At 35.5% G+C, this 72,089-nt stretch overlaps 1 protein-coding gene across 1 annotated transcript; it reads right to left on the reverse strand.

Moving 5' to 3' along the window:
• Nucleotides 1-8,730: 8,730 nt before the first annotated feature.
• LOC121308597 (corticotropin-releasing factor receptor 2-like) lies at nucleotides 8,731-39,257 on the reverse strand. The gene is made up of 10 exons (XM_041241069.1): nucleotides 39,178-39,257; nucleotides 34,529-34,635; nucleotides 28,199-28,316; nucleotides 26,008-26,161; nucleotides 23,602-23,662; nucleotides 14,701-14,773; nucleotides 12,600-12,685; nucleotides 11,536-11,671; nucleotides 10,515-10,556; nucleotides 8,731-9,075 (listed from the first exon to the last, which is right to left on the reverse strand). Exons 1-10 carry the CDS (start codon nucleotides 39,241-39,243, stop codon nucleotides 8,935-8,937), a joined length of 984 nt encoding a protein of 327 aa, XP_041097003.1. The 5' UTR covers nucleotides 39,244-39,257; the 3' UTR covers nucleotides 8,731-8,934.
• Between the last annotated feature and the right edge of the window lie 32,832 nt (nucleotides 39,258-72,089).

A 72,089-nucleotide genomic window follows, 5' to 3' on the forward strand; every position in this document is an offset into this window, starting at 1 on the left:
CTTATTTTGCCTTTCTTCCAATACTAATGCCAAACATTGTAGCACCTGATCATAATGCCAAGTGAAGAGACCCTGACTCAGAGCCACCTTACATCCTTTAAGAATATGCTTCAGGGTAGTCAGTACTGAACAGAAAGGACATGGCGGGTTCTCTCCTACCCACAAAATGGGGTTCTGCAGTGTTGGAAGAACATCTGGACCTAATTAGCAAGCTGATCCTCCTCTGTTCCATTGTCCACAGGTCTCTCCAGCAAATCTTATGCTGTTCCACATTCTCCCATCATCCAGTCTCCCTGCTTAGCCTATGACACTTTTTTTTTTGCAAACAGAATCTGCCAAATCACACTGACATGCTACCATGCTTTCTGTATGGAGGTGTTGATTATACTGTTCTTCAATAGATAAAGTGACAACCTTTGTGCCACAATTCTGACGGATATCTTACCCTCCACATTTAACAGGGAAATTAGACAGAATTGGGTGATGCTGGTAGAAAGTCATACAATAACCATTTGTAAACTTAATTTATGCATGAAGAATATAGACATATTTAGGTTAACGTGACAGGGTACATCTCCTAGTTGTGTCCAGAATCTTCTTAATTTGATCTCTCTACAGCTATTTCTGATGGGGTCATCTTAAGAGTGCCATTAGTTTATTGTGCTTTCTAAAACGTATATTCTTACACTCCTATGAATTATACCATTTGCACTATCAAGATTGCTCTAATATATTTTACAAGGTGCATCAAAGCTCAGTGGTTTCAACTGATATGTTATCATGGCTGTCCCATTATTCAGTTTAGTATGTTTTCTGGGTAATGTTGCTTGATACTCGTGTATTTATGTTCTAGTAACCTCTTCTTTTAGTTAAGATATTAAGTAAACGTGAGGTTAAGGGTAACACCTTTTCTCTGCTCTTACTATATAACATAAGTTAAAAAATGTGTTTCACTGCTGCAAATCAACTATACCACAATATATTTAACAGATATCAAAGTGCACTGTGTACATCAGGGTTGTACTGTTGTTGTAATTACTATAATTACTATTACTATTGAAAGCTGAAATTAAAAACACTGTTACATACTGTAGACAGCAGGAATGTCACTGATTCAATGTGATAATTCTGAAAGATTCTTAAGGTGTTTTGGAAGTACAGTATGAATTTCAAGACTTTAGATAGAATCATCACTTTTGAAATTGTGTCCTGTGAAGTCACAGCAACATTGTATGAGCAACATACAATATAGTGTGTGTGTGTGTTTGTGTGTGTGTATGTATTAGATATATAGATATATATATATATATATATAATAGTATATATATATATATATATATATATATATATATATATATATATATATATATATATATATATATATAGCTCTGGAAAAAATTAAGAGACCACTGCAAAATTATTAGTTTGGGTTACTATCGGGGCACCATTGCAAAATTATAGTTTCTCTGGTTTTACATATTTATAGGTATGTGTTTGGGTAAAATGACCGCTTGCTTCCTTCTGCTCTGACAATGCTCCCCAACTCTGAGGATTGGTTTTTCCAACAGGACAATGCTCCATGCCACACAGCCAGGTCAATCAAGGTGTGGATGGAGGACCACCAGATCAAGACCCTGTCATGGCCAGCCCAATCTCCAGACCTGAACCCCACTGAATACCTCTGGAATGTGATCAAGAGGAAGACAGATGGTCACAAGCCATCAAACAAAGCCGAGCTGCTTGAATTTTTGTGCCAGGAGTGGCATAAAGTCACCCAACATCAGTGTGAAAGACTGGTGGAGAGCATGCCAAGATGCATGAAAGCTGTGCTTGAAAATCAGGGTTATTCCACCAAATATTGATTTCTGAACACTTCCTAAGTTAAAACATTAGTATTGTGTTGTTTAAAGGTATCGGTTAACGTCAATGAGCTGAAAAACATGCTAAGGTAAAGTTTTCTTCTGTGTTAAAATATATAGCTGGCGTTGAGTTTAAAACTAAATGCGATTTTTTCTCTTGTTGAGGTAGTCTTTGTTTTGGTTGTAAAAGTTTATTTATTTTCTTTTGTCGGGTGTTATCTGAAGAGGTTGGATTTCTTAACAAACTAAAAAGAAACTTGCGCTGTTTGGTGCTGTATGGTTGTGCACTGTCACAAAAAGAGTGTGTGACATTATTCGCTTTATAACCCGGAGGGGTTTAATCATTTACGTATAGCGAAGACGAAAAGAAAAAATTAACCAGAAAGAATGGTCTCGTGAGGCAGGATGTGCAAACATGATTTATTTTTAACACAGACACAATACATTGGACATATGGACAATAAGCGCTGGCTTTTAAAAGGAATACAATTTACTTCCGTGGATGACCGGGAGTTGGCTGTCGGAGTTCTTTCTCCACAGCCTGGATATAACTAATTCCATCTTCGTTCTCTTCAGTGGACGTCTGGGTTCGTATATGATGTGTTCCAGGACAGTTTCAGCAGAAGGAGCTTGTCTCTTACTTACCTGTGTTTCAGGTCTACTCCAGCAGAGGGAGCTTGTCTCATACTTATCTGTGTTCCAAGATAGCTCCAGCAGAGGAAGCCAGTCTTATACTTACCTGGGTTCCAGGACAGTTCCAGCAGAGGGAACTGGTCTGGTACCTACCTGTGTTTTAGGACAACTCCAGCAGAGGGAGACTGTTGTGTGCTTACCTGAGCCACCTGAACACTCCAGGAGAGGGAGCCCATCCCATACTTACCTGTGACTCAGGACAGCTTCAGGGAAGAGAGCTGACCCAATCCTGTCCTAAAGACTGACTCGCTTCACTCAAGGGATCCTGGGACTACACGTCTATCTTCACTCTACGAAGTAGCTTAGAGAGGGTTGGAGAAGTGAGTTAGTCAGTGGCCCGGCCAGGGCATGAACTTTAACAGAAACTGCTTAATTTGTTGTAAATATTGTAATTAATTTGACGGCAATTAAAATATTTGTAATAACATACTTGCCTGCACCAACTTTTGCGTCGTTGCCTGGTGGCGGAGTGGGAAGACGGTGATTCAGCAGCGCGTGGCTACGGGTTGGATTATAGTTGGGATTTTACTATATCGTCATCTCTGTAAATGATAGTACCGATAATATGTATATATATATATATATATATATATATATATATATATATATATATATATATATATATATATATATCTATATCATATGTTCAAGAACTGTTTTTGAGTGTTATTGTTTTGATTGAGCTAGTTTAAAAACAATCATTTCTCAGATATGGAATTATTTGTATAAAACATAAAATAACACCCCTCCCCCTCCCTCCTGGTAAGTTTAGAGTAGAGAATTTGAGATGTCATGGAAAATAACAAATACCCAGTGTGGGTCACTGAGAAGCTGTGTCATGTGTGACCATCTTAAAATCAAATCTCTGTTGCCCTGCTAACCCTAAGGAAATGGTGTTACTAAGATATTGAACACTCGGTAGGGGCTATGCCTAGGAAATCTCCATTATATAACAATGTACAGTTTTAAGATCGTTGTCTGAATGGCCTGTTATGCTCCACTGTCATTACAAATACTCCTTTGACGGTCCCTACAAGAGAACTATGTGGCTTGCTTTAATTCTTCTGGTATACATTTCCATTTCAACCACTGGGTCTGCTTCTGAAAAGACTAAAAGCTACATTTTTGCTGTGAGGTAGGGGTTGTAACTATAATATCTATCCCCTTTTGTAACTGTGATTGTGAATAGGGATTACTAACAGTTTTAGGGGGGAAGGTGCAGAAATGCCAGGAGTCTTTTCAGAAAATGACCCACGGTTGAAAAAAAAAACATTAAGTAATTCAAAACAACAATAGAGAATAGTAAAAAAAACACAGTATATCATAACAAAGAGGTAAGGCATGATATATTAAAAATCAAGATTAAATAAATAATTTGTTGAAGTAATTATGCACAAAATGTGATATGCCCTTGTGATAATCAATTATATGCCTATTATGGGAATACTGAAATCAGAAAACTGGCCTGGTATTCTATGACCTTAACCTGAGAATCAAAGTTCAAAGGTTCACCACAATCATTGTAATCAAGGACCTCCATGACCTAGTTACTTTGTAATATACTGTGAAGAACAGACAGCCAGAACGCATCATCTTCAAGAGGCTGAAGATAACAAGAATCTGCATTAGCAAGGATATTCTTCACACTCAGAACACTGATTCGGGAGGCAAACCCACAGATTTAGCCAAGGGTGTCCATAATGAAAACTCGATGTTTCAATCTATGTGCAACAATGGCTTTGTATGTCAGGTTGCTTATCAGAGTTCTATTAATAATTCCAGTAACTGTCAGATAAATGCAATGCAATGCATGCCGGAGGTTGTTTTATTTGTTGAATTTTCTTCCCCACTTACTTTCAAACCCTGAAGGAACTGAATGAAATTTAATAATTCTAATCTAGCCTTGGAAGTCTGTCCTTTAGAGCAGTGGTTCCCAACCCTCGTCCTGGGGACCCCCTGTTTTTGCTGGTTTTCATTCCAACTGTTGTTTAATTAGACATTTTAATTGTTTTCAGCTCTTAAACAGTTGCAGATTTCAAGTTAGCTATAATATTTTAGAAGTAGCTTGAACTCTGCAACTGTGGAGCTGAAAACAATTAAAAAGGTATAATTAAGCAAATTATCAGTTCAATTAAGGGTTTAGTTAAGTAATTCAGAGCTCAGTTGGAATGAAAACCAGAAGGCACCAGGGGTCCACAGGACCAGTGTTGGAACCACAGCTTTAGAGGTCTATACAAAATACAGAAACAAATTTAAATAAGGAATTTTGCTTGTTCCTTTCATTATAAATAAACAAATAAATCACTACTGAGATAAAACAATTATGACACAAGTTGCCTGGGTGCTGGTATAGGTGAATTACATAATATCAATTTTAAGAATATGTATTGCAAGGCTGCAGTTATTTCAATGTATACATTACCTTAATCAAACACATTGGGGTCTGTGACAGGGAAAGAATGAATCTTGGTTATAAATCTTCCTCCTGACCTGTGAATGTGCTGTGTAATGGGAACAGAGTGCCCCGGACTGCATGGTCGAACAATTCATTCCAAGGGTTAGGTGGAAGTCGGCTATCTAGAAAGGAGGCGGAGCTATGGTACACCAGGTCATAGCCCCAGAAGGGAAGCTATGTGGTAATCGCTGATTGGAGGAGAAACGGTTCCACTCGCTAACGAAGAGGGCATGACTGATGGTGATCTGTTCCTTTTGTTATGGTAAAGACTGAACCGAGAAAGGAGAATTGTAAAATAACTACAAGTATTTTGTTTGCTTGTTGTGTCTAATCCAACTGTTTGCTCTTAGATGGCTAACATGATCCGAAGCTTTCGCTTAAGGCCAGGACTAAACCCAGACAACACTTCACAACTGTGCATGAATATAAATTGTATTTCACCATGAGCACTTTAGCACTCACTCTGGACTTGTGATCATGTATGTGTCTTTGTGTGTGTTCTGCTGTGTTTACTGTTTCGAACTGTGTTTATTATTTAGGACTGTAAACCCTTAGTTTGAAACAGTGCTGTGTATTGCCTGGGATTATATAAACGGCACTGGATTGTGAACTTTGTTGTCTGTCTTTTGTTTGGTAATCACATCACCTCCACACTTGTGCACTGCAAACCACTTTGCCACAGGGTCTTTTTTTTATTAACTTTTGTATCTTAAAATCTTAACAGCAATTGTCTAAAACTGTTCACATCCTATGATGTTCTGTCCCAGCCTGAATACAATAAAATACAGAAAAGGAAGTTCATCATTCAAGTTTAATAAAGACAACACTATTTGATCAGTTGCTGTTTTTGATCATTAAAATAGATCCCATTATGTGTTAGTTAAACATATTATATTTGTTATCTTGTACTATTTATTAAGCAGTTTTGGGCCATAGATACCACTTATTACCAGTGACAAAGGAATATTTGATTTGGAGTATGTGGCAGGTAGTGGTTAAAGTCCTATCTCTTCTCAAATAACCTGACACATACTTATTCTGATGAGAAAAACAAATAGGTCCCAATGCCTACAGCAATTGCAGCCTTTCTGCTTTTAAACCATGGTTCCAAATTTCAAGTAGAATGGCATATTTCACGACAGAAATCAGGTTTTCTAGTCAAACGTGTTCTTTAGAAAATTAGGTACTTAGTTTACTGGGTCAAGATAATTCTAGTTTATAAGTAAATTATAACTAGCTGTAACAGTCTGAATAATGTTTGGTGCCACTATTTGTAACAATGTAAGAATGACATACAGTACAGCTGCCTGTTGTTTGGGATATGTATGTGTTACAGTCCTACAATTGAAATAAGCTTGCTATGTAAAATTAAAATATGTATTTATTTACCTAATTTACATAATTGGCATTAGTGATTTGGTATTGAAATTGACATTAGTTGACTAGGAAATTCAGAGAAAATTATTTAAGGCATTTCATTCTTAATTGATAGGTTGTCTTTAAATCCTAACTTTCACAATATTGGAAAATCCCTACCCAAAACAGTTCAGTTGGGGTAAACAAACTACTACATTTTACGAAGAAATAAGAGTTAAACAGATAACACATACATTAAGTAATATACTGATGCACAATGAAAACGCAACAGTCTAAGTTTTACATCAATTGCTCATTATTGGGCACTGTGGTAAGCTAGCTAGTGGATGATGTCACAGACACATAAAATATAGAAGATATAGACACACACAAGGCAGTACTGGGGTATAGTAACCACTGGTTGTGCAGCTATTTAACTATTCTACTATTAGCGTTTACCTCCTCGCTCCCATTCAACACTCCTTGACAGTCTTTCTCGCTGTGAGTCCGGAGTGGGTCTTTTATACTGTAACTGGAGCCTTAATTACCTATTAACAAACAATTACCAAATAGAGACCCTATCTTTACGACTGGCAGAACAAGATTCCACACAGTGCTGCTGTTGGAGAACAACACACTGTTTGGATTTCTTTAGCCTCATTATAATAAAGACAAATAAGAATACACATTTGTTTAAGTTTAACTTTTTTTTTTTTTTAAATGAACCTTGTGATATTTTAGGTTCAAGAGTCTAAAAGAAAACATTTAACATTTACATACAGTATCCATATTTTAACATACACAAATCAGAATTTTTTTCAAAATAAATATATTTGCTTAATTAATTATTTTTTTAAATTGCGAAACAACTTTTTAATGGGTAGTTATACATTTAATACAAATACAATAATTCGATGAGCTTTTGTTTTCTTATGTAATGGGCCATTTTATAGTTGCAAATAGACAGTTGAAGTGGTTCTACATCATTTCTTAAGGTGCAAAGTTATGCAGTGACATCAATGTTCATGGTGTAGAGCTGAAGGATTTAAGTCCTCATAAAAATAAATTATTGTTTTCCACACCGTATATTGAACAAATGATGTTGTAAGGAAAGATACACCGTAAACCATTGATGATGTACACCCTCCAAATTCTGAAACTTAAGCAATGCAATGGATCGCTCAGTAACAGATGTACAGGTATGGCCAAATGTTTTGCAGCACCAAATAGAATTAACTAATTTGCCTTCATAAGGTTGAATGATACCAGTTGAATAATGTTACATAAGTATATTGAATTATATACTGCTTTGTAGTTTTCCATATACTTAACAAGAAAACTGACAAAAATGGGAAATTTCAAAATCTAAGATGAAATACTGTACTACTATTAAGGCTTCCTGTGGATTTTTGCGATGTAATTTTGTAGTTTCTTTGATTAAATGATGTTAAATAAAAGATATAAATTATGTATATATATATATTATATATATTATATATATATATATATATATATATATATATATATATATATATATATAATCCTAAATGTGTTTGGCCATAGCTGTATATCACTAAATCATTTTGATGTAATGGCAATATAAGTACAGATTCCCTATTTGCATGTATCCCAGTTTTACAATATATTTAGAAATACAGTCACACCAAGGCTAGATTAAATCTAAAACTAAGGTAAATGTGCGTTCTGAGAAGCTGTCTAAACAAAGGTCAAACATAACTTTCATGTTTAAATGAAAATGTTGACATTAGCAGGTCGTTGGTTGCCTATTTCTGTAAGCTCACTTTGTCAGCTGTTGGCTTGCTTAACATTGTTTTTTGATGTTATTCTCACCTTTTCTACAGTTTGAGGTCTGACACTTGCCTCCATGCTGTAACTGCTGTATTGACTCCACCAGTCCATTGGAAGCTGGGGCTGACAATCTCATATAAACACAATGGTATCTGCTGCCAATGGAAACAAAAATGACAGATGAGTCCATCCAGAAGATGTATTTATTATTTACAATAATTTTTTCCAAGTATGTTTTAATGAATAAAATTAAGTTTGGTATTTATGAATCTGTTCTTTACTGTTGTTAACTAAACGACCAATAACCCAAAACAGTTTCAGGTATATCAATCTTTTTTTTTCATAAAAATATGTACTTTAAATAACTCAACAGATGTTACAACAGATATCACTAAACACTCCCTTAAAATGAGAAGCCAAACACATTTACAGCGCACTGAAGTGAGACAACAAACGGTTAAAATAAAAGAATGCCCCCCCCCCCCCCCCCCCCCCCTGCACCCTGGACCTTCTGTGCTTTACCATTAATTCTAAATTTACCTGCCGGCTTTCTTTTTTTTAATGTTCTCAAATAGTAACCATTTTCCAGTTTCCAGATATGCTTTCTTCCCTAGTTTTTTTTTTTTTTTTTTTTTTTTTACAAAATGCACACCAGTTCACAAACACAACAGGTCATTTCTACTGGCTTATAATAATAATATGAAAATAAATAACCAGAACACAGTGCAAAAGCTCTCTAAAGGCCACTGGCAGTTCAGAGGATCAAACAGCTGTCGTCTGTTTTATGCTATGGAAGCTGATTCGCGTTGGTGAAGTGGGGATGGACATTGCCCTGGCCACTCTCACTCGAAGGGCATGGTTGTCTTGCCATCTGTGCCACCTTTTTCTCGCAGCTGAACGAACCTGTGTTTAGTCCAGAGGATAAAGAAATGACATCAGACACATTATTGTTTTCTTGATGAAACAAAGCATACAAATTCCTACAAATGGATACAGAACTTTTGGGTAGCAAATTATTAACTCCTACAACAGGTAAGTAGAATTAAAGGACAGTGGACATCTCCAGTCCCACCCAATGAATTGCTTTTTTCTGTCCACTCAAGCTCGCTGGGTGTCTGACCAGTAGGTGCTACTGTATTGCTGAGGTAATGATGGATTTTTGATGTTTTCATAATTTGTGTGTTGTCATATAGCCAGCATCCTCTATAAGAAAAAGCCAAGCAATACAAAAAGGAGTAAATTGCCTTAAATTGCAGTACTTCAAATTCTGAATTACTCTGACATTACATGCAATCAGGAAATCAGTTTTGCTAATTTATTTGATCAATAAACAGGTTTCACATATTTTTCACCATGTAAAAGGTATTGAGTGGGCTGAGACAAACAATAGTTATGTTTATAGTAAAACAGAGGTTGAACACAAAGATAGTAGTGCTATTATTCCTGAAATAAATCCACTATACCCTGTCTTTTTTTTTTATTTTGACATAGGTTTACAATGTCTAAACATGAAATTTGTCTGTCTCAGTAAGATGATGATTGTTCTATTTATCTCTGCAATTGGATGCATTTGGACCCATAGAACAATGTTAATGAAACCAAATTGACACTGGATTAACCCCTTGTGCATCTCTAGAATCTAGAAAAGCAGGTGACTGTAAAGGAATTGTAAACACAGCCAATGTTATATGTGTAAGTGGAATGTAACGACCGCCTTATCAGCACGATTATTTAAAAAGGACCCAGATGTCACATTTAATAGCAAATTAGAAAGACTTAAAAGATAAGATCACTAAAGGTGCTTGAAAAGAATGGTACATTTGTAACATGCAGAGGTACCAAGCAATAGATTTGTCTAAAGCAGGGTACACTTCGATATATCAAAATGTACCATCGACAAATACTGCTCTATTTCTCCAGAAGTGTAAAACACTCATTTACATAGATTGTAGTGAGTTAGATACTTCCAAGTATACTGCGCACTTCATATATAAAGCACAAAAGTGTTTACCTTATACAAATAAAATAGTATTAATTAATAAATACAAAATAGGGCATACTGCCCTTATGGTACGGATGTAACTTATTTCTAGTCTCCTGCTTTTTTTGTTGTTTCAGAACATTTCTTCACATCATCTTCCTGAGAATAGCACCACACTTATTGCGTTCTCACCCAGAGGATTTGCATATCACAGATAGTTTAAAATTAAAATTGCTTTATATTATAGACTAAAAATACCTGCCTCATTAACACTTCTTATCACTTCCAGAGACTGAAAATGAGGCTTTGTCTCTGAGGGAGTCATATTGGATAATTTCATGAAAAAATAAACTCAACTCACCTCTCCATTGAGAAAGCAGTAAAATACAGACACAAAAAAACCCTGAGAAAAAAAACAAACAAAAAAAACAAAAAACATGAGGATTAACAATTACTTAATTCATTAATCAAGGATTATAAGAAGGTATATTACATCTAAAATCATGTGCTTTCCAGTTTCTCCAACGCAGTATAAAATCAAACCATTCCTGAAATTTATAACATAGACATATTTTACTGTTTTGAAGGGAATTGAAGTTTAATCAGACGCTTTTATTGAAACAAAAGGAGCTGAAACTATACAGACACTCACATAAGGAACATGGCAACAACAGATGGGAAGAAAACCATGTAATAAACACAGCCAGTGCATTTTCTAACTTGCTATTAAAGCATCTTACCTGGGTATTTATGTATTTAGAAGCATATAGAAGTACACTAGCCCCTTTATTGTTTTTGTGGGTAGGCTATAGGATAGACTGCCTACTGCAGGTTGTACTATTATAAATGTTTTACTTTATTATATGGTGAGCTACATTTTGTTTGTGTTGCTGAACTTGGAATGCAGGAAGATTAAATGCATTTAGAAAAAAAAAAAACACCTTGACTGAAGTCAGGAAATTCCACTTTAACTGTGGACAGTCCTAACCAGGGAAGAATCAAGACTACATTGCCCAACAGGCACAGCGCTGGGTGATTGGGTCATCAATGGGAAACACCTGAGGCTGATAAGCCGTAAATAATAGAAGGGGAAACTGGGTGGTCTGGGCCTTGGTTAAGGCTGTGACCTGAACGTACGTGTATATGTTGTATTGTAATTACAATGTGTGTTAAACCGGTAAGCTGCTTAGCCATCTGATGAATAGATAAGGCTAAATCCAAAGTTTAGTTAGTGTTTCTAAGAGGAGTTTTGTTTTGTTTATTTTGTTTGTGTTACTTACACAGGCACCGCCCAAACCACACTTACTGTTTGGAGTCTTTTCTTACACTAGAAAACGGTGACAACACGTCCAGAACGTGGCAAGCAAACGTAGTCTGCTTACCTGAAAGGACTGTAGAAAGGAATTGAAGTATATGAAAACTATTTGTGAGATATCGTCTTCCCCTGGATTCACAAAGAATAGCATGTAGGTAATTCCAAGCAGTGGCAAAAGGACTAAAGTGGCCTTCACTGCTTTCCTGAAGATAAAAAATTATTTCAAATGTTAAATTCAAAAACAACAAAATGTTAGGCTTTAGCATTTATTTTAGTGATATATGTTAGTTTTCTTATTAAAAGTATGTCATACATTCAAACTGACAGATAGACACACCCATACACTGTCGCAGACAAAAGTATTGGGGCAGTTAGAAAAAATGAGAAAAAACACAAAGAAAGTGATTTCTATAATTTCTAATTGTTCTAAATAGATAAATAAATTAAAGTAGTGATTCAACGTTATAATAAAACAACAAATTATTACATAAAATGAAAAATAAAATGCAAAAACTATATTCATACTTTAACAAAAGTATTTGGGCAACCAAAACATTTCATATGAAACCCATTCGTTCCTAATTATTGACAATTATGGTGACTGAAAACCAACACCTGCGGTCGCTCTCTTCAAATCAACTCTCAAGACCCACTTGTTCTCTTTTGCTTTCAATGCTCTGTAAGCCTGATATCTGTTATTAGCGGCTGTCTAAATTGATATTTCAGGTTTTTCACTCCATCTTATTCGTATGATTCTGTATGACACATGCAGCTACAATGTTTAGAATTCACATCCTTGTATTTAATGTTGTTGGATTGTTCTTTTTCTTTACTGTTTATATTTAATGTACTATGCCCTGTATTTCATTGTATTTTAATGTATTATGCATTGTTCCTAAATATACTGTAAAGCGCTTTGTGATGGTGGTCCACTATGAAAGGCGCTATATAAAATAAAGATTAATTGATGCTGCGTGCAAAGGGTAATGGGATATAAAGGAAGTTTGGGAGAAGTTTTGGAGTCAATGGAGTGTTGTTGGATTGATCTGGTTTGAGCTGATTTTAACGATGTTTAAAAATATAAAAAACTGAGACACAATAAAATAACACAGGATGCAGTTTTGTACTTACCTGTATTGTATTGTTTCAGATGTGGTTGAAGCTCTCAGCTTTGTCATAAGGATCCTCACAATGTTGAACAGGAAAACAAAGTTTATCTGATCAGGAATGAAAGTTATAAATCAATTAATAGTCACAGTCACTTATACAGTGCAATATACCATATTCATAAATAGTATGGATAATCATGTAATGTTAAATGTTTGAAACCACCTGGAGAGTTTTAAGGTCTCAGTGATTTTTTTGTATTATTATTTCATTTATTTTCCATTGCTATGGACATAGCTCACATCAGCAGTCAAAGCATTTCACATCACTGGCTGCAAAGCATGTCAGTCATGTGTGGAAGCAGCTGGTTGGACAATGACAAGAAAAAATATCTAGGAAGACTACCAGAAAGAGTAAGAAAATAGACTTCCTGAACATGATGGCAAGCTCAGCCATCATGATATAGCCAGCATGATTTAGTAAAGGGGGTTGATCTTCCCCCTAGAATTACAGCAATTCTCCAAAATAATGGACATTTAAAATGGTATGTAGCAGACTTAGAAGCCTCAACCTCCTTGTGCTCCGTCTTTCGGGTAAGACGTTGTGACTCTACAGCTGATACATAGCTCACACACCCTAGTCTCGTATCTTGTAAAGTGCTCTGTTCTGGTGGTCCATGATGAAAGGCGCTATATAATAATAAAAACTTTTTATATGTTAACGTAACATTATTCAGCAGGTTTCGTTTGACTTTATGAAACAAATATAATTTACTTTAAAATGACTTCAGCTACCTCTATCGGTAGAGGTGACACTATGAAGAGTAAAACTAAGTACTAGCTTTCTGCGCACTGAAGTGATAAATATACTGTAGAAACAAAAAATAGTGAGTGTTTATTTTTTTATTTGTAATACATCATAATCATAATCACGCCTTGTTTCTAGCAGTTCGACTCTGCAGTACATGTTAGTTCTCCAAAAAGGTGAATAATTTTGCTCCTGTAAAATGGATACCTGCTATGAATCACATCATCAGAGTAAAAAAGAGCAAGGAATACATATCTTCTCTCATTTCCAGGAGGATCCTGTTCCAAGATATCTCCCTTCTCTTAATGTACAGTCCACATAAACACACCAAGCATGACGTTTTCTTAGAGCAACAATTAGGCTACAAACATGATTTCTGTTTTCCAGCCAGTAAGTAGGCTATCCTGTTCAGCCACATTAACAATGCAATTTAATGTAAGTGTTACAACTAAACATATACTTTTACTGTTACTATTGGCTTAAATACATGTTCTTAAATGCAGAAATTATGCTAGGAAATGATACCGTTAAGACGCACCTCATTCTCTATGGCTGGTTTGAGGCACATAGTAATTATGACGCTAGTAAGGGTCAATTAACGATACAATACAGACTAATGAATCAGGCGAATAATATGCTAATGAGAAAATTGGTCTCTAAGGGCACGTTATTCTAATGTCGCGATGAGTGATGTTTTTTTATGGTAAATGCTGCTCACGCATCACCTGATGAAATACTGTCATGTTAAACACTATTACTGACACTATAAAGGACACGGTAAGTTTTATGAATATGGACCACTGTATTTTGACTCCATGTAGACATCGCTGAGGTTAGATCAGCGTGTTTCTATCAAAACTGCACCTGTGAGTTCTATGCAGCATAGGGAAGTGCACATTAGGTAATCTTTTGAGAATTAACAGTAAAGGTAAATATGTAAATACTGTCTTATTCATTACTGTATCTTATCTGAATCCAGTCAATAATGTTGTTAACACTGTTCCAATCATGAATTGATTTTCTTTGAGCTAGATTTAGCAAAGAATTTTCCTGCTATACAGACATTTAAAAAAAGGCAAATTCAAGGGAAAATCCATAGGAATATAGTAGCATTAATTGAATTGAAATTGAAATCTTGCGGTTATTATTTTAGTGTAACTGTTTTTATTAGAAGTACTTGCTTTTCGTTTGAGGCACTTAACCATCACTATGATCAGTAATTGAACCGGTAAAGCCTGCTGTGTCAGCCTCCATTGCCTTATTATATTGTACTGTGTAATCACTTGTTTATTGAAAAAATATATAAATATATACATACTAAAAGTACAAGAATCACTGGGCCTTGGTAGATGTAGTCAATATACTTTCCAGGTTCCTTCCCAAACCAGCATCTGTAAAAAAAATATTTATATAAAGATCATGTTTTGCAGTTAATGTTTTCTGAAATAAATCCCTTGGTAAAAGTGAGTTTAAACATGATGTGAGGCTTAAATGAAATCAAACATTTTGGCAGTGTGCCTGTTATAATTGCTTCAAAATGGCTTTATGAATTTTCTTGACATTTTAGTGAGCGGTTATCTTTTATTTTAAATGTGTGTTGAGTGAAAAACAATATTATTTAATTCAGTGTATGGGAATTACCAGATAAACTATGTTATTTATTATTATCCTTTACATATCAAAGGATTAAGAATAGCACATCCTATCTAAACAATAAATCAGTCCCTCGCTAACCGTGTGCTGAAAATATAAACACTGTTCACTCTTGCTTCCTCTTATGTCCCCAGTGAGTTCTGGATGATGAAGTCCAGACATTTACATGTATATTTGTACTGTATAGTTACTTGCGCTCTTCTAACCCCACTCTAGAAATACACCTGATTGTGAATCAGTTATACCAAACATTGCGTGTTGCATTCTGTATCCTTGTAGTGTTCTTGCCAAGGGAAGGACAGGTCTGTCAAGCCAGCGGATATGCAAGGAAAAGATTTGTTGAAACTGTTAACCCCTTTTCCCACAAGAGGACTACAAGCAGCTCGTATTGCTCTTCGGCCAGGGGTTCAAACTAAAACATGTGTTGCAATCAGTGGTGAATAATGAAACTGAAAACATTAAATTATGATTTCAATAAAAAAGCATACATGGTTAATAAAAATGTTATTAAGGAAAATCTATCAAATACAAGTTTTTTTTTTTTTTCCTTTGGGTAATCTTCATATGAGTATAAAAATGTTTTAGATAGCAGTGAATAAAGGCCACACTTCACTGCATTAACAACCAGATGCTCTGAAAGTGTCTTTTCCACGCTGTACGTCACTTTGACCTCAATTTGTTTTTCATATAGAGTACATTTTAACATTGTGCACTTTGCACTTTACCCATCACTGTTTTAATATTTTATGTTGATATACAGCGTTCCTCGGTAAGACCCCCAATTCATGTTTCAGTTAGTGAGGGTAAAATCGATAGCCAGGTAAGTGTGCAATCCTGAGAAGCTGTGTTATAGCTGTGGAAAGACTGGGCCTGTGTATAAATTGTGTCCAAAATATCAGCCGTCTACCCGGGGTAAGCCTGGTAACTTTACGATAAAGACTATACAAATTGAAGGCAATAAGATGGATGCTTTGACTCTGGGAGTCGTCCGACTTTGGCAAAGGCCTATTTATTGAATCACAAGAAGCCAGCAGGGGTAACCCCTATTGCTTGTGTGCATGGGGGCACCATGGAGTATCCAGTGAGTAATGTGAAATAGAAAAATTGATGAGCAGGAACTGACTATGAAAGTAGGATTAGTAAAGAACTTCCCTTTTCCAGTCATACTGGGCCATGATGTACCAGTATTATCTAGTCTGCTGTGTGAGTCTCAGAAGGATCTCCCTATTATGGTGGTTACTACCCATAGCCAATCCCGGAAACAGGAAAAGTGTAAATAGAGGAGTGGTTTCCATTTTCTTCTGATATTTTTTCAAGGGGGGGAGGGGGACTGCATCCCACAACAGCAAAGAAAATAAAGAACAAAAAGATTCCAGAGGAAGAAAATATATCTACATACACTAGTAATAAACACAATAATAATAATAATAGCCCTCCCTGTCACAGTATGTTATCCAGCACCACATAAATATTCCTTTTTAATCTCCAACATAGTGTTTTCAATAAAATGTAGTCTTTACAAAAACTTGTTAAATAATCAAGCCCTTAGAAGTTGATCCTGAAAAGGAAGTCTTTTAATTAACAAAGGCATTTTTCATAAATATGAATGAGCTTGGATGATGACAAAAGAAAAAATAAAACTTTTTTTTCTTTCGGCATCCGTTATTTAAATGAAATTAATTACTATTCCTGCACTTTCCAGCCTGTGCGGTTTCACATGGAATGTAATCTTTCTTTGACTGACTAATGGTGGTCCTACAAATGTTTTTTTTTTGTTTTGTTTTTTTTGTTTTTTATAATCAGACAATTGGGTAAAACCTTATATTAATGTTTGTAAATTCATAAGCATTCCGATGGAATAGCTGTTCATTATATGTTGTTCCATTGGAATTCATTATGAATGTGTGGTCATTTTGTGGCCATATAAAAACCATAGAGAGTGGACACGATCCAACATGTACAGTACTGTAAATGCCCTCTAAAAGCTAACAGGCCTTCCGCTCAAGACACCTAACTCTTGCTGTGGTCAGTTAAGTGGCAGGTAATGCCTGCTGCATTGGAAATTCATTTATGCAACCAATCTGCACTCTCCTTGATAGACTGTACAAACAAACCAACTGTGAATGGCTCCTAATAACATGTTAATGATTTGTCAAAGCCTAAATTAAATGTGCTCTTGACTGATTTTGTACAATAAGTCAGCAGCAGTCTAAAATTATTTTATGAGTATCACATTGTATTTTAATTGTTAAAAGACCAAATTATATTGGAAAAGCCTCATAATAAACTTAATAATCATTGTAATTGTCTAACTCTTGCTGAGCACTCAACTTGGTATGCATGTAATTTGCTAAGAACTTTTAAGATAGGCTGGCACCTATTGAAGGTCTATTATGGAGACAAGAAAGATTATAAAGGTCAGCACAACCAGCTGCCACCTGTTCTTTCGTCCCAGACCATATAGTGGCTGTGGATGATGCAAGTAAGACAGAATTGGGGTATGTAATAGAGAACGAATGACACTTGGTGTTAGATCTCCCTCCTGACCTGAGAGGGTACTAGACAAAAAGGGAGCAGAGTACCCTGGACTAAAAGGCGTGACACTTTATTCCTGTGGGTCGTGAAAGTCTGTCGGCTAGAAAAGGGACTGAGCTAACGGTCCCGAACTCAATGACCCGAAAGGGAAACAACCTGGCATCTGCACATTGGAGGAGCAGATGGGGTGTAGCAAAGTAATCTGGTCCTTTGAAAATGGTTGGTTAACCTAAAAGGAGTAAACGTATTGCTGAGAACTGTGAGTGTTTGTTTTGTGTTTGTAAAGAGTCGGCTGTAACTGTTTGTCTTTTTAGACTATCAGTAACACGATCCGGAGCTGGAGTACAAGCCAGCATTAACCCGGATATCACTTTTCACCCCAGCATTTCACAGAGTACTGTAATCACCACTAGCACTTAATTTCACTCACTGTCTTGTGTTTGTGCTTCGTGTTTAGCGTGGGTGTTTGTAAAACCTGGACTTTTGGTTGCGGGTCAAACTCTGGGATTATAGTTACGAGTGATGCACGCCACTGTATTTATTATTTACAGGTGTTAGGGCTCTGGACATTGCTATTATTATCGATAAACACCCCTGCACCTGAAAGTAATTGTTTGTGTCTTTTGTACCTGCATGGCACTGCACTCATCACTTTGCCACAGGTATTAAAGGGTGAATTAGCTAGCGAGACTGAGAGACTCGGTCTTGAGAAGAAAGAATTGAACACTGGTCTACCACCTCCATTCCAGATGCGAAAGAAGGCTCCTTCCACTGTTCTCTCATCTGTAGACTGGGGTAATACCAAATGTATTGCATTATGCCTACTGTTTAACAAAATGTGATTGTTTGAGTAGCGATTCAAATAACACATTGTGATTTACTTGAGATCTTTTTGTGTAGTGTTCTTGCCACACCTTCGGCACCTTTTATACAACTCAAGGTGAGGGCACCCCTCTTACATACAGAGTGGACAGTAGTTAGTGGCAAAAGAAGGGGGAGTTGTGTCACAAGAACATGAGTTGGATAGCAACTTGTAGCAGGCAACAGAGCAGACTGGCAATACAGTAGAGGATAGTGTTGGTGCTACTGGCATGCCTGCTGATCAACAAAGTGAAGACAGAGTGCAGACAATTACAGTAGACATGACAGTCTTGCAGAAGGGACCCAGTAAACAGTTGTGCTATCTGTCTCCCTCGTGTCAGAGTTGAAGATGTGAAGGACAAAGTAGAGATTTTTTTTTAGGATGTTACAGCTAATTTAGATTAAGGCAATGTTTATGGTATAATTTACCTAGATTTTCAAAAAACCTTTGGCAAAGTCCCATACAAAAGACTGATACTTAAATTTAAATCAGCAGGAATACAAGGGAGGACTTATAATGGAATAAAGAACTGGCTAAAAAATAGAAAGCACAGATGTACGTACTTGGACCCTTAGTGTTTCTTATTTATATAAATGACCTGGACCAATCTACACACAGCAACATTTTTAAATTTGCAGACTAAATTTTGTGGAGCAGTAGACTCAGAAACAGCAGCCCAGTCAGGAGACTTGTGGCAAATTAATTTTAATGTTAAGAAATGCAAAGTATTGGATATAGGTCGTAAAAATCTAGGTTATAAGTCTTTATTTCATTTATTTATTTATTTATTTATTTAGCATTTATTATAGTGCCTTTAACTAAGGCGCTTTACAAGTTTTTAGAATTTGTACAAACTGAAAAAATGGGTGAAGAAAGAGAGTAAGATTATTGAGGTAGGGTGAGGAGATTAATAGCTATATGAAAGCAAGGGCCAGAGGCTAGGTCAGGGTTGAGTAGGCAAGGACATAACAGTAGGTCGGGGGTCAGCAGTAAAGCTAGGATGGGCTAGGGGGAAAAAAAAAAGTTTTAAGGGAGGAGCGAAAACTGCATAGAGTGACTATTTTATGATGAGTGGGAGTTTATTCCAATGAAGGGGAGCAAGAAGAGAGGAACGGAAAAAGACCTTCACGATTCTCTGTGTAAAAAAGTGCCTCCTATTTTCTGTTCTGAATGCCCCTTTGTCTAATCTCCATTTGTGACCCCTTGGTCCTTGTTTCTTTTTTCAGGTCGAAAAAGTCCCTTGGGTCAACATTGTCAATACCTTTTAGAATTTTGAATGCTTGAATTAGGTCACCGCGTAGTCTTCTTTGTTCAAGACTGAACAGATTCAATTCTTTTAGCCTGTCTGCATATGACATGCCTTTTAAACCTGGAATAATTCTGGTCGCTCTTCTTTGCACTCTTTCTAGAGCAGCAATATCATTTTTGTAGCGAGGTGACCAGAACTGAACACAATATTCAAGATGAGGTCTTACAAATGCATTGTACGGTTTTATCATTACTTCCCTTGATTTAAATTCAACACTTTTCACAATGTATCCAAGCATCTTGTTGGCCTTTTTTTATAGCTTCCCCACATTGTCTAGATGAAGACATTTCTGAGTCAACAAAAAACTAGGTCTTTTTCATAGTCCTTCTTTAATTTCAGTCTCTCCTATATGATATTTATAATACACATTTTTATTTCCTGCATGCAGTACCTTACACTTTTCTCTATTAAATGCCATTTGCCATGTGTCTGCCCAGTTCTGAATCTTGTCTAGATCATTTTGAATGACCTTTGCTGCTGCGACAGTGTTTGCCACTCCTCCTATTTTTGTGTCGTCTGCGAATTTAACAAGTTTGCTTACTATACCAAAATCTAAATCATTAATGTAGATTAGGAATAGCAGAGCACCTAATACTGATCCCTGTGGCACTCCACTGGTTACCACACTCCATTCTGAGGTTTCTCCTCTAATAAGTACTTTCTGTTTTCTACATGTTAACAACTCCCTAATCCATGTACATGTGTTTTCTTCAATCCCTACTGCGTTCAGTTTGAGAATTAATCTTTTATGCAGGACTTTGTCAAAAGCTTTCTGGAAATTTAAATAAACCATGTCATATGCTTTGCAATTATCCTATTATCGATGTTGCATCCTCAAAAAAATCAAGCAGGTTAGTTAGACACGATCTCCCTTTCCTAAAACCATGTTGACTGTCTCCCAGGATACTATTACCATATAGATAATTTTCCATTTTGATCTCATTATAGTTTCCATAAGTTTGCATATAATAGAAGTCAGGCTTATTGGTCTGTAGTTACCTGGTTCAGTTTTGTTTCCCTTTTTGTGGATTGGTATTACATTTTCAATTTTCCGGTCTGTCGGTACAACCCCTGTGTCAAGAGACTGTTGCATGATCTTGGTTAGCGGTTTGTAAATAACTTCATTCATTTCTTTGAGTATTATTGGGAGGATCTCATCCGGCCCAGGGGATTTGTTTATTTTAAGAGCTCCTAGTCCCTTTATCACTTAAAACTGGATAGGAACTGGATGACATGTGGGGCATGTCGTCCATATCCTCCTTTGTAAAAACTTGTGAAAAGTAATCATTTAATATATTTGCTATTTTTTTTCTTCATCTATGATTTTGACATTTGTATCTCTTAGACATTTAACCTCCTCTTTGAATGTTCTCTTGCTGTTGTAATATTGGAAACACATTTTGGAATTGGTTTTAGCTCCCTTAGCAATGTTCATTTCTATTTCTCTCTTGGCCTTTCTAACTTCCTTTTTGACTTGCGTTTGCAGTTCCGTGTACTCTTTCTGTGTACTTTGTTTTTGGTCCCTTTTTAACGCTCTGTAAAGTGTCTTTTTTCGCTGAATTATTTTTTTAATTGATCTATTAAACCATTTTGGCAATTTAGTTTTACATTTAGGTTTGTCTACTTTAGGGATGTAATTGTTTTGCGCCTCTAGTACTACATTTCTGAAGAACAGCCATCCTTTTTCTGTGGATGTTTTCTCTATTTTACTCCAATCTACTTCTGTTAGTCTCTGTTTCATACCTTCATAGTTTGCTTTTCTAAAATTGTAAACCTCAGCTTTAGTCAATACTTTGGGGGTTTTAAAAAGCACTTCAAATGAGACCATATTGTTGTGTGAGTTTGCTAGTGGTTCTCTGATGTCTGTTTTAGTTATTCTGTCTTCATCTAAGACACTTCAAACTTTGCACAGAGAATAGTACAGGAGGGCATACATTGAAGCTGAGTAAAAACAAGTTTAGAACCAAAGGTATGAGGCCCTTTTCTAACACTGAGATGCATGGAATAGCCTACGATGCAATGTAGTAGGATCTGAAACAAATAAAAAAAAAAAAAAACTTGATTCTGTCCCATTAAATTAGATCCCCCTATAAGGGGTAGATGGTGTGTTAACACGGGACAAGCCTTGATGGGCCAGACAGCCTTTTCTCCTTCCCAAACGTACAATATATAAAAGACCTTAGTATCCCCATATCCTGGTTATGAATAATAATAATAATCTTTACTTTTTTATAGCACCTTTCACAGTGGACCATCATCACAAAGTGCTATACAAGATACGAGACTAGGGTGTGTGAACTACGCATCAATTGCAGAGTCACTTACAACATCGTCTCACCCAAAAGACAGAGCACAATGAGGTTAAGTGACTTGCTCAGGGTCACACAGTGAGTCAATGGCTGAGCTGGGATTTGAACCAGGGACCTCCTGGTTACAAGCCTCCTATATTCATTACAACCAAACCAACTAACCGTATATAATCATATTTACATGTTCTATAATACAATCAATCAAATTACTTCACAGTGAATCAATTAAGTTTTAGTTTTAAAATAAAAATACATTGTCAAAATACTGCCCTACTACTTGTATTGAACTTGTTGTGCCTGATTCTTAAAGTTATTACTCCAAACCTTTTTTTTTTTTTTTGCAGGAAAAGACAAAACAAAACCAAAAAAAAAAAAAACACACACACAAAAAAAAACAGATACATTCTTAAACAAAGAAACAACATAAGGCTTCTTACACCTCTCTAAATAAAACGTCTCTCTTAAGTTATTTCTAATTTGGAAACTTTATTGTTTAATTTTCTATTCTGAAAAAATATGTGCAGATGGTGATTTGAAATGAACAGCTTTGAGAGTCTAGTCTGTTGTATCTGATGGATTCCTAATGGGCATTTGACTTAAATATGTGTATCTTTTTAGAATATATAACTTGATACAAAGACAAGTGCTTATGTAATCCACGGGAGAGACTGTATGTAGAAGGTAGCATTTCACTCATAATTTATTCTGCACTGAACTAATAACATTAAAGCCGGCTTCAATCAAACTTTCTGAATATCATTTTTAAGCATTTTCAGTTTACACATTAAACATTTTAGATTTTCAATTATGCAAATTGGTAAGTGGTTTTCAAGTGGAGTTAAAAGTTCACCTCACAACATTATGTATGTAGGTGGTAAAACTAATCATGTTGGCACGACTTTTCATGTCCTTACCCAAAGAGGTTTGCATCAAAGCCAGCTAAACAGATCTACTCTGGGCATTTTCCCAATGAACCATCCTCCTCAAAAATTTCAGAATGGCCTATTGCAATTTCACAGAAAAGTTTAACTTCCTAATTTACTCTAATTTACGCAGATGTGTTTTGGTGCAAAACGAACTAAATCACAGGTAATCGCTTGAACCACTGAAAAAGGCTTGAGGAACATCCACAGCTCCAGAAGTATCTGCACACAAACTGAATGCATCTACAATGTTATGCATAAACTGACCACTCTTTCATCAGAATGATTCTGAAATATGTTGTTAATAATTGTAAAAATGTATAGAATGCTCCTGAAATATTTTTAGCCCTGATGCTAATCAATGAAACCCAAACAAACAAACAAAAACCCATTAAAACTCATAAACTCCAGCAAAAAAAAAAAAAAAAAAAAAAAAAAAAACTTAAATGTTTGCTACATTTGAGACTTAGAGCAACAATGAAATAGCAACAGGACACGTAAACATATGAGTCATGTTCAATTTATGTGTAGCTACTCCTGGAGCTGCCGGTGTTTCTTTCTCGGTGGACGAATCGATAACATGCATGATAATCAGATGGCTGTTGTAAATGACGAACGGCAAACTTACTGCTCATTTTCATAATACAGCTTGCCAATAGCCCATGCCACAATGATTGGACAAGGAATACCTGTAAATGAGAAAGAGAATACATAAAAAAAGATATTTGATATAAACACATTTTTTAGGCTACCTGAAATATGCTTTTATGTCATGAAACCTTACCCCTACAACAATAACAAAATCAATCCCATAAATCAGAACACCTTTTTATAACCTGCAGTGATTAGTTAGTTGTTGGGATACAGGAATATATCTCTTTGTTTCTACATATTAAATTACTAAAGAATAGTTATTTATATTCCTTATTTATATTCCTTATATAGGAATATAATACAAGACTTCACACAATGCTTATAATATTGTTTCACAAGTAATATGTGTTGTTAACAAGCTAGCCTAGAGCTTTGAAGCCTTTCAACAGTGTATTATAATTACTCAGATAAGGTAATAATTGGACCCTAGGGAGAATTAGCTTATTACTGTGGTCTATTTTCCACCATCAAGCCTTTGCATCATCCTTTAATATTTCTGACCTAAATAAACCTAGAGTGAATGCAAAAAGTCATACAAATGTAATTGTGTATTATTAAGCAAAAGGACAGTAATCTTCTGAGCAGTTAATCCTTAATCCCAATATTAGAAATGTATTTCACTGGCAAATAAATTGTAATGAAACTTTATAGGCGTTCCACCAGCAGTTCTCTGTATTAGACTGGCAACGGTTTTTCGTTAACACAATATTTGAGCTAATTGGAATGATTGCAAACAACACAAAAAAGGCAGGGCAAAATCAATACAAAAACTGTTAACATGTAATTTGAAGCCAAAAAGTGATTTCCTCAGGAAAGAAGTCATCTAAAATGAGCCCTTAATTTTGTGTAGCTGATCTAAATAGTTACACGAAAATAATTTGGTAACAAATTGTAAATCTGAGACATTTTAGCCCAGTAGTGATAAATAGGCATCATGTATTGTGCCGATAAACTGCAAAACAATTTTCTTTTTATCTTAATATAAACAACAATTTAAGCTGTAATGTTATATTACTTTAAAATAATTGTTTGACTTCTAAGCAGTAACCCCTGCATAGGTGGATTATTGTGAAAAATGTCACGCCTCATTGCAAGACTTCAACATTTCAACACTTCAACACCCGACAATCTATATACCTAGCCTACCACAGAGGTCAGGTTCTAACCTCCAGCCCACAACCAGAGCTCCTCATACTTATCTCATTTATACCTTAGCTCAGGTAGGTTCCTCCCCCAACAAAACCATTACTGGGCAAACACCCACAATAATTAAATACACAAATCCAGATTATTGTTATTATTATTTACCCAATAATAATGCTTCACTTCACATTTATTTTAATATAAATTCGATCATACCCTTATTGAAATTTAACAATATTAAAATAATAAGATTAAGCAAGATTAAATGTCCCCTCTATTGAAAAGGAAAAGAACAGCACATATCAAGTACGAACCTCAGGCACGCACTTCCCCACACAGACAGCAGCCTGCCACAGAGAACAAGCATACATGCATTACCTGCGCTCCTTAAATCCAATGGCAAGCACCATGTCTGTAACTAATTGTTAACAATCTTAACACTCACAACCCATTTATGTATAAGCATTTTCATGAGCAAATAATAATTAAAAGATGCAAGTTCACTTTACCAGCAGTGTACGCCCCGCTACCCACAGTGATACACTGCACTTGAAAAAACCACAAATGTATCTATTAAAATACAAATTTCATTCATATGCCATTCCCCGATTCCTGACAAGCAAATACACAGATTGAATAAACATTAATTTATGGGGTAGTTTTATCTGTCCATTTAAAAAAGAAAGTTAATCATTTTTTAGTTTGCAGTTTCGTTTTTAAAAATACTGTGGACAGAGAACCGCACTCTGGCTGAGCGATGATAAAACAGCGTCTTTTACTACAGTCAGAGAGAGAATTATGTTTCTCGATGGCTAAGGCAAGTTATGAAAGAAGTTAACATATTTCAAAAGAATGGATGACTAAGGTAAGAAAACTGGGCTGTCTTGGGTGAGGAATGGTGCTGAGTGACCCCTGTGAAGTGCCCCACCCAGCCCATTGTAGACAGCTGCCATGCTGAGGCACGAGGCACTTTGTTTGATCCCTGGCACCAGCACTGCCACCTTTACCTAGAGGAAAAGCGCTGAAAGCTCATGTATCCACCACTATTAGCTCATTTTATCTTGGCAAAAAACAAGTCCAATATTAGCATGAAGTAAATAACAGTTACTCTCATTTAATAAATATCATTATGGTAATATTAACAATTTCTAAATTCCAGGTGTTGCATCTTGTCATCATAACAGAAATGTTAGCCCATCACACTGTTCTGAAATAATAAATACCATATTTTACTCACACCATCCAATGAAGAGAAACACCCATTTTCTCAGTTTGTCTGTGGAATATGTCATCACTATAGCTGTGTGTAGGTAACATCCTTCAACAAACATCCAAAAGAAATTTGTCACAACAAAGTAGTTATATATAGTTGTAATAAGGCGACACCAGGGCTGGGAAAAAAAAAAAAAAAAAAAAAATAGAGACATAGTCATCTTTATACAAAATAATATACTAATAAGCAAGTAAGTTAGTTATAAGTTATAACTGATTTGTGAGTTATCTCCTGTAAAAGAAAACCTGGTAAGTCTGCTAAATTCCTAAAAACTGAGTTTTATGGAGTGCAGAGTTTTGGTCAGTTCACAAATGCAGGCACCATTTAACAATAAGATGATTTCATTGTTGAATGAGGTGGTCCATCAGACCTCCCAAGAATCAAAATCTGCTGGAATTATCTTAATCTGCCAAAGTAACCTACTTGATTTGCCAGGAGCATGAAGTCAGTCGAAACCAGGCACTTCCAGAAAGACTAAACAAAGACGTTCTCAGATAGCTAATTCAGACACCACCACTAAAATAAGAACATCCTCTGTTATAATGTTAAATCGAAACAGGGTTTGTATTGCTTGTATCACTGTAGATAACTTTAAAAAATATACTCTATTGTTGTCATGACTAGAATAAAGCCACTTCAAGTAGAACATACAAATATTTACAAACGAGAGGAGTCCTTTTAGCCCATCCAAGTAATTTGGTTGATCTCAACTTTATCTAAAGAAATCTAATCATGCCATGATATTAATCCTGACCCCCAACAAATATAATAACAGTATAGTATATAGCAAATTACATAATGTGTGTTTTATACATGGTCAAGGTAATTTAATTTATTGTGTGAGTGTTAATGTGTGTGTGTCTGTGTGTGTAGTCTAGTGTGACAACCTCTGAACTCAGTGCATTCTTCACACTCCTGGAGACAAAAGGTCCATACATCTGCCTTTTGTTATCTCCTTGCGACCCCCTTTGATGCCAGTGGGATTATCTCTTTTGATCTCTCTGAAGTCTTTAGATCCTGTTCCCTTCTAGTCCACAGCATTGTTATCTCGTTAGCTTGCAGTCAATGTTGGGCAAGAAACTTGTAGACACAAGGTCTCTATCAATTGTAAGCAGTACATGCAATTTGAACCAAACAGTCTGCTATCTGCAATATTAGTCTCTTTTCAGAAAAAAAACACCAGTATAGCTCTGCCAGTCCACATGCTTAGCAAACTGCTAATCAATTCTCAATCCATGTTTTCCAACATACATGTATTAGGTTTATTGCTTACTGTTTTAGCTGTTTTATTTAGTGAAGTGAGAGAAAAATAACCCTCAGATAAGCAGCTTGCTTGTGCAGTTCTATTTTAAACTTGCCTCCATTAAAGCTTCATTCGATTTAAACTTCCAAACAAGATCAGATTGGGATCCCAAATGGCCACATAGAGGCAGCTTCTTTTTTTTTTTTTTTTTTTTTTTTAAGAGACAACACATATTTTAGGAAGGTTGTACAGTTACAGTTACAAGGAAGCTCACTGGGCACCACAAAAGCATTGTGTTTAGCAAGTACATTGTAATGTGGGCCAGGTGGAGAGTATAAAAAAAGGTTGTCAGGAAAGGTTTGTGATAATAGTTATTGTGTATGAATTTGTTAAGCAATGTATGCTATTAAAGTCTATTATGCAATCCATGTTAATCACAGGGTTACTCTAGGTGCACTAGAACGAGATGCAGCAAGGTCTAGGACAAATGGTTTCAGGGGCAGTTCAATGCAGCATGGCCATGAGAAAAATGATTTTGAAAATTGTCAATATGAGTAGATTCTGTGATGACAAGTTGGTACTGTACAGGTATCTGCCTAAACTACTAAAATATGATCAAATTAATTTACGCTCTAAAAAGCAGTGGCTTAAATATTGATCACAGATATTCTACACAAATAAAACATAGGAAATGAGTGCATATCTTGTTACTAGAAAACATTTTTTTCAATAAAATGAAATATACACCTTCCAAAGAAGCTGTAAATGTCTTTGTTTTCTCAATTTGCTGCGTTGGACGCACCTCTTACATATCATATATATATATATAGATATATATATATATAATATATATATATATATATATCCGTTTAGTGGATCAAGAACAGCAGTAGCAAATATAAACCAAGTTACCTCATTGCTCTCATGTATATTATGGTCAATCACCTGGAGAAGGAACCACATAACATTCCTTAGGATGAATGTAGTGATCAGGTTCCAATGGATAATGTTTCGAAGGCATCTGATGCTCCTAGAAAAACAAGCATTAACATTTAAATTCATAAAAGTATATGTATGCTCTGTTTCTTGTTGAATCTATTAGGGGTTCGTAGGAAACCTGTTAGTCATCCTTGTATGGATACTCGTACTCTGGAGTAACTTCATCACGGCTGGGTGGGGTTAACTGGACCATACAGAGCTGTAATGGGTATTTAACAAAACTTTAAAACAAAGATCATTTTAAAGTCCTGCAGCTTGTTCAGAAACCACCGCTAGAATTCTGACTAAAACCAAGAAATGTTAACATATTATCCCTGTTATGGCCTCTTTACACTGGCAACAAAAGCAGCATGGGAAATAGGACTTTTTCTTGTAGAGCTTCTTACTTAAGGAATGCTCTGCCTTCATTTATTAGGGAAGCTGGAACCATTACGGTTTTCAAGTCATGACTAAAAATGCACTTTTATAAAATGGCTTTCTTATCTTAGTGGGTTTTAATGTAACTTTAAAATTGCTGCTTTTGTATTATGTGCATACTGTTATTTAAATGGTCTGACTGTGGCGGTTGTATGTTACATTTACATTACATTACATTTAAAAGCTTCTGTTCATGTTTTACCCTTAGCCTAATAATTATACTATGACACAGAGATCCCAAAAAGCAACAAAAAGCAACTTAAATAACAACACAAAAAATACATCCTATAAGCGTTTCTTTTTCTATGAAAAAGTGGTTTCATATATATATATATATATATATAATATATATATATATATATATATATATATATATATATATATATATATATATATATATATATGTATGTATATATATATATATATATGTATTATATATATGTATATATATATATATATATGTATATATATATATATATATATATATATATATATATATATATATATATATGTATGTATATATATATATATATATATATATATATATATATATATATATATATATATATATATATATATATATATATATATATTATATATATATATATATATATATTAGGACAATTGAAGTCAGCTAGCATTTACTTCAGGGGGTTAAGACGGAACTCTTTTTATTCAGTCAAGATCCATTTAGAAGATTGTATTTTCGAATGCTAACTGAATAGCAACAAAAGAATAGAAAAAGAAAATACCATGCTGGAAAGGTAACATATGCAATGTTTAAACAAACAAACAAAAAAGATAAAACCTGAAGTTGTTTAATGCAGGAACTGAAAAAAAAAAAAATAGAGAATGTATTCTTTGCATTATTACATATGTATACAAAAATAAGTACATGTCTCGACACATTCCCTCCAAGTTGTATACAGCTCCAACAAAGAAGGCTGATTTCACAAGTAAGTTTTGTATTGCAGTTTCAGATACTGGCACAGTAAAAACAGATGTTACTGGCACTGATGGTTTAGCTTTGCCCGCCGTTCATAGTTTATAATACCTTCCATAGCTCTATGGGAATTGTTTGGGACACGCTTTTTTCTGTTAAGCCCAGTACACACTGAATGACGCAATCAATTGCGATGTGATTTTTCAGTCACATCGGGCAGTGAATTATGCTTTGTGATGTGATTTTACAGGATCTGACAATCGATTTCAGGCAGCTCGCAAAGTTTAAACATGTTCAATATTTTGCAATGCAAGTCCCTCACATTGGCTATTGTGTTATACCCATTAAAGCTATCTGCTCTGTGGCAGGTCCTCCAACAGTGGGTCAGCACTCCAGTTTAGCTGCATACTGGGTGTTTTATGCATTGAAAAAATATTAATTATGCCTGATATTTAAATTGAAAGCGTAAACAATATTCGTTGTAATTTTGTTGCCAGCTGAGTTTGCATGTTATCAAGCTTCTTGTACTTTATTGGTTCCCAGCATCTCAATTGTCAATTGTGAATATGCTGCATGCTGTAGCTAGAGAATGGATCATAGAAATGTCAGGACACCTAATGGTAATTGTAGCCTGCCTGGGAATTTCCAAAACACATGACCAATATGTCTGGGTTTTCAATAAAAAACAAACAAACAAACAAACAAAAAGGTACTGTTGAATCCATTCACTTACAATGTGTGTTTCTGACTGGTGAATAGGCGACTGGATTCTAGATCCTCTGTGCTGCCTTAGTCCTCCTCAAACTAACCTACCAATTTACCTACAGTATCTGTCAACCGAATTTTTGGAAGGGAAATCTGTACTATAAATACAATACAGTCAGCACTCACATATCCGACTCTATAAAATTTGGACTTCAGTGACGGCTAAATGAGTGTGACGCATATCTGATTATTTCATCTGATTTGAAATGCATGTAGGTGGAAATGTTATAACCTGCCCCCTGCCCCCTACAATATTCGCATTAGCTGTTCAAGTTTAATAAACTATATTTTTTATTAATAAATAGGTTGTTCTGCTTCCTGCTTTTCCACACTGTTAGTAATGCGAACAATTCACGTGATTTCCATGGCAGGCAACTACAGTTCAGAAATTTACGTTTCTGCGTCAGGACCTGGAAAGCTCATGAAGGTAGAGGGCAAAATGGATGCAGCAAAGTACAGAGAAATCCTGGAGGAAAGTCTGCAAGAGATCTGGGACTTGGGAGAAGATTTATGTTCCAGCAGGACAATGACCTCAAACATACAGCCAAAGTCACACTGGAGCGGCTTAAAAACAAAAAAGTCAATGTTGGAGTGGCCCAGTCAAAGCCCGGACCTCAATCCAACTGAGAATATGTGGAAAGAGTTGAAAATTGCTGTTCACCAAAGGTCCCCATCCGATGGAGCTTGAGCAATTTTGCAAAGAAGAACTGGCTAACATTGCAGTGTCCAGATGTGCAAAGCTGGTAGAGACTTATCCAAATAGACTCATGGCTGTAATTGCTGCCAAAGGTGCCTCTACCAAATATTGACTCAAGGGGGTGAATACTTATGCAATCAATTATTTTTAATCAATTTGTAGATTTTACTTTTCACTTTGACATTATGGACTTTTATTTATGTTGATCAGTGACCAAAATTCCTAATTAAGTCCATTTTGAATCCATGTTGTAACACAATACAATGTGGAAAAGTCCAAGGGGGGGTGAATACTTTGGAGAGCCAGTGTATATATAATGTTGTAGCAGGGCAGTAGAAAGGCCCTGCACATATAAAAGGGGGCAGGGCAAAGCCTGTATTTTTGGCCTATTGTTTTGTTTACTTTAGAACGGGTGATTTAATTAATGGCTGTGGTATATTACATAATTATTTAAAACAAATGTATTTCTGGTGGGTGATTTCAACAGAGGATGCTAATGTGTTATGATTTAAAGGTATTTCATGTTTAGTTAAAAACATGCCATTTTGTAATTGTTTGGCATCATGGATGGGGAAGCCCCATCCCACAAAAACCCCTGCAGAAGGTGACCACTTAATTACGTGACTAATTTGTTTCTAATCGGGAGATGGCCACCAATATATACGCCAACAGCTCTCTCTGTTCCGGGTGGGAGTTTGGAGGAGGCAATGGAACGGGAGAGAGAAGACTGGAAAAAGGGAAAAAGACAAGGATCAGTGAAGACAATTGCCCAGCCTGACCTTAGTGTTCTTCTGTGTTCGTGATGTGTTTGCTTTTTTATTTCACTCTATGAGCAAGTGTTTTTGTGAAACCGTTTTCATTATTTTTGTTTTAAAAATAGCATCGCAGTGCACTTTGCACCAAGTTCCTACCCGAGTCTGTGTTTCAGTTCCTGCTTCTGGCCTGACGTCACTACCACTCAGCCGCTCTGTCACAAATGGGGATTTATTTTATTCTTAATTCAAGGGCAGTAAAACGCGACTGACCGTGTATCTGGGTAACAAATATCCAAGTGCTGACTGTATACTGTGTTTGGAGAGAGCCAGGATACTTTATATTGCTATATTAAGGAATACAATGTTATTGTTTCTTTATAAATATATACTATGTGCATGCAGGTCTTTTGTTAAGTACTGTATATTCCATCTGCAACGTTGGAATTTAAAAAAAAAATAAATAAATAAATCTGTATTCAGTTTCTGTGTTTATTAATTGTTTATCAATTATTAATTGTTATTATATAATTGTTTTTGTTTTTATTGTAAGATCAAGTTTTTGTAGAGCAGTTCAAAGTAACATTACAGTTAAAATGTAAGGCTGTAGTTAATCCATACCCCATAAGTTAGCATTAAAGTATGTACTGTATTTATTGAAAGTACTCATGTCTTCATGGTAATGTTGCATTTTAATATACTAAGATGGGTCAGTCGCAGCGCAAACATACCTCAGTTTGCATTTCCATTGCGACAAATCATGAAGTATACATTTTGTTGTATGTACAAAGAGAAAATATGTTAATGAAAAGAGCAGCAATATACTATTTTAAATAGTGAGATCTCTAGCATTATACATTGCGAGAGTCATGCGACATTGTTATAATAACAGCTTCAGTACATCTCATTATAATATTTGAGAACCCTCATTTGCACTATCTCTGCTGCGTTTTTGCAAAATTATGCAGTAATACCAATAATTACATATTAATCTAAGGTTGAATCGCAAACAGAAACTGCTGCTGCAAAGCATTCCCTAAAAAGTGGCCAACAGCATTGCGCATGTTTAGTACATTTCACCCTAGACTTCCGACTTGTTTGGTTTGCGACTATTGCGACAGGCACAACACTTTAGTACATTTACTCCACGGTGTCTAAATTGAAGATTAAATTACTCAATGACCCAAAAACGTTTCTGCAGTGCTGCTTGTGATATTAGCATTTTCCCTGCAACCCTTTTGCATTTCAGACTTGCAAATATATACAAGATATTCACAATGCAATCAGAGTTGCATAAACATTGCATACATTTGCTTACAATCTTTGAATATCTGACCCTGTATCCTTGGAAAATCCCTTTTTTTCCAAAGTGGATGTATGTAAGAATTAGATGCTAGCAGCTCTGCTCTGAAATAATAATGGAGGACTGTAGCATTGTTTAGTTCAAAGACTGCTGTCTTGATAGTCCCTCCTCCTCCCCCCTAGAAAAGATCTCTATCTCTAGACTTAAAATGAATAGTTGTCATTATACTTTTGGAAGCAGCAGGTGATTCAATGTATTTGTTTTACATATTTTTTTCCCGCTGCATATGAGTAAAATCAAAATGACTTGTGTATTACTCATACTCTGAAATGCTGCCATAAACTTTACTAATCTGTATTTGCAATCATTGCTCAGTACAGCCTAGTATCTATTATCATTACTGTCAATCCAAGGAATAATCTGTCTTGCACAGTTAATTTTATGTAGTTATTTTATGAGCTAATAACCCATTTGCAGTAGTTATAGCTAACAGAATAATTCCACGAATCATACCAGTCAAGCACTTCCATTCGCTATATACAGAAAAATGAAATCCAGCCTTGTTTAGGACTGGAATGTTAATCTTGTAAAGAGTGTGAAAACAAACTGTGGGCCACATGTGGCAACAGGCACAATATGCAAATGCAAGGGCTACCTCAGTTTGAAAAAATGTATCAGCAAATTATTTGTTTAATATTAAATATTGTACCACTCTTGTATTGGGTGGTGTATTCTGTTATGAACATAGTCATAAAGTACCTCAAGTTTTATGTATTTTTAATTATTCTGGGGAGTCATTTTTGACAGCTTTTCACCTGGCAAATTACAAATGTTTACTTTGAATTTAATTAACCCAACAAACAAATATAACATTAAAATGGTCTTTATTTTGCTTCCTCATTTGTTAGATTAGCTATAATATTAGCTGATGCTTCTAATCTACAAGATATTATTATTATTATTATTATTATTATTATTATTATATTATTATTATTATTATTATTATTATTATTTATTATGGTGTGATTTCTTTTAAAACATTATATTATTGTATGATCATTATTGGGTCGTCTTTTTAAAGGGTTATCAGTAACTGATATAACTGGTTGTCATGTTTCTCCTCCCAATGTCCAACGCTGATGCTGTACAAAAAATGGTTGTAAAATCACAGTTTTAATCATAAACCAGTTGAGGGGTATTCACAGTCAGTTTTGTGATTTTATATATGGACCCCATATGTTAAATATACTTACAGGCATGCAGCCATGTGAATTGCCATTAGATATTATACAATCTATTACCTTACGGTGCAAGGTTGATTAAACACACTACAGTATTAATGTTATCCAAAAAGAAGGCTACTTACCTCAAGCACAAGAAAAGTACAAAGGCCACTATAAGAGCACCAACCGATATGCAGTGTCCAAGGTAGTTGATTATCAGGGCGATATTGTAGTGCATTGGATATTTTCTCTAAAGAGAGAATGAGAGGAATGTTTTTTTATGTTCTTGTTTTGATGGTTACCTAAAAAATCAAGCTAGCAATAATGTTTATCTTAAATGCTATTTTATTTATGCATGACTCAAGGTCTTTACTCCAAAATGTATTTTGCACAAATTTATGTGACAGGAAAACAAAACTCTTGAAGAAACAAAACTAGTAACAAGCAACTCTCAGGGTTACTTTCAGGCTGTATTAGTATGCGTGTAACAAAAACATGATACATCAACATTACAGTACAAGGCAAATGTGTGGGTGTCTTTAAGGAATACAGTGCAATACAACTGAAATACAGGCATAAATGCATAGACACATTTCAGAAACAAATTATTTAAAAGTAAATTATTAAAAGTAAAAAAGTTATTTAGTATTCATTAGACACTGAATCACAGCATTGTCTTAAGTTGAGGGAACACAAACTTGATTTCAGGAGAAGGGGTTTCAGGGCACTGTTGGAGACTAGGGATTTGCTCCTGCAAAGTTGCCTCAAACTAGAAGCCAGACTTCAAGCCATTGTCTCTCAAAAGGTGCATTTATGTTCCCTCAGCTTTACAGATCAACAAAATATAACAAACCATATCCCAACCCAAACTACTATCAAAAGGATTGTTTTGATTTTCATGAAGTAAAAACGGTAGCACTGTAATGAGGTTCAATAATGAGCATTGTATTAACCATATATAGATAATAAATACATAGTATATAAACTAAGAACAAGCATATGTATAAAGCACCTTATTAGCTCCATTATTAATGCTTTATAAGGTCTGCTAATAAACACCTCATTAACCATTTATATATGATTAATAGATGCTACATAAATATGAAAGCGCAAGCTATAAATATCTATAAAGCCATTTATAAATGAGGGGTAATAAAGTGTTTATTAGTAGATCTTATACAGCACTAATAATTATATTTATAATGTGCTTGAATAATCCCAGCTCCCTGCATTGATTGTCTTTAATAACCTCATTTATTTTTAGTTTACATACCTAGCTTCTGAAGTGCCATCTGTTTACACAATATTACTACTATGACTACTACAGTTATAATAAGACACCAGCATTATTGTATCCAACTCGAGGTATAGTAACGAGAGCTTTACTAGCAAGTGATTTTCAAATGAAATGTGTTAAATCACTTTGTTAATGCTTCGAAATTGAGTAAATGTGGTCGTTAAAAAGTTTAACATCACTTCATGTCTCAACTATTAGATAAGAAGAATTTGTTAATTAACCTGCATGTTGATGAGGTCAAGAAAAATGAATGGGAGCATAATTTGCTGTTATGGAAACTACTAGCGTACAGGGAGATTGCTCTCCCATCAGCAAGCAGCAGCCAAATAGAAATAAAAAATAATGAGAATATCTATTCTAACGTAATTTAAAACTTGTGCATTTTATCATGCAGAAGTAGAAATATTTAGAACACTACACATATCAAATGTTGATTTATGATTATCTGGCGTGTGGGTAAAAATCTGCTGGCATGGATTAAAAAAATAAAAATGAAATAATAATTAAACCCCACTAGTCATTTACCCTCATTCAGGGGGTCATGTACGATTGTAGGCATATAGTATAGTATTTTAGCATGTACGATTGTAAGCTATAAATACAAACGTTTGAAATTGCATTTGTGTTTGTAGTTCTTAGTTTATATTATACATGCATACCATGTATGCAACACTTAATTATATATTTCTTAAGCTTTTAAAATGACGATAGAATTCCCGGCCTAACCCAATATGCAATACACAATTTTGTTTATAAATAAACTCAACATGATTAGAAGTAGCCATCAAACACTTACAGTATAATAAGAACATTTATATGCATACAGACATGTGAAGGTGAAAGTGTATATTGTATATAAAGTGTGGGGGAGTCTGACAGCATTACAAATACATTTAGGCAAAATCCATGTCAATGATCTCGATCTCTGTTATTATTTCATTTTTATTTTTTTAATCCATGTCCTTGTACTCCTGTTCGTCATTCTTGTGTGGATAATACACAGGTGTTAAAAGCCAAAGATGCATTGCAAATCCGCAATCACCTAAGGAAACTTTATTGTAATATCTAATATGCCGTTTTCTATAACAGGATTTCAGTTGTATAATAAAATCTACAGTAGTGGTCAGTTGTCATAACAAGGAAATAAATCTCATTCATAACCACAAGTGTAGAAAAGGCTAAAATATTTTCATAACTACAAATATTGAATTATCTAGGTAGTTTGTAAAAAATTAACTCTGCGGTCTGTTAAATTTTGGTGAGTTATATACTCTTTTGTTAATTAAAACCCTCCTTTTCCAAGTGCAAATTAACTCCTGATAAATTATGACAATTAACACGAATTTCCTTTTAAATTCCCACACAAACAAAAGAAATAGTCACAAGAAGCACTGCTTGTTAAGATATTAACATTTTTCTGTAAATCAACATAATTTCGGAAATCACATTAGTATGATTATTTAATAATGAAATATGCATAATGACTACTTGAAAATGTCTAACTCAATGCCACATACCGATTTCTTGATTAACACTAGAGTCATCATTTACAACATTTTGAAAATCCCACCCCTGATATTAAATTAAAGAAACAAAATATCCCCAATTCTACTACATTTTTTTGCTTTAACTAAAAAGGAAATTAGGACTTAAGTTAAAAACTCAGTGACAACAAAATAAATAAGTAAATAAAACAACACCACAAGGAACTTGAAAAAGAGATTACGTTTATTAAAATAAAACTGCTCTTTTTTACAGGACAACAAACTGTTGCTTTGCTTTTTAACAAAATGCCTAGTGAACAAAGCAGTCACTTCTTTGTATGCAGATTAAGTATGCAGAGGGGTAGGTGTACTAAGATGGGCCAGTCGCAGTACAAGCATACTGAAATTTGCATTTTTGTTGCGGCACATAACAAAGTGAAAATGTTGTCGTGTGTACAAGAGAAAATAGGTTAATGAAGACAGCCGCAGTATAATAATTAAAATATTTGTTGTGTCTTCTTAGCAAGCTCTGTAGCATTATAGTTTGTGAGAGTAGTGCGACATTGTTTAAATAATTAGTGTCAGTTGAGTTGTTGTTTTCTGCAGCAGAGGAAGCCTGAAGGATAACGTCTATACGTGCAAGGGTGCAAGAATCGAAATAACATTGTTTTTGTTAAATCTAAACCTCATCTGTACAATGCATTCTGTTCCTTCTTCAGTTAACTTATTTTAATATTGTTGTTATAAGACTTGTTTGAGACTATTGAGTCAGGCACAACACTTCAGTAAACATACCCAAAAGTGTCTGCTGTATACCTCAGATTAGAAAAACTAATATAAAGGACAATATCCCACACAATATAAAAAATTAAAAAAAAGAAATATTAAATGGGTATCAAAAACAAAATCTGAAAACATAAATGTTATTTAAAAGATCAAACTTGGAGAGCTTTTATAACTTTTCAATATACTTTTCTTTTACTAAGGTTTTTTTCTAACCAATTTGAAATACCCAATTCAAATGTCGCTTTAGTTCTAAAAGCCACCTATGGCTAGAAATAGCATTTATCACATTTTTTAAACTAAATGTGAAACCTCTTGTAGTGGGAGTATTATTATTATTTTAATTAAAATATGTCTACACTGTAACAACTGTAATAGATCCATTAGGGATCAATAGGCACACTCTGCAGATTTTAGCTGTGGACTGATTTTATTTGCTAAAGGCATGTAAAAGGATGCATTCAATGTTTAGAAAAAATTAAAGTCTATCATGTGTGTCACATTTTATTGAGAAATACCTAAACCTACAGATAGACTAATCTGTGCAAAAGACTGACTCTGCCATAAAGAATTTAGGTAGTGAAGTGTCAGAATCCATCAAAAATAATAAGAGCTGACAGCTCCAATTCAAATATCAGAGCTAAGCAAAACGTCATTCCAGATCATTTCTAAATGTCTCAGCTTATTATAAGGTTTAGAGAAAGATACCCCATTTAAGATTAAAGTAGTAGTTTCTATTACAGTAATATTGATGACCTAGTCCTACAGTATATATTTTTAAGTGTTTGTCATCATATTAAACTAGAACTCACTTGAAATACTAGCAGACTAATATATTTAGCTGTGATCTCAAGTAATTTGCATTCTCACCAAGAGCTGGAAAAGAAATGTCAAAATTACGATCTGAAAGTTAAACTCAGCATGACCATCTTGGTGATGTAGTTGTTATTTCAGTTCTTGCTTTGCGGTTAGTACGACTGCACATCTGTTTTAGTCATAATGAGCAAGACAACAGATCTGATAGAGGGCTTAAAGCAAGCACTAGGTTTAACAATTGCTTCTATGCCCAAAAGCGCACAAATTTCTGATGACTCTGCCAGCCATTCTGGATAACAGTTTGCTGCAGATTGTTTGTCCATAATGGCCCAGCACTGACGACCAGGTGTTTCGGTTTCGAGTAAACCCTGTGTATAAATACATTAAAGTACATATTTTTTAATTGTCCAACCTTGTCCTCCAAGATGGGTTCACACTGTGAATAATTGATCCTTGAGGCCCATGTTCCATTTTCCATGCATTCCCTGTATGCATTTCCTGTGGAGACACAAGTATGTAAAGTTATTTTCAATTTGAAATGTTGAAAGCAGGAAGTTAAGTATGTTTACTTTGATGTATTCAGTTATGACTAAGAAATGCCAAGGTTCTTGTCATCAGTTAGACTTTATGAAGATTGGGTTACAGACGTTTCCCAGAAAAAAGTATGCTTAACTCACCGAGACCATTAAATAATTGCTGGTTGAATCTAGTGTAGGTCTGATACAGTGGATTAATTTACTTGCTTTTTACAGTACTTCTGTGGGCCTAGGTTTGGAGCAAGCTTAGGTCAGAAGTGAATTGGTTTCCAGTTTAGCCTTTAGTGGTCAGTACATTAACCCACTATACATGATTTAGGACAGCTGTCAGTCCCTGCACCTATTCAGGGACTAAATGGTATAGGTGAAAGTTTGAGAGAGATTTGTGGTAGGTTCAGATACTGCAGACCTGCTTACCTTTAGTCTAACCTTTTGTATCTAAATAGTATAATTATACAAGAAATTCACAAGAAAATAATACAAACATAAGCTTTGTTTTCATATGGTGTAAAGATCAGCAGGAAGGCAGCAGTATTTAAATCCATTTATATCAGTGGTACTCACTTGTGGCTGTTTAAAGCCATTCCAATGCAGTACATTACTTCTAACCAGGACCTTAATTACGGATCAAAGCCCTGGACAGCTCAATCAAACAATGGTGCTGGAATGGATCTTTGAATCAGTGGTGATCGCATTGGTTCTTCCACTCCAGCTCCATCCACGCTTTAAAGTATTTACCTCTTTTACATTTTAACTAATAAACCAAGAGTGTAGTGGCACTCCATACTGGAATTGGGCTCCCATTGTAGGAAATGTTTTACTTTAGAATAGTAAAATATTCACCCAGACAGCATCAGACTTACTATTTTAAAAAAATGATCATAAAGTCAATTTATAAATAGTTTATAAATAATGTATAAATCCTGGCATAATGTGATTGCTTCCTGTCTTTGACCTGTAATGCTGTATGTACTGCATTATGTAGAAAACTGGGTGATAACCCCTGGCTGGTCCAGGACCCACAACCCTAGGTGAAAGCTGATACAAGCAGATGAATGTGTTTAAATGAGTTTGCCTGAACCTGAGCAAATCCCTATACGATACTGGAAAAACTGCTTGTGAAAGGGCAGCTGCAGTTTAAGCGCTGGTGCACACGTTATTTAACAAAATCAGAAAAACTAAATACGGCACGAGGGCCAAAATAAAAGGTTCAAACAAAAAATAATAAACATTTGTTGGCTGGACATTAGCCTTCACTATCAAGTTGCAAAACATACAAAACACACAGCACAAACCCACACCCCAAGACTCCCCAACAAAGGATTTCAGGCTCCTTTTATATCTGTGGCCACTCCCCAATTAGGACAACACCTGTGATTGCTGGCAGGGATAGATTTAACCCCATTCCTTACATCCCCCCCCCCCACACACACACACCATTTACAGCACTGCTTTTGAACAGTGCATGTACAGTATATTGTGTTTGTCTTGAGAAAATAAAAATAAAAACACTGGGAAATAACCACACAACAGACTTTTTTTCCATAACTACTTTGCATATCATCCATCCATCATACTAACGAACTCTCTCCTGTGGCTGACTAAGTTCAGTAATATAAAAGTTGCGTTTGTCTGTTCCCCAAATGGAGCCTGTCACTGCCATCAATATTGTGTTAAGGATGCTGACATACCTTTGTATTAGTTTATTAAAATGTCACAGTGGTACACATGAACAAATATAATCTGCACTCTTATTTTATTAAGTAGTATTTGTGCCAAAGTAAATGTACGATAAACACGATGATGCTTTCTAGTTGTAACTTTAACTGCTTTATTCATTTCTGTCAGTATCCCATTGGATCACTGATACCAGTGTCAAAAGCCATTCTAATGCTTTAAAAATATGTTATGCTTGATAACTTGTACTCAACGAGAATTCAAAATACTGTATTAGCATTATAGTTAGTAATCTGGATTAGTTTCACAATTGGGTTGTGCAACAAAAGTACTACATACGACCTCATTCCTTCACCCTGTGTTTCTCTTAACATCACCTCAGTTGAATTTAAGAGGATGCAGAAGTCACATAAAAGCATTTGTTGTTTACCAGTGGTAGAATTTGAATGAACTGTTTTTGTGACTACTGAATCCTGGAGAACTTTGAGGAGAATTATAGAGAACTGAAGTAGTATAACCAAAATATTATAATCGTTACCTTTTATAATGTCACAATCAAAATACATTTATAAGTTGTGTATATGATTGATAATAAACTGTTAAGAATTCCTAATATGATCATTAATACTCATGACTAACAGGACTTATTCACAAACATTAGTCTTATTAGTCATGCTATTAAAAGTTCATATAACAACACTGCACTTGCAAGAAGAACTTAAGAGAATGTTTTAGGAACAAAAAAACAAGGACAAAAAACACTTGCTGATATTGGCTAAAGCTCACAAATGTGTATTTTTTTCATATGGAGAACATTTCTTCACATACACAAATATAACTTGAATATGAGTATGGTATTTCAATATTTGGAAATATATTTAAGGGCATGGTGTTTTAATAACATGATTAATACTAAAGTAATAATCTAACAAATCTACTTCTAAACTCTCATCAGAGTGCCTGCTGTAACATGGTTGCTTCAAGGAATCCTGAGCTTCCACAAAAAGAAAGAAAAACTGATTTAACACAGATATGTGAGTAAAGCACAGCCACTGGTAAAGTCTTACAAGGACACGTCCTTTTCTAACTATTAAATCACCTAAGGGGGACTTAATTTTGTCATTGACATTTCAGGAGCTGCACACAAGTTTAACCAAGGTCACATTATTTAATTTGTGATAAAACTGAGTGCAAATAAGTTCAAAAGCGCTAATGCATTAGTGTAATTACTTGTTATCTCAGGTTACCTTTTTCTTGACTATATGTAATGTAAAAGTTCCATATATCAATGCATAAAAATCCTCCTCAAAATTAACTGGCATCTCAGACCATTTAATTGAATACAGAAGACATTCATTGCTGTTGAACTGGATACTCTTGAAGCGTAATTGTATTTGTCTTACTGGGATATCAGCGCACCAGTCCTCGAGTTGTGATAATTGTTACATTCAGAGTAGCTCTGTATTATGGAAACTGTGGTATTTTCAGCCATCTGCTGTTGAACTAAGGATTAGGAACTGGGTATCTGAAGCAGTTGTATTTGCCACGCTTTAAAACTAAATCAGTTTGCACAGTGGTAGAAATTCTAGAGATTCCTTGTTGTTAAACTCAGGGGGCTCTTGTATCATTGATTTTTCTTACATATCCTGACTGTTCATAGGCTCACTGAAACAATCCAAATGTCAGAAGACCGCTCACTTGAGGAAAGCAGACTGAAATAATCAAACTTTAATACATGGTGGCAAGTCCCGACTGATAAATGCAATTAACACAGCAACATTTAATTGTTATACTATGTTTTATAGGTATCGGTCAATTTGATCGCTCGTGGTTGGAATAGGTATGACAGTATTTTATCTTGCTAATTTTTGCAACTACATGATTCTTTCTTTGTCAGAGTAATTAGTACATACATATATTTAGGGAAAGTCAGGCAAGCACAGCTCAATATCTAAAACACATGCACTGCAACTTACATTTTAATCCCAAAAACGGTCAAAATGACCATCTTGGTCATTCTAGTGTTAACTCCCTCACTGAGTACCTCCCTATTTGTAAACAAAGGGGATAGGTTACAGCAGATGGAGAACCCATTGTATAGGCACCCACACTGCAGCACATATGCCAGTTAGTAGAGAGCCGGTCAGTAGCACTCATTCAAATCAAGGCTCACCAAAAACCAGGCTCATCAAAAGAGGCTAACAATAATATTAATGTTAAAGCACTTGCCAAAGAAGCTGCCCAGACTGGAACACCCTACATTATCCTAATGCTGCCCTATAGCCAAATGATCCCCTTTCCCTTGCAAATGCACAACAGTCTGATGACATGGTACAACAATATACTACAGCCTGTAACAGGAGAGATCTGTGCTGGCTAACGTGCACATGTATGATTCTGCAGGTGGGGGGGCGGAAACCATGTTTGACCTGCTTGTCAATCACGGCACTTACACAAAGAGGTTGAGCAAGGGTGTGGTCGTGTAAGCTTCTTTGATTGGCTGAGGGGCGACGGGTCTTGGTGAGATGTTCGATCCCATAAAAATGACGCTCTCGTATTCCTTCGCTGCCCCATTCAGGACGAGGAGAGGGATTAAACACAGTCCGGAATCGACAGCAGCCCAAGGTGGATTAAACTGATTGTAAAGTCGGAGCAGAGTTTAACTCAGGGGACCAAGGCAACCCCATCTCTTATAGTGAGGGAAAACAGAGAGTGTCAAAGGAACTCAAGTCTGTCTGGTTAGCAGTGCCGGTGAGACACTGCCTAGAGCAGCAATTTTGTTTGTAGTTTGATATCAATGTTTATTTTCTCTTTTGTGTTCACCTTCTGTTTTGTATCATTCTTTTTCAGCACCACCCAGTGTTTAACTCTTTCACTGCCTTCCTGCTTTGGAACACTGTGCTGCCAGCCTGCCCAACTAAGATGACCACCAACATTCCAAAAGAATTCAAAACATTCAAAAAAAAAAAAGCTTCTCTCTCCTTTTCCTTTCCTCTCGCTCTGAAAATATTGCACATTATCACTAAGCTTGCACCTTAAGTATATTAGAATCTTATAGGTGTTGCTACATATGCAAATATAATGTATAATGTTTTTTGTCAAATGTCAAGTTTTCCTCACAAATGCATTAAAAATATTGTTTCTACTTATTACTTTAAATATTGTAAAAATAATATATTACAAAAGTAGGAAAATAACACTTTATGCCTATTAATATTTGTTTTCTAATTTACTGTTTACTCATTTGGCAAATGTTTGTACAATGTATTTAATATTGACATTGTGCATTTAAAAATGTATCCACAGATGTTATACAGTAAATACTACAGTCTATTTCCAAGTCAATGAAGCTGACAGCAGGGCATCCATGGGGGTGTCTCCTCATCCTCCTGCTCATCTACCACAAGACAACAGCAACATGTAACCAGGACAAAGGAAATTGTGAGACATACTTATAACATTGGTAACAACATAAACTGCCCTATGGATGCTGTATGTAATGCAACACCACTATGCAACAACTACAGTTGTATAAATACATCCAGGGACATGAATGGCAATGTCATTTTGGATAGAAAATGACAAATGACCAACGTTTAAAAATGTGTCCTAAAATGTGGCCTATGCCACCTAATGGAATAGCAATGGCACCTGATACCCGTACTTACATTAATTATGTAAAATGGGAATTTGTAACAGTGGTGTTAAATGTATCGGAGCTAAGTACTCAATGTATAGATGCTTGTAGAAATCATTCTGCTATAGCTAAACCATATGAGGCTATACTACAAAAAGAATGGGAGGAGGTAGTAACCCTGAAAAAAAATGAAAAAAAAGAAACATATTTTGAGGATCTCGTGGAATGTTTGGTTCAGGAAATTCCAAGTATAATGGGCAGCAAATATGTTTGATAAAGGGATACATGGAAAACATAAAAACAAACTTGAGTAGTTTGTCGTAGGAACAGGCTAAGTTAGGTAGCCAAACAAATGAAATTATCATTAAGCACATGCAAGCACAGATGGAATTAAACAGAGATGTTATGGAAGGACTATTTAAACTGTCTCAACAACAATTTTGCTTGGTGCTGCAGGATTTTGCAACTGATTTAATAGCTAGTTCCCTAGACATTTAAAAAAAGAAGACATGAAAGATATTTGGAAAAACTGTACCGGGGAAATGTTAGGGAGTGATTTAGAAGAATATACATAGTCTGCAGTAAATTGGTACAATACCAACTTAGTACAAACCCTATAAGACCAAAATAAAACATGCAGTAATTTTACAAAGCAAACAGGAATGTTTTTTTATGAGTAATTGGGAAAAACTGTGTTAACTAGGGCCCCATTAAATCCTCCGTTCTTGGCCCAGGAGCACCCCGAGACCATGGGGATTTTAAAAGGGGAGGTGGCCTTTGAGGCCATGTGTGCTACATTGGGAGATATGTGATAGGGTACCCCACCACAATGCGTACTTTGTGTTTTATGTGGTGTGTTATTGTTTATGTGTATGTATGTAGTGGTGCTCGGAGTCAAGTAGCATGGGTGTAGCATTTTTTTCACATAAAGGACAAACAAATTCCTTGTTATTATGACATGGTGTGGCAGGGTGTAAGCCCTGCACATGGAAAATATGCAGTTTATTGTATGTTTTGGGGTTAATTGTTAATAGATTGATTGAATTAATTGTTTAGCTGCTGCAGTCAGCTGTTCCAGCAGGCAGGTGGACGTGTCTCAGCGGAGCGTCAGTATAAAAACATAGCAATCACTATGATCAGGGTTTCTGCAAGGCCTGCCGTTTTCACGACACCTTTGATTTAGTTTGTTGTATTGTGTTATATTTTTAGTGTTTTTACAGTCTTGCTCCATCCTCTGTGTGCTACCATTGATAGTAGCGTCACATGACATTATTGTTTGTTTTTTTTGTTTTGTGTGTTAATAAATACTGATTGCCATGCTGGCGTGTTTCACTGCACTTCTGTGTCCTCGTGCCTCCATTCCGACTCTCACCTGCCTGTCTGCCTGCTTCAGTGCGGGAACAACGCGTAACAATGCCACACATGGCTTTTATGAATATAAAAATATCTGGCTGAATAACTTTTAAATGTTTTGAAAGCTATAAAGCTATTGGTAACTATGAAATAGCTGTGGTTGAAATGGATGTTTTGAAAGTTGTTATATTACACCAATACACAAATATTTTTTAAGCCTTAATTAAATATTATTTTAAATGGAACTGTTAATATTAATCCTGTGAGAAAACAACACTTTTTATATTTAAAAAGATTAATACAAATTAAAATATTGTAATAAATTCACTTTAATCAGAATTATATCTTGATTTAAATTTATTTGGACTTCCAATGACAAATTTCAATTTAAAGTGTTTTTTTTTTTTAATATTTAAATGAATTTCTTGAATACAGAAATACACAACGTCACATCCATAACAATGCACTTTGAGTTATACTATGAAAATATACATTGTTAAATGTTTTCATTGTAAGTTCCACAAATCACAGACTTTTGAGAACACATTAAGTGGCCCAGCAATGCTTGTCCATTTCTGTTACATCCATAACGCAAGTTTCTTTGGGCAATAAAATAAATAAATAAATAAATAAAAACTAACGGTGAGACTTTGAACCTTGCAATTTTAACATGGCATAGTTCAAAAAGCACATTATATATTTAGCTAAATGTTTAAATGAGCCCTTGTAGATGGTAACAAAGTTGCATTTTGTGTGCAAATGTCACATCCATAACGCTGGAATTGCCCAGCAGGAATAATCCACAATAAGTACATCTGATTTGTGTGTGGGAGTAATTCAAGACCCACTGGGTAATCAGTGGAATGTTGCAATACATTATGTTAATAATCTTCAACTGCATTCATGATTTTGCATTTATTATTATTTTTTTTAATATACACTAGTCTTATGCTTATCTAATTAATTGCCCCTTTATGTACAGCATGTCTAATTCCTGTCTCCATTCTCCGCAGTAATTACTTTTCTGCTTTTTTATAGTCGCAACAAAAGTAGTTGTTTATTAATTGCCAACAGATAAAATTATTTCAACATGTATAGAGAGGTAACACAGGCTCATATGACCCTCCTCACACAGAATTATACAGAAAACAAATGCAGTGGTAAATGACAGAATAAAACATTCTTTTGAAACAAGTCCACATATACCGAACATCAAAAGAAACATCACTATTATAACACATTTTTGTTCGAAAAATACAAGGTATATAAATGACGGACATTGACAAAATGCTTTTGGTTTCTTTTTAAACACTCGATTGTTCATCCTTGACCATGACATGCTTTAGTGACTATGACTGAAGCATATGCACTTAATCACCTAATTAGTGAGACAGTTGATTGGACACTGGATGTGGAGTGATTTCAGCTGTTGAATTGCAAGCTTGAAGAAAAGCAATAAAGAAAAACACAGAAAAAAAAAACAATATGCCACGTCTGTCAAGAAAGCTCCGCCTTCGTACAATTGGCATGTTGGAGGATGGACTAGGGCAGTGCACTGTGGCTCGTCGTCCCGGCTGCTCACAGCCAGCAATTGCAAGTCTGTTAATGGCTATGAACTGGAAGAACAAGAGTCACAACACCTACACAAGATGGACAGATTATTTTGCAGCATCTTTGTGATGTCAATTGTTAATCAGCACAATAAAAAGTCACTGCACCTGCTCTAAAACAGAGTTTGTCATTTGTTGGTGAATTTTATCCAAATATAAGTGATAAGTTTCTTTTTATGCTCAAATGTGTGATATTTTTCTTTTGATGCTCAGTATAACTGCAGATATCATGTCTACTGAATATCAGAATCCTGGATATACTATTAAGCCTATTGAGATGAGGAACATTTAAAGCAATCAGTTTACAAAACAAAGTGTGCTAAACAAATGAGGAAAAACTTGCTTCTGCTACATTTTTTAAAATCTTTTCTTAATCATAATTTGTTGCCTTCATACCACCAGGGCATTGTCTGCTAATGACTTTACATGAATTGTATTGACTGCCACATGCCATGAACAGTACAAATGCCAAGAGGTCCAAAGTTAATAATGGGCTCAGATTCAAGTAACCCTGTCCCTTCTCCTTATCAACACCTTATACAGATTTTATAGTTTCCTTACTAAGTTCCTGGCTGAAACAAAAACAATCTGACTATGTGCCAGTGGCGGTGTGAAAATGACAGCTTCTTTCATCTGCAATCTGACAGTTTGGTAAAGACTGTTGCCTTGTCAAGTAAGAGGTTTAGCAGTTGCATCTCATTCAATTCGTTTTCCAAACATAAATCTATTTCAGCACAACAAAAATAACATGTCTGTATCCTTTACACCTTAGGAGGTACAGGAGCCCGCATCTTGTGATTGTTGGAAAACCTTATAGTCCCCACATCCATTTCTAGCTAGGTAATGTGGCAATCATTATGGCATCTACAGTCAGAGCATTGCTGTCCATGTGCTTAGAACTTTGAAATTTGAGGGAACTGTAATAGGTACATTGGTAGGTTAGGTTGAGGGGAACAAAGACAGTGCAGAGAAATCCTAAGGATCAAGAATCCAGCTGCTTATTCACTCATCAAAAACACGCATTGCAAATGAATGGATTCAACCATACACTTTTTTTCTTCTATATGCACTTGATTATTACGAGTACAGCGTACAAACAGGCTGAAAGTTATATGTTTGGGCTGAGAGAGAGAGAGATAGAGAGAGAGAGAGAGAGAGAGAGAGAGAGAGAGAGAGAGAGAGAGAGAGAGAGAGAGAGGAATAAATCATATCTGGGTAAACATGTGGTGGGGGCAGAGGGAGTGAGAGTGTCTAATGCTTCAGCGTATGATAATCCTTGAAGCATGGAGCAATGCACAGAGCTTGGTGCCGCCTCTTCGCTGGGCTCCTGTTACTTGATGTTGATGGTAAATTTTCTCACTTAAGTATTCACTGACACACTTTCTGACATCCGATTCAGTGGAAGAATTGTATGCATTTGAATTTAAATTTGATTCTGAAATCAATATTATTTCTAATACTTCTTTCTCACTGAGCAATTTTCGCCAGTTTACAGACATTGCTGACATTTTTGTGATAGTTTATTGTATGTAATTCAGTCAATATCTGGCAGAGGGTGCAAAAGACCAGTAAAAGGTGTTACAATATCATGTTATCAGGAGTTTTGCAGGCTCAGTAATTCAAGTTTAAAGTTGCAGAACATACAAATACGCTTGTACTCCCTGGTGACCAGGGAGCAGTGAACGTACCAGTACGTACGTACTACTCAAGGGGTTTAAAAAAGTTTTTTATTGAAAACCCGGACCCGGACTTATTGGTCACGTGTTTCTGGCAATCCCCAGGCAGGCTATAATTAGCTGTCCAATTAGCTGTCCTGGCATTTCTATGATCCATTCTTTAGCTGCCGCATTCAGTATATTAACAGTTGACCATTGAGAAGTGGGGAACCAATGAAGTACAAGATACTTGACAACATGCGAACTCAAGCTGTGCAGCAAACTTGTTATGTGTATTCTTTTCGCATTACTTTTAAATATAATACATAATTAATATTTTATCAATGCATAAAACATCCAGTAAGCAGCTTATCTGAAGCACTGTAAGACCTGAAGAGTATAACTATAATTTTGCAAGGATGCATAGCCTGAGAGTACAGTATCACTGATGACTAGGCTTAGAAGTTTGTAATGTGAAACCTTTATACATGTGGAATTCCAATATACTAAAGGACTAGCACTTAAATTTCACATTATATAGTTTTCATTTGCAGGCAGAGCAGTTGTTCTGAGTAACTTAATAAATATTTATATTGAGCAGCTTGCATAATGTTCTCTACATTAAATTAAACTCTACCCTGCCAGGCTGTTTTTTTTTTGTATCAGGTATATAAAAAGTGATTTAACCACAAAAAAAAAAAACCTGCTATCTATAGAGTTGCCACCTTTTCCACAGATCAAACCCGGACATATTTCTCAGTCAGCGTGGATATGTTCGTTGTCCCCAGCATTATTCAAATGCTGGGTACAAAGTATAATGTACAGATCAGTACTTAACAGTATATTTCTACTAAGATAGTGGAACTCGTTAAAGCAACTAATGTATGTAAAAGAAAATATTAAAGGAAGGCTGATGTTTCTTATGCGTTTCACTTAAAACCGGACATTAGGGTGTCCAGGCTTGTTAATTCCTGCAACCCGGACAAAGATGCCAATTCCCGGACAGTCCGGATAAAACCTGGACAGGTGGCAACCCTAGCCATCAGTCATCATGTTGACAACATTTACCTCTGCGGAATCTAACTTCAAGCTACTGGAAAAGCTATAGTACAACACATTAATAAGTATTTATCAGCCTGACAATCCTGTTTGCCTCGATCATTGAATGAAGATCCCATGATAACAAATTGAAATTCCTGGTTGTATCTTTTAAGGACAACTGTTAATGACTTTTTGCAAATAAAACATACAAGTATTATTGCTAGTGTTTGGTGAGTGCTTGTCAGTTTTCTGCTTTGTGCTTTTAGCACCCCCCCCCCCCCAAAAAAAACAAAAAAACAACACACAATGTTCAGCATGCTGTATCTTTTAACTGAGAAAACTATACCATTCATTTAGCATTCAAGAGTAATCAAGGGACCCAGGCTATACCAGGAAAACATGCCCTGCACAATGATATTGCCACCCATAGTCTGTATAATTGAAATCATATGTGAAAGAATAGCGACACTGGCAAGGCTGTTTCCCGGCAGGGGAAGCTGCAATTTTAAGCGCGATTGCGCACTTTATTTTCAAAAAATAGACAGACAAAACACTACAAACAAAACAAGGGCAAGGACAAAAGGTTTTACACAAAACTCACAAACAACACAACATAGTGCAGCACAGCAAAACAGACCTTCACCAACATTAATTCTAAAAACATCTGTGATTATCCTTTTTATACACTTGTGGCTGGAGCCTTATTAGCCACCAATCATTCTATTATGGCCCCAGCCAAATTCCCACATGTGTTCTGGCAGGGAGGAATTTAACCCCTTCCCTGCCAAACCAATCTTCCCCACACATACCCACACAATATACCCGCAGGGCTTTCACCCAGCCATACCATTTAAGAAGGCTTGAGTGATTTGTGCAGCCTTCTCCGTATTTTAGCTCTCCCATCCATGTAAAAAAGGTTGGGCTCATTGGGCCACGTCACTTTATATGAGTTATCAGTGGTTGGTATTTGAGGTGTGGTATTCAAAATGGTCTTTGGCTGCCATGCACTGAACATTTCTGTCATTTTAACTACAGTTTGATGGCGGTAAGACTCTCTTGGCAACCACTTCCCCTTAGTTTTGCCATTGCTTGAAGACCGATCTCCTGGAGTAGTCTACTAACTTGACTGTCTTAGCTACTGTGGCACTTGTTCAACATGCACCCATTGCCATACCTCTGTCGAATGCTGTTAGACCTTTGCATATCCCCATTTCTGGTAGATTGATTGCAATTTTACTGCTGAAAAATCTTTATAATGTTGCAGGAACAATGTCACATCACAAGATCAACATAATTTGCATCTCTGTAGGTGCTATTCTGGTATAATTTTCACAGAGCTTGTAGAAACTAAAAAAAAAAATCACATGATATCACACCAGTGTAGAGTGTTAATAGAAAAATAGAACAAAGTAAATTAAATTATAGACCAGATTTAGAAAATGTTTAAAAGATATGGAAGCTCCTAGTGTTTAATAATTGTATAAGACAGGTTACAAATGAAGTCACAAGGCAAAGGTGAAGATTCTATAATGGTGACCCTTTTCTGCAATACAACATTTCAAGTAGGGATGAGCATTTACTTTTATTTCAATTATCGAAGACACGTAATTTACTAAACGATTAAACGATACACTATTATACTTTACATGAATGTGCAATGGCTCAAAATAATGCTTACATAATACCCAACACTGAAGTAATGCGTAAAACAAACAAAAAATAAAAATCGCTATACTATTTGCCAATGCTTCAATAAGTAGCTCTTTTATTAACAGGAAGTACATCATACACAAAACCCAACCGATACATAATTTCCAAATAGATATTAAAGGCAACATAATAACTTACAGCTCATAATAATTAATAAATGATGTATTCATTGGACAACTATAAAATATAAATAAATGTTTACATTCAGTAACATATCAAATTAAATATGGTACATACCTCCCAGTTTACAATCTGCTACATGGAGCCTTATGAATAATGTAGTTCAGAGTAGGCATTGAATCATTAAATGTCCATAACTAAAAGTCAAGTTAAAACTACAAAAGTACGTGTTTTTTTTTATTTGTTTTTTTTGTTTTGTTTATTTAACACTGTCCTTCAACAGTGCTGACAGTCAATGTATCTTTAGCAAGCATTTTAACCGTTAGGTTCATTGGAGCAAGTTGTAATGGTTCGCTGTGGATTACCAGTACTCCTGCTGATTGTGCAAGGCTTGCAGCTGGGCATCTCTCTTCAGGTAGATACACGCTTGTATTATAGGTGGTTATTATAGTCAAAATCTGCCTTAATGTTGCAGGTGATGAACACAAAGCACATGAGGAATTATCATCCACCCAGAGGTTTAGGTTCTGTGGTGATGGGAGAACATCATATGCTGATCTGATGAGGAAACTGATTCTGCTCTGTTCCATTGTCCATAGGTCTTGCCAGCCAATCTTGTGTTGTTCCATACTCTCCCATCTCATCCATTCTCTCTGCTTGGCCTAGAAAATGGCCTTTACACACCTGATCCTCTCCTCCTGCTTTTGCACCTCTCGCTTCCTGAGTTTTTTTTTTTTTTTTTTTTTTTTTTTTTTTTTTTTTTTTTTTTTTTTTTTTTTTGAGGGTTGCCTTGTGCCATGTAGGAGGAGCTGAACTGAGACCAAGACCTTCTTTTCTAAGCTGAACTTGCCCCATAATATCTCCAATTTGAAGGCAGCCTTAGCATCTTTGACAGCTTTCTTTGCCGCCCATTTTCTTCCAGTTTTTAACACAAGTGCTGCCTCCCTTACGCATTTGTCACGTGAATCTACTAATGTCATTTCCAGTCAGACTTTGGCGCACTTAAACTCCTTGGTTAGAGAGAGATTGGTAGCTGCAGTATTCCTTTACCATAAAGTCCCACTCTGCTGAGGCAGCGTGGAGCTCCCAACCATTTCCTGACGTATGAACTGCTTAAAGCTTCCAGCTTCTAAACTGTTGTCAAGGAAACCTTGTACACAGTGAGTGGCTACAGCAGTCTTGGCAGCAGACTAAACTGAAAGCACGAGAGTTGCAGTTTGCCCAGTAAAGCGCTGCTGTCTATGTTCTTCAACCCTTCCACTGCTTGTTGTCTAACTTCTCCCACACAAACTGTGTCCTATATCATCTCCCTAGACTTTTCACTGGCTTCTCGGACACTGTTGGTATTGCCTTACCGTTAATGTAGAACCTTTTATCTACTACTTTACCTTTAATTATAGAGATGCTCCTTGATTTAGTGGGCTTGAATTACATTTGTGCCCATTCAATGTTATTGGTTAATTTGCCCAATAACCGATTAGTGCAGGCTACTGTTGTAGTCATTGTTGTCATGTCATCCATGTTTTTTGAAGTTGCTGGAGTGTGAATTAGTGAATTATTTCTCATGCACGACAGGGTTGGTGAAACTGTCCATATAAAACATTGCAGACCAGTGTCCACTTCATCACAATATGCAATGCCTATATGAGTGATGGAAAACGAGGATGGGCCAACTTATACATATGCATGTCTATAAAAATGTAAACTGGACCTTAATTCATTTGAATCTGTTTGCTATGCCTGGGGAAATGATTCCCTGTATATATTGAATAAACCAAACAAATATTTGAAGAGAAGGACTAATTTCTTTTGCATCTAGGTCACATCAAGAAACAACTACTCACTACCTCAAAATCTTCACCAGAATTATATAACTTTTGTATATAAATATGATGTTTCTCTTCATAACGCAAAATTATTGAATAATTTAATAAAAAACAACTGCGTTTTTACTTATATTTATACATACATTTCAAGATTAAAATGCTTTACTTATGATTTGGCAATGTACTTTGTGATATTTTCCTTAGTCTGGACTACTTCCATAAAATAGCTGACAGTGCTGAAAATAGAACAGTTTTCAGGAACTTTGTTATACAGACCATGGCTCGGACAGAATTTTCTAGCTCCACAATGGTATAAGATATTTCAAATCATATTTTTTATATGAAATCCTCATAAAAGTTCGCAACTGTAACATCCTAATATTTTTATATATTATTTGGAAGTTTTTAAAAATATTAACTATTTTATATTTATTTTGGGGGTGTGGATTATATAAAAAAATTAAATGCATTCCACAACAAAATACATTATATCATTGGAAACACCTACTTAATGCCTTTTTGTCTTTACATACTGCGTCTTAATTTCTGATTTAAGGTTGCCAAACTACAAGCGCTAAAACACAAAGTGGTATATGATCATTCTCTTTAGACAGGAAAGGGTTAATGTTGTCAAAGCAAAGGGAGCTTACCGCTTCATAGATCTTGTCAAATTGGGAGACTGACCAACAAGTTACAATTTCTGCAAGGAAGGAAGTTAGTAGCATTGCTGTATGACCAGTGTGAGAAAGAAAAGGAGACCCAGAGACCTGAACTGCTTGCGCCTCAATCTAGCCATCAAAAAGGACAAATTGCTGGCCAATCTCCCACCGTGTGAAGACATTTCAAAAAAGCATCTTGGCAAACACTGATCTGGATGTCTCCTAACATAGGTAAACCAGATATTGGATCACCATTGCAATACGGATGGAAAAATGTGGATGATAAACTACTTCCTGTATTCTTCAAAGGCTCGATAGCATCTGGGCTTCTACAAGATCTTATTTATTATTTATTATTATTATTATTATTATTATTATTATTATTATTATTATTATTATTATTATTATTACTATTATTATTATTATTATTATTATTATGTACTTATTTATTTCTTAGCAGGCATCCTTTTCAAGGGCGACTTGCAATTGTTACAAAATATCAAAGCATGAAGTATCACATTACAAAATATCACATTTCAAAATATCACATTATAGATAAGAGCAGTTGTAAAGTACAATACAAATCAGCAGCAAAAGATCAAATTAGAGAACACAGTAAATAATTACATGTAAAAGTGGGTTTGACTAAGAGCAGTTAACTTATGTTAAAACGATTTGCTTATACGAGTATGAGCAGGTAGTTAAGTACGATGAAAAAATCTGAATACGGATACCAATCAGAGTAAAGTCAAATACAAGATACAGGAAGTAGTTATAATTAAGCGCAGTAGTAAAATGCGACAAGATATGGAGCAGTTCAGTACAAGTACAAGTTGATGCAAGTGCTGGTACAATTGGGTGCCATATAGTCCAGTATAGTCGATGGTTGTGAGGTTTACAGATGCTGTCTGAACAGGTGTGTCTTGTTGAGGTGCCGGAAGGTGGTCAGGGACTGTGTAGTCCTGTTATATGGGGTAGGTCATTCCACCACTGAGGGCAAGAGTGGAGAAGGAGTGGGCTCTGGAAGCAGGGGAGCGGAGGGGGGGTACAGCTAATCTGCCGATGGTGGAGGAGCAGAGGGCGCAAGAGGGGGTGTAGGGAGAAATGATAGGAGATAGGATATTATTTGTGTCTGTACCAGTAGGTATCGCTGCAAAATCAACTGTCTGTAGTCAGAACAATCTTACCAGCACAGAACTGTGTACATGTCAGGGGAATTAAGACTATGGTAACCCACGCAATCTCAACAGAGACCACGATAATGAACAAGATAATGATAATGTCTGCTATGTCTTTTCATTTGCCATTTCTCACCATATCCTTATTTCTATTTTTCTATTTTATTTTTCCTTCTAATAAGAAACATTTTAAAACAATGTATTCTAGTATTTTGATATTTTTTTTTCATTTCTGTAGGTTGTTTTGCATAAAAGCATCTGCCAAATAATAATAATAATAATAATAATAATAATAATAATAATAATAATAATAATAATATGAATAATGATTGATTTTGAAAAGAGGAATTTTGAATAAAAAAGAAAGAAAAAATGGCTGTTGTCATAGGGGTTAATTCACTTTAAGGTGTGCACGTTCGCACCAGAAACTTGAGTTAACACCTTATTCTGCTGCATTCAAATATGCTTACAGATTCAGAGGCTTGTACTTTATTAGCACAACCTAAATAATGCACAATCATCATGCTTTGAAAACATAATTGTGAAAATCTGTACATTTCTGAATGAAGTAAAGGGTTTCATCAGGGGTTGATTTTCCATTAGTCAGGTAGTGTGGAAATAGTAATACCCTGTGATAGCAATTAGATCCTCCTCAGGAATATGCTTTTCACATCTTTCCATTCAATCCGATGATGTTTTGAAAATGTAATTTCCTCTGGCAACAATCCTACTGTATACATTTCATTTTCACACTTATATCATAATAGGATTAGCCAAACAAAATAGCTTGAAAGTGAAATACATTTGATTTTGTAGCAAATCTTACAATTATGGCATACAATTTGTAGTGAATATGTAAGTTTCAGTGGTGGTCAAAAAAAAAGACAAACAATTGCTGAACAATTGGGGATTAAACTGCACTTCACATTTAGACATATTACTTAATATACTTCTTCACTGGTAAGGTGAACAAGAATTCTACCATATGTGCTTTTGTGGACTACAGGGTTAGGTATATTACTATAACACATATCATCGAGGTCCGGTAGACTATGGGCCCGATCTTCAAAAGGTTTGCACACCACGCAGAGGGGTATGTGCATCGCAGATGGCCATTGTGCCAAAATTGTGCCAAGTTGCCATATTCGGAACGTACTTTTGTGCGTCACAATCCATTCTGCGCTGTGCAGAAAAAAAATGTAAGCATCACACAATATGGGGGGAGTGGCCAACAACATGTGTGATCCTGGTATATTCAAAGGAATGTGCCAAGCACAAAACCAGTTTTGCAAGGCACAAATTAACACTTTTAAAAAGCAAGCCTTAACTCCACACACATCCCTCCAGCACTCACACAAGCATTGAATTGCAGGAGTTTTCCAGGTACCACTATGGAAAACACCCAGTGGTCACACAAAATTCACATCTACAATAGGCCTATAATGATTATAGGACAGGAATGCAAAATAATGACTGTGGTAGCTGCTTCACTGTTTTAAAATACATGTTTAAAAAATTAAAGCGGCAGGAAGCTTCTATCTCAACTGTTCTTTCAGACCAAAACATTCATCCTCACCCAGAAACACCGAAAACAGCTGGCGTTGATAGGTATTCTTGTCCTCCGATCTGCCAGGGAACTAGACAAGCTGGATTTTGATGGCACATCGATCAATACAGTTTGCATTTCCTTACCTTGATATTTACATTGATTTTAATATCAGACATACAGCAGGCTATATTGATTACTGATTGGGGATTTGTCGGCGTTTTGACTGCAAAGTTATTGTTCGATATGGGCTGCATTCATTCCACTGCTCGTTCAACCCATTTTATTTGATTCAAATGAATTGCGTTTTGTACAAAATCAATAACTGGAACTATACAAGGCATCAAAGATACACCCTATAACATGTACATGTATCTGTGAAACCATTTGAGATGAAGCCAAAACACAGCAGGATTTAACAAAACTCATGAAATAGTAACATAAAAAGTAGTCACAATAGTGACGTCGCTCTTTTGTGGCATGTTGCCAGATGACTCCATCTTTTGACCCATATTAATACAAAAATAATGTAATAATGTCTCCCTATCATATTTTGGTTTTCAAAATAAATTGCCTGAAACAAATGGTTTAACAGAGTTACTGTATATAACAGTACTAGTGGAATATTCTCAGTAACCATCAATAACACTATGTAACACAATTTTTGTTCCTGGGTAGTAAGTGTTATTTCCTAATTGCTTATGCATCAAAAGTATAGAAAATGGCTATTATTCCCCACAAACTTTGCTTTTGTGACCAGGGCAGTGAGATTTTGAAATTTACCTATTTCCAATGAGAAAACTGTCTTTTTGTTCACATAAAGTCAGAAAAAAACAACATATGAATCCAAATGTACATGTATTTATACTAAAGTAGTACAAAAATGACTACAAAAGATTTAGAAGTGAGTAGTTTTTCGAGATTTACGATTATACTGTAAATCAGCCAACCCTGTCACAGTGCACACAACATTTTGTTACTTGATGACTATATATATATATAACCCTTCATTAATACTTTCTAAAGGCCCACAGGTTCTGCTTTGGTGCTTTCATTTCTCATAACTACAGGACCTGTCTCACCCCTACATTTTTCTGGCTAAATGACGGCTTGAGAGACATGAATGTGTTATCATAGTAAACATTTTTTTGATACAGTGACCAATGCTGCAGTGAGCTAAATCTGAAGATAAATGGTTAACTGTACTTGCATTCAAAAAAATGTGGTCCCGTCAGTGTATAAATTTGGTTATACATTGTAATAACCAACAATCCAGACCCGTACTTAAACATTCAGAAAATATTATTGTGGTTTCTGACGCTGTCATCCCAGTTGTGTGGACTGTCGGAGGAGGTGGAGCTAGACAGCTACTTGGATGATGACCCTGAATCTTAGTGAGTACCAAACTATTTCTGCTGGTACTCATGTGGGAACCTAATATTACGCCTACTTTTCAAACTTGCAAAACACGACAGAATGTTAACTGATGCTGCTTCTCAAGCTCTCCAAACACTTCATCTGAAATGCTACGTGGTAAGAGAAACCCATACTGCGTGCAAAAAGGAAGGCGTGACCGCGCTATTCACTAATATAATAATATGCACGAATAAGGTGAGCTAAATGATTAATTTCCCAGTCATCATAGCATGCGAAATGCTGCACGCATTACACATCCTTTATTTTAGTATATGGGCACTCCAAAGGACAGGTAGTCTGGCTCTCACTGTGTCAGAATGACAGCGATCTAAGGAGGTAGCAGCCGGCACCAGCTACATCTTCAGTGGGTCTTCCTAGGATGAGGGGAGGCGGCCCGGTGTTAAGCAGATTTCTGTATCTGCATAGAATTCTGTATCCCCTTATATTTGACACCTGTGTAGATCAAGATCTCTATACATGTAATAAAATTAAAATGCGTTTTAAAAGAAAAATTCAGTTGTATAAGATTACTTTTAATCAAGGGTTTCATGTATTGAGCAACGCAGGATGCTGAGTGTACTGTAGAAAATCAGTGGTGTTAAATGTGCCGTTTTATTTTGCTACAGAATTAGTTTGGTCTTGTTTTCAATATTTGTTGAAAACTGCAGCAGAACTCAATGGCAGTGCTTGAGAACACAGTGGGACTCGGGCACAGTAATATTGTGGATCGACGTCCAGCTTTGAAAAACTGCATCTGCACAGGCATGGAATCATGCAGGGATACAGAATTCTGCGTAACACCGGGAATGTCTTGCTTTGAGACGGACAGTTAAAAAAAAAAAAAAAAAAAAAACATTTCACGGATTGTCACAGAACATTTTAACATTTAATGGTAGCTACTGAGTCAACATTTAAAATGTAACAAACAAGGGTCATTTAAATGTGCTGGCTGAAAAAAAGTAACAAGCAGACAAAACTGTTTAAAACAAAACAAGGTTGAATGACAAATTCAGCAACATTGTCGACTTTTGTAAATGTTTAAAACTTAGGCTAGTAATTGTTTAGCGCTATGCTGACTTTGCTATCGTTTTAATTACAGCCTGGTCTACTGTTGTGTGGTTAACAGTGTCAAGATGTAGTGTATCTACTAGGTAAGCTGTAAGTTCCCCTGAATTAGCAGTAGTAACGCACTGTGGGATAAAATAATATACAAAACACGGTTGTCTTGATCATCAATGGCCTCGTCGTACACAACACAAACAGACTCAGAATGTTTCAATTCCCTTTTTAAAAATTCTTCATGTGCTGCATACACTTTAAGGAGATACTCTTGTCTAAGTGTGTCACTGTTAGGCACGGCTCCACAATTGAGGATTTTTGTAGTTAAAAAACGGTGTAGTTTTTCATTGTTCAGCCGTTGTATTGGTATGTTTGCTGCACTGAAGGCTTCCACCAATTCAAATGTGTTGACATTACGTTCTCTACTATCTGTGCTCTTTTTAAATAGCCCCAAGATTGAGACCTGTTTGTTTGGTAATTCTGTTTTTGTGTACTGTGCTGTCTAAATGCTTGTCAATAGTATCTTTTCTTAGATGATCCAAAGAGACATTACATGTTGAGCAAAACAAAATACCACCATCTACATGCACCATCCCCTTTTCGTAGCTCTGAGCGCGATGTTCTTCTGAAATGAATTTCCCTTTTTTTTTTTTTAATTTATCATCAGCTGTCTGCATTTGTATTGTTAATTATACACTGTAAGCTAATACATCTGCACAATGTAAACAACCGTTTTAAAACTCCTGCTTCTGGATGACGTTACGTCATTGTACAGTATGAGGAATTCCTCCAGTAATGAAGCCGGTACTTGTTTGTCCCTATTCCCATAGTAACAAAAAGCACATCATTGATGCCAGACAGCTACTGTCAGCAGAGAGCTGTTTCTACCATGATAAATATAAGATCTAAGTAATAGTTTTATTATTTTTGCAGACATTTCTATGAAGTTGTTTATAGTTTCTACATGATGAAAGCTGGTGAAGAGTAACGTAAAAAAAAAAAGGGGTTTCCGTGAAATTGTGAATTTATGTGACCCTACTTATGTACCATCAATCACGCCCCCTTGTTTAACGATTGCAACCGCTCCTCCAATCCGCAGCTGCCACATCGTTTCCTTTCTGGGTCAATGATTTAGTGTACTGTAGCTCCACTCCCTTTCTAGATGGCCAACTTCCATCTAACCCTGGGAATAAATTGCCTGCCCATCCCACCCAGGGCACTCTGTTCCCTTTCCACAACACCCTCACAAGTCGGGAGGGAGATTTATCACCAAGAATCATTCTGTCTCTGTCACAATAATATAAGAGGAATCAGAAATAATTGTATCTGCCTCTGCAGTAATACTGATAAGTTGACCAGTGCATATTTATTACATTATGCTGGTTGTGCACAGTTGGACAAAGCAGTAAGTGTTCCATAAGACCTAAAGGCAGGTGAGATTATGAGAGGCATGTCAAGCCCCACTAATGTGTCCGAGGACTGCTTTCAAATTTGTAAAAATGTGAGAACAAAGAAACCAAAAACCAAAAACAAAAAACATAATATAATTGTAGCTTATTTTCTAAAGATTAAATGTCATGGTTTAAAATCATGTCTTAATATAAAGTGACCTAATATGTCATTAGTGTGAAAAATGTGTTTAGTGAATTTTTTTTTTTTTTTGTGCTTTTAGAAGGGAACACACACATCATTAAAAAATTGGCAAATGATTGCTCATGTTATGAACAAATATGCTAATAACATTAGTGAATAATAAAGTTGGGAAAAGCTGGGCATTAATGGTTCTCATTAACACCTGGGCTAATGCTTAGTGAATTTCGCACAATGTATTTCAGTTGACATTATGATGATATAACATAGTTGCAATCTGCAGCTTTTGCTCGCCAGTCTGACACTAGTAATGTTTTAACACAAGTGTAATATTTCTGCCAATATAAAGATCACTGCACAGAATCCATTTGAACATATTTGCATTTAGCAATAACCATTTTAATCTTTTAATCTTTAAAACCAACACAGTATGACTGGATAAGGAGTTTAAAGTACTGGTATCTAAGAAATTGCACTGCCTGTTGTATTGTCCTTCCAGGAGATGTTCTACTTCAAGTAGCTTGGAAAAAGTAAAAGCTTCTGAAGAGAAGTGCAGCATTATAAATCTTCAATCTTGCAGTACACTACAGGACCAGACATAATCACAGCAGGTCAACCCATGCAATAAGCCAGTCCGTTGTATTATGGGAGTTATTTTGGTTGTGCATGTTGTATATGACTGTCTGATCAGTCAGCATGCAACATTCAAATTAGGATGCATTCTCTTTGCTTCTCATTTTTCGGATTGTTTTAAAATGCTAGTTAATAAGATGTGTGTAAGATTTTCTAGGACTGATTTATACTGCTGAATATTTACACAGTATTTTAGTGTCTGTAATATACTGTTTCTTATAAAGAAACCACTTTGTTACTCTAACTTATTATGATAAATATTGAATGAAGGTTAATGGAAGAGTAAAGAACGACTTTATATGCCCTCCTCCCCCCCCCCCAAAAAAAAAGTTTCTGTAATGGTGACTGCCAACTGGTCCAACATTCAATTGTGGCAGTTCCCAATGTGACACAACTTGCTCATTTAAAATATATATATATATATATATATATATATATATATATATATATATATATATATATAATATATATATATATATATATATATATATATATATATATATTCAATAGAATTTATTCAAAGATACCAATTATATACCGAGGAAGCCATCTCAGTAGGTTAAAACAAGTAAATACTCTACCACCTACAAACCAGAAAGTGTTGTTTTCTCTGCATATGGAGACAAATCAGAACTAAAAGGGATTTTAAAAGAGTTAACAGCCATCTGTTGCAACACAGATTATGTTTTACAACTAGAGTATGTCAGTTTGTAGACACCTTTCATTTATGTGAAGTATTCTCTTTCTACAACTGTCTATTTTGTGTCTTCATGCAATCCAGTAGCCTTTACCTCAACTACTCATCTTACTTTAAAAAAAAAAAAGTGTTAATGATCTATGGTGTAGAACTGACATGTTTCATGCCTAAGAAAACCTGAAGATAAAATTGCATGGCCATAACTATCTTCATTAACAAGTACTTTATGCAATTCTATTTGTATATGAACTGCAAATTATCTCTGATTTATGCACTGGTATTTAAAGTGCTTTTTAATTTTGACACAAATAGTACAAGAATATCTCTTGAACATTTAGCGCAATGGTTCCCAGCCGATAACATGGGGACATTTTTTTTTTCTCCAAAAAACAACTAACAGAACCAGAATGGGACCACACCTGCACAAACTACACAAGCACTCGTTCTATAGACTAAGTCCCGTCCCCACACCAAAGTCCAAATACTTAGAAAACAAATACAGTAAAACCTTAAAGTAAGCTTTAAGGCATCATCAATAAAAAGACCATCTCATAATTAACGCCAATTTTTACAGTCCCATTTGCTTCTATATTATTTCAATATAAAGCCACACTTAATATCAAAGTACACAGAGATAAATGAATAATTACAGTAAAACTTATCTAACAAGTATCTCCATCACTTCACTGATCTCACATTTTCCTATATGAAAGATGCATCATTCAGTGAAGTGGTATTTTTCTCCCTTAGTGCTTCACACATGTACTGTAAGAGTGTTTGTGTGTTTTTAAGGAATGCAGCTGACACATACATTCGTTCAATATATTTGCTGTAAAGGAATTCCAGAGGCTTCACGCAGTGCCACACACCATTCACTGCTTTTCCTACGACCAATGTGTTTTCAGTGTCAACTTAGTTCCTTCATGGGACCTTTCAAACTTGCCCGGAAGTGAAACAATGAGAAAGCAGCACTCAACAGCAATATAATATATATATATATATATATATATATATATATATATATATATATATATATATATATATATATATATATATATATATATATATTTCTTCATTAAGAGCTGAAAAAATAATTTAATCTTTTCCATAATGTTTGCATTTTTTCAGAAACCAAAAAGCGAGATAAGATTTACTGGAATTATTTTTGTATCTACTTTAAGGCCACTGCTGTATTCAGTATTAAGGCAGATATCAGCAGTCCCAAACTTAACAAACCACTGCTTTATTAAGTCTCTAATAAGGCCAACATGCTGCACCATACCCTCTGAAAATTTGGATGCAACTCATTGGCACATTTGATTTAGATTTCAAATACAATTAGAAATCAAAACAGTATGTTAAAACAGTTGTCATAGAAAACTAAAACACATGTAAATAGCATCTTAGTTACATTTTTTGACAAATGATTTGACTATGTACCTTCTCCTATTAAGGCTACATGTCTTTGGTTCACACACTAACAAGGTGAGTGTGGGTGTGTGTGTGGGGGGAGGGGGGTTCAAAGTTCAAGTTTCAATCACAGTAAATGATGTGATTTCTGTGCATCACAATATGGAAGTCACATGATAACACTTCTGGTGAGTGAAGGGCCATGTGCTGCTGCTGTCATTGAAACAGTATGTTGCTTCTGTTGTTAGACAACAACAACAGGAGTAAAAAATAAACAAAAGTCACACGTCTACTACGGTAGGCTGATATATAGATATATATATATATATATATATATATATATATATATTATATATATATTATATTCTAATATTATTATATATATTAACTTCTGAGAGGCAGAATAATTATTCAAAACCCAGCACATTTTTTCTGGAAAGTGAATATTAAACATTTGAAAAGTCCACTTGCAGATGCTTATTCCAGCCCACACCAACTGTACAGGCTGCTTTCTTGCAATTGTAGTTATGTTAGAGATGTGATTGATTCATTCCAGTATAGGAAATCTTCAGAACAGATGGAACTTGGCAGCTTGTTTATTCGATGTGTGGTACTGTAAGTGTAGACAGTTTAGTAGATTAACAGTATAGGTGTGTGGAAATATGTAGATATAGCAGCCTAAATGTATATTCTTTCTGGTCTCTGTAATTTACTCCCAACATTACCTCCTTTAACCAGTTTGGGAAATTCTGCTGTAGAGATATCTAACTGACAAATGATCTCAAATTAAAATTAAAACAACTGTTTAGCTATGTGTACCTGTACTTTAATAAGGGTTTTCATCTGGCAATTAGGATTTTGCAAATGCTGGACATAGCATTTAATCCAAAGCCTAAAATCAGTATTAAAGAGTAAGTAGCGGGATTCTGAAAAAAATATAGCATTATACATCCCCACGTGTTGCTACAACTGTTTAAATAATATACCTGTAATTTCTCTTTTTACATTTATAACTCTGAAGTCTGTTTCAAAGCTCTTTTCAAAATGTTCTATCTAGTTCACTGGGGTTTGAGATCTGTCCTATAATCACTGCAGGAAGAGCAATTGAAAAAAAAAACTAAAAACATAACAACACGTGTTCTGGCTTTTCTATTCCGTACCACATCATCGATCGTTAATGCTATGTTATCTGTTTGGCAATGTTGGCAATAATCCTTACACTGTCAGTGCACTAGACTGACATTTTGAAAAGAGCTTTGAAAAAAACTTTAAAGTTATAAGTGTAAAACATTGCCAGCACTTTAACAATGAGAAGACAAATTACAGTTACTGTATTTAAACAGTTGTAGCAACAAATGGGGATGTGTAACGCTGTATTTCTCGGAACCCCGCTACTTACTTGTTAATCCCAAACTGCGCATTCTGATAGAAACAAGAATCCTACAGATTTACACAGATTTCAATTGATGGAACTTGTGCAGAAAAAGTTATTTGAGAAAGATTATATTTATGTTGGTATTCTTAAATTTTCAGGATTACTGTCAGAATTTGAAATGAATGACCACCTTGTGAAGTTTATTGCACTATTTTAATCAGTGTATCCTACAGTATACAGAAATGATATATGATGCATTATGCAAGTACATGGTTTGAGGGAGTACTTTGACTGGCTATCGACATTCTAGAAGGAGTAGATTCATCTCTGGGGGACCACCGGCTGCCGCGTCATCATACAAACTTAACACATCACTTCACATTAAAATTCTATGAACTGAAAAATGATGTGTTGTATAACTACGAGTAAAAGCACTATTCAAACTATGTTATACTTTATACTATAATATAAACATTTCAATATTGTGGAGAAGTTGTACAGTATAAAGTAGTTTTGAATTAAGTTATTTTAATTTTTTATTATTTTAGTTTTGAATTAAGTTGGAATGACACTTTGTTCAAAATGATCATTCCCTCATGACTGGTTCTAACAAACTGAATAGCTCTGCAAAGATACTATGAATTAATCAATCAACAACTGCTGCCATAGTGGTCAAACTGGATTTAGACAACCAATCACTGTTATACAGTACTATGAGTGAACAATCATGGCCAACACAGATACCATGGCAACTACATGTCTGGGATTCATTGCAAATATAAATATTCTGATGGATGCAATGTATTCTGCTAGTAGTGAACATACCATTACCTCCACTGCACCAGACTTGACATACATTTCACAAATTGAGACAATGTGTTTTGGATCATTTCTTTGTTGTAAAACAAGTTAAGTCAGATAGAAATTATGTTACTGTTTGCTGATATTGTGTTTCCAACCCCCCCCCCCCCCCATCCTTACATTTACACAATAAAAAAAAAATAAAGACAGCTATACCTCATACTTTCTTTCAATAATTTAACACTACAGTACCTACAGTCAGCACGAGCACATAATAATCAAACTGAAGGATTCACCTACCACTTATAAGGAGTAGATAAAATGAAAATGCTCACTTTGAGAGACTTAGTTATAGTGCTTACACATTTTGAAAATGCTGGTATATGTGAATCATAGTCAGTATTCTTTGTTTAGGTTTATGAAACATCAAAACATGCCTCAAGCATGTCGCTATAATGAGGCAGAAACTGTTAATTTGACAGCTGAAAAGGAGATCTTGTTTGGAGGGTCTTGGTGGTGCCATACACCTTCCACTTCTTAATAATCATCTTGACCGTGCTCCAAGGGATATTCAAGGCCTTTGATATTTTTTTATACCCATCCCCTGATTTGTGCCTTTCAACAACTTTGTCCCGGAGTTCTTTTGAAAGCTCTTTGGTGCGCATGGTTGAGTCTTTGCTTTAACATGCACTACACAGCAGAGGGAACCTAGAGGAACTGATGAATTTATCCTGAAATCACGTGAATCACTACAATTTAATACAGGTGGAGTCCACTTAACTTGGTGTGTGATTTTGAAGGCGATTGGTTACACTTGAGCTAATTTAGGATTGCTATCACAAGGGGGGTAGACACATATCCAACCAAGGTATTTCAGTTTTTGTTTTTAATTAATTTTCTACGAATTTCTAGAATATTTTTTTTCAGGAAGTTGTGGGGTAGGATGTGTAGATAAATGAAAAAAAAAAAAAAAAAAATAATGCATTAGATAAATGTAGACATGCAATACTGGACAACCTCACTTATCAAAATACCTTGGGACCAGGTTATGCCTTTATGTCAAGGGAACTAATCAGTTGTTTATTTTTGTCGAGCTAGCAACCACTCAGTCTGTTTCATTAACAAACAGAAAATAACATGTGGTAAGATGTTCAAGTCTCTGAATAAATCTTCTGCGTTCTGTATATTTATTTGGACTAGGTTTTTTTTTTTTTTTTTTTTTTTCCTTTACCCTGCAATCAAATTTTTATTATGGGACCCCATCATTATAAAAAAAAATGACAAATAACATAAACATTTTATATCTTTTTTTTTTTTTTAATATTAAAGATATTGGAATATCTTTTCCATGCTTTATTTGAATGATTTTTATTGACCTAATATTGGGTTAAAATTGAGGCTCACTGAGCTCTGCACTACAGAGCAAGCACAACTATGTGTGTCAATCACACAGGCTTCTCAACCAAATGTTGTTTCTGTATTACCTACGGAAACAGCTATTTTTATATTAGAAAGAAAAATATGATCAACTCCCCAGCTGTCTTGTAATAAGAATGCAATATAAAAAAATAAAAAAAGCCACTGGCTATATTTATAAGGTTAAGGTTTTCCTGACTAAGCTAAATGTAGAGTTCTGCTCCGCTGCTGACATTTCAGTGGGTTTAACTTTATACTGTATTTAAAATGTATGTTTATAAAGAATGTACAGCAAAAACAGATGAACCGGTTTTGAGATTATTCCATGTATGTTGTTAAATTCCTAATAATGTACTTTTGACAGTCATGGGGATGACCTGCAGCTCTGTGCCCTTTCCCTAGTTGGCTTTTTCATTAGCACTACATTATTTGTTCTGAATCTGTGTGATAAGCATTATCTAACACAAGATTTGAAACTTAATTACAGGAGACAAGAAAGTATACTGTCTCAGTATGATGATGGTTCTTCAATTTGTCCCTTGAATTTGACGCATTTTGACCAATGGAACGATGTCAATCGTACAAAACTGGCACCGGCCTACCCCTTCCAAAATCTAGAAACATATAGCATGATGACAGTGTACTAAATGGACATTCCATTCTGGGTGTCCAAAGTCATAAACATATCTATTGTTACACATACATACATGGATACAGTATTACATTTTTTTGTATAAATCTTTATTATGTATATGTGATAATGACATCATCTCAACAAGTTAAAAAATTATCAGCAGTCAACATAACTATATATTTAAGTTTGGAAAATACTATTTGGAAATAATGAAACCAAAAGATCTATACCCGGCAATAACCTAAGGTTAAATCATTTACTACCTCAACCTTCCTCAGTTTTTTTTTTTCATAATTTAACAGTAATAGTTGTAGTTAATTGGACTAACATACTGTACACTGTTATATGTTGAATTTTCATATATTTTCATAATTTATTAATTATTTAAACAGAAGCTGTATTTAGATTAGATGGGCTATTTTATCTTTTGTTACTGTAAAAAGGGTTCAGGAAACTTGCCATGTGTGAGAAGAAATTTATTCCACATTCTCAGACCAGTGTAAGTCCTATATAACAATGTAGCAAAATTACATCAATCCAGGAATCCTGAGTTAAACGCATACCCTTAAGGAATAGAGGTGCAACATTTTGTTCTCAACAGATGCCTTGGAGTATCTTAGCTGCAAAGCTGAGTGGTACTGATTTAATAAAGAGTTCATGTAATGTGGCTCAATTTGGCCAAGCCAGGTTGAATTAGTGCAGGGGAAAAAAACAAACCAATTAAAGTTTACAGGGACTCTGAGCTTTCTCTAGAATATGTTTATTGTCTTTTTTAAAAAAAATAGAATTATAGTTAATGAGTGAGTAGGCAAGACCACTAGTTTGACCTACAGCCATTATTTTCCAGTGCAGTGAGTCAATAGAAAAGTGAGTCAATCTCTGACTCTTCCAACTGCAGGAGCAGAAAATCTTGATTTACCATTGCTGTTCCTTTGTGCATATCCATTTTAAACCTGTTTAAACCTGATTCACTGCAACATCTCACAGGATTACAGCCTGTCAATAAGATAAAACAGCTCCCTATTCTTGCAACCAATATTTTAACAATTGAACTCTCTTCAAAGGTGTAACAGGACAGATACAGAGAGCAACCCGGTAACCCCACACACCATTAACGAACGTCTTAACCACTGCACAAAACATTTCACCAGCAATGATAGAGCTTTTAACTTCAGCTCACCAGCGGGGCTGCATCATACAGCAGTGCTTGTTACAGAAAGATTCCCTACATTGAATGGATATTTTATTTCTTGTTTGAAGACATTATTGGGTATATAGAAGAACTACAAATACATTATTTAGATTCTTAGGAGTCAAATACTTTGAGAATCTAGCCCTTGGTAAAAAAAATGTAATTGAAAAAGCCATGGAAATAGTATATCAAGCACTGATAAAGATAAGCTTTTACAATAAAAAAAATAGAGGAAGGAAGGAATTTACAATTGCTGAACTGAAGCTTGATACCCCAGCTTTTCACTGCTGTACAGAAGTTCAAGTTAATTATAACCCTGCACATTTTGAAATGGTCTAAAGCTCTATTCAGAAAATACTGGTGCAGTCATGGAAGTTTGCAAAGCAAATTGTTGTGATGTTAAAGCTTAAGCTTTCACAGCTGTCTCAAAGCACTTAGACATACAACATTAATCACTCAATTGAAAATGCGCTTTCAGAATACGTTGGATCAAGTGGGGTTACATTAAAAAAATATATTGTTTTGTTTTGTTATTTTCAAGAACCAAATGTGAGCAGACTATTATAGAAACTGCCTTTGAGGTTTAGATGAACCAGTTTAACCCTGGGAAGATAAACCTTTACATGCATTTTGACACCAGTAACAGTATTGTACATTATATAAACAACTCAACTGGGAGCCAAAACTTCAAACACTGTAAGATGCATTTTAAATGTAAAATGGGTTTGGTGGTCTCAGGTGACTATTAAAAGGGCAGCAAATCTTATAACAAAATGACATGTTATGCTTTGCTTCAATCTGAATAGCAGGAGAGGGCCTGTATTGAGAAGCATAGGTTGCAAGGCTGTAATTACCAAGTATTAAAAGTAAAAAAAAAGGTAAAATTCTACTGTTGTAGCCTTAGTAAGTAAGTGCAGAGTGTACTGCAGGTACACTCACACAGTTCAGTTACAGACAGAAATGTTTAGTGTGGGTTTTGTTTGCGTCAATGTGATCCATGGATCTCAATTCCATTCCATTGTTGCGAAATACTGCTTGTATTTTTCATTGATAAGGTCTACACCACAATCACTTTAGACTTGCACTGGAATTCTTTAAATAGCCTCCACATAATTCCAAATGAGGATCAGCTGCCATTTATAAATTGAATTCTGTCGCTGCAAGCATTCAGCTGTTATGTCTGTGTTGCATGGTCCCTCGAACATTGCTTGAAAGGTATAAAACAGAACTTTCCCACTTAAAAGACACAGTGCGGTATATGTTGAGTGTTAGTACAGTTTGGAACCACTGCATTATTAATTTATGTATAGTTCTATTTCTCTACTTTAGGCACTGAAGATTTTTTTTCTTAGTGGACTGCATCAGTAAAGGAAAAATATACTTGTTCCTCACTCATTCTTCAAGAATGGGGTTCTTAAAAAATGGGTCCACTCTGTTAGGCAGGCATACTGTATCTTCCTAATACATTGTGGTCAGTTAGCAGACCTTTAGAAAGCTATGGGTATTAATGCCCTTTCTTGACTGCTTCATTATCTGCACTGGAAAAATACCTCCATCTTTTCCTAAAATATAAACACAGACTGTGAGTTGTATTTGAGCCTTTTACCATCATACATTACATTTGGCACAAGCCGAAGTGAACCAGATAGAAATTGCATGTTTAGTTAAGTGATTAATATGGAGAAATCTGTTGGTTTATGTTTTATGTTTTTGATACTCGCCCAAATAATATATTTAATCAAAATCCATGGTAAACTGAGAAAGAAAATATACAGATATAAAGTTAATTTCAAATGAGTACTACACACCCAAGGTACCTGTTTGCAGTAATATTTAAGTGTACCTGAATAGCTGTGCTACCTGAATAGCTCTACAGCTGTGATTAGCATATATTTCATTATTGTAATGGTATGTTAATTTGGGGGGGGGGCCATGAACGAGGGCTCCTCTCCCATCTTCCGTCCTACCAATAACATCTGCTAATCCTCTATTTAAACCCCGAGCCTTGAGTTTGCTCTCTGTCTTGCATTTTTTGTTTTCCACCAACCTCTCCTCCTCCCCCACTACACTTCTTCTATTCAGCTCTCCACCTCTGCAACTGCGCCCTCCTCTGCAGCAGTCTCCCTCCTGGGGGTAAGTGAAGCTCACTTCCGGTGAATTCCAGACATTGCTGGATTCGTCCTCCACAAGGAACGTTCTCCGCGAGTCAAGAAGGACCTCCATGCCAAACTTAACTATCGCTGTCATCTTCCCCTTGGGGGAAGTTTCTGTTACTTCCCAACCTTGGAGACAGAACGGTTCGGTCTCACCTCCACGAGGGTGTCGCTCCACGAGGCAAGGGGAATCTCCTTACTCTTCTCTAAGTTATAAGCACGTATCTTCTATTATCAATTTCCGAGGTCTCTTCCTCTACAAAGTCCTCGATCATGTCCAGTGAATGATGCCATGGATCATCTGTATTTTATTTTTACCATCAAAGTTACCCTCCACTTTTTGAAATTAGCAAAGGTCCTTGAGGAAGTCAGTGTCTAATTCTATGTGATTTGCCCAGTA

The sequence above is a fragment of the Polyodon spathula genome, chromosome 3 (genome assembly GCF_017654505.1).
Source record: "Polyodon spathula isolate WHYD16114869_AA chromosome 3, ASM1765450v1, whole genome shotgun sequence".
In the NCBI taxonomy this organism is placed as follows: Eukaryota; Metazoa; Chordata; class Actinopteri; order Acipenseriformes; family Polyodontidae; genus Polyodon; species Polyodon spathula.

What these genes read in the sequence shown, in the direction of transcription:
- LOC121308597 (XM_041241069.1), bottom strand. Translation starts at nt 39,243, where the DNA reads ATGGAAAATGGAACATGGGCCTCAAGGATCAATTATTCACAGTGTGAA. An exon ending in AACCCATCTTGGAGGACAAG is followed by an intron (nt 34,636 to 39,177) that starts GTTGGACAATTA and finishes TTCTCTCTTTAG; the next exon opens with AGAAAATATCCAATGCACTA. An exon ending in CCTTTCTACAGTCCTTTCAG is followed by an intron (nt 10,557 to 11,535) that starts GTAAGCAGACTA and finishes TTTTTTTCTCAG; the next exon opens with GGTTTTTTTGTGTCTGTATT.